The 60,492-nt window shown below is 46.2% G+C and overlaps 2 long non-coding RNA genes, 6 other non-coding genes and 1 pseudogene across 8 annotated transcripts; 3 read left to right on the forward strand and 6 right to left on the reverse strand.

The window, feature by feature from the left end:
- Positions 1-4,993: 4,993 nt before the first annotated feature.
- On the reverse strand, positions 4,994-7,891 carry LOC144118650 (uncharacterized). The gene is made up of 3 exons (XR_013312090.1): positions 7,734-7,891; positions 5,298-5,412; positions 4,994-5,055 (listed from the first exon to the last, which is right to left on the reverse strand). It is a non-coding gene; the product is annotated as an uncharacterized LOC144118650 (long non-coding RNA).
- A 6-nt stretch (positions 7,892-7,897) lies between these two features.
- Positions 7,898-12,321, reverse strand: LOC144118651 (uncharacterized). The gene is made up of 3 exons (XR_013312091.1): positions 12,183-12,321; positions 11,705-11,775; positions 7,898-8,144 (listed from the first exon to the last, which is right to left on the reverse strand). It is a non-coding gene; the product is annotated as an uncharacterized LOC144118651 (long non-coding RNA).
- Positions 12,322-27,199: 14,878 nt separating this feature from the next.
- On the forward strand, positions 27,200-27,290 carry TRNAY-GUA (transfer RNA tyrosine (anticodon GUA)). The gene is given in 2 exon segments: positions 27,200-27,236; positions 27,255-27,290. It is a non-coding gene; the product is annotated as a tRNA-Tyr (tRNA).
- Positions 27,291-28,841: 1,551 nt separating this feature from the next.
- Positions 28,842-30,405, reverse strand: LOC144118652 (uncharacterized; annotated as a pseudogene).
- A 7,183-nt stretch (positions 30,406-37,588) lies between these two features.
- Positions 37,589-37,661, reverse strand: TRNAK-CUU (transfer RNA lysine (anticodon CUU)). Its single transcript has one exon. It is a non-coding gene; the product is annotated as a tRNA-Lys (tRNA).
- Positions 37,662-38,255: 594 nt separating this feature from the next.
- Positions 38,256-38,347, reverse strand: TRNAY-GUA (transfer RNA tyrosine (anticodon GUA)). Its single transcript is given in 2 exon segments — positions 38,256-38,291; positions 38,311-38,347. It is a non-coding gene; the product is annotated as a tRNA-Tyr (tRNA).
- Positions 38,348-45,622: 7,275 nt separating this feature from the next.
- On the forward strand, positions 45,623-45,695 carry TRNAK-CUU (transfer RNA lysine (anticodon CUU)). Its single transcript has one exon. It is a non-coding gene; the product is annotated as a tRNA-Lys (tRNA).
- Positions 45,696-53,198: 7,503 nt separating this feature from the next.
- On the forward strand, positions 53,199-53,290 carry TRNAY-GUA (transfer RNA tyrosine (anticodon GUA)). The gene is given in 2 exon segments: positions 53,199-53,235; positions 53,255-53,290. It is a non-coding gene; the product is annotated as a tRNA-Tyr (tRNA).
- A 2,635-nt stretch (positions 53,291-55,925) lies between these two features.
- On the reverse strand, positions 55,926-55,998 carry TRNAK-CUU (transfer RNA lysine (anticodon CUU)). The gene has a single exon. It is a non-coding gene; the product is annotated as a tRNA-Lys (tRNA).
- Between the last annotated feature and the right edge of the window lie 4,494 nt (positions 55,999-60,492).

Consider the following 60,492-nt stretch of genomic DNA (forward strand, 5'->3'; position numbering starts at 1 on the left):
AAAATGATGACCCAGAAAGACGAAGTGTCCTCATGTGTCTGATGCAAAATAAGGATGAAGGCATGAGTCTTTCTGCTTTTTGAACAGCTGTGATAAGTTTTTTACTGGTACTGCTTGGTGCAGCTTCAGTCTCCTTCTTGACATTTTGTGAAATAATTATATATCTGCGAAAGATCTCGCTAGCAAACATTTTGGCACTAATGGAGAAGCAAAAAGACCCATGTCCTAGGCCTTTTTTGTGACACTAAAGGAAGGCTTGCCTTTTAGAGTCATTAATTACGAAGAGGTCCATGTGGCAACAAACTTTGAGAGAATTCCTTCAAGGGCTCTTTGTTCTCATGAGGTGCCCTGTAGATATACCACAACACCTCAGTGAGCTGTTACCAGCCCTGTGAGTTCACTGTCACTTGACATCAAGGGTATGTACTTTTCCTCGCCACATGCAGCAATGATGTATATGTCAAGAGAAAGCATAAAAGATTTCTAAGTGCAATTCTAGATTGCTTGCGGAGGAAAGCACAAGAGTGGCCATGCTCAGCTGTTACCTTTGCTTCTTGCTCGAGTTCTACAGTGAGTACTACGTAATGGCAGGTGTCTGCATCAACTCATATTTAACACCCGTCCTGTGCGACCTCCATCTTGCTCTACATGACAGGCAACTTTATAACACCCTTCATGCAAAGAGTGTCATCAGGGTCGGTGTGTCCTGTCAGTTTCCTGGTCCTGTGGTTTGTGCTGTGTTTTCTACTCTTAAATTATTTACTGCCTTCATTCTCCACTCCACGAAGCCTGAATGTGCTACACTGGGCTGCTCCACGCGTTGTGGAGCAGCCCAGTGGCCATTTTTTTTTCATACGTTGGAGGCACTCGGCTCGAAAGCCATGCTTACTATATTCAGCAGACAAGGGTACATGTGAGACACATCATTAATAACTAATTCTCACAGTGGTATCTGGTGCAAGAATATCTAAATACTACTCAATTTTTGCTTAAGCTTTCAGATACGCTCTTAGATTAAAAACATAATTTGGCTACATTAGCAGAAGCACAGCACTAAGGTACTCACCAGTTACCTGAAGCACTGTACGCAAGTTCTCGTGCCATCATGAATACAGCACACTGTCCACGTCTTCATAATGCCATGTCACTCCAGCACTTCGGTAGCAAATTTTTCCTTTAAAAAAAAGTAGTTTTGTTTATGTTAGACTGGTCATATTTAATTTTACTATATACTATGTACTTCTCATTGTACTGCCCCAGACTAAAAAATACCAATGATCACGCTTTGAATTATGTCATATGTGATCACCAAATTATGTGATCACCAATATGTTCTTAGAAATTCTGATTGAAATAAATCTGACAATATATTTCAGAAAATGTGGCACAAGGAAGAAGGACGCTAGCTAGATAACCTGGACGAATGTTTTCAGTTGCATGCAGCCACCGGCACCATTGCACACAAAATGTACAATAAAGTGGGTTTTACCTTTCCGAATAGAATTTAATGCTGCAAACATTTAAGTAAAAAATTTCAACCTGCCATTCCGCATAAAGGAAAGAAAATTCCTCTCATTTTTTCACAAGCCTCTGCAAGTACACAATTCAGTGAATCTACTCTACAAGTACTTGAATCTATCAGCACAAGACAGGGACGAGAAAAGAAACAAAACAGGCACTGACTCGCAACTAAAGTTTATTGAAGTGAACAGAGTATATACAGAAAAGCCACACGCCACAAACTACACACTTACACATAAGCCACATCACAACATAAGTAAAAGATTGCCCTTAACATTCCTCTCATCTAGACAGTCCAACCCGCTGCATGTTAACGCTATGGGCAGCACACTCACACATTCGTCACCGAGTCATAAGATGTGTCTAGCCTCGATAATTTTCTGGTTAATCTGCTGTGAACGTAGTGCCAAAATGCGTGTTGCCGAAAGGAATGGCTAGCAGCCTTCACATCCCTTGTAATATGCAGATAAGTTACAACCCCTACCAATATCCAAATACCTCTCATGCTCCTGTAGTCTTACATTGATACACATTCCAGTTTCACCAACATAAACCCAACCACATGATAATGGTATGCAATGCATGCAATGGTTGCAAGGCACATATATGTTGCCATGTTTCACTCGACACATGTGCTTTTCCCTAACGAAATTCACAAAATTATTAACAATTTTACAGATTGTAGACAACTTATTAGGGGCCGAACACACCATTTTTACGTCATACCTTCTGGCCCCAGTTTTCAAATTTTGCAACAATCTGCAACAACACAGTCAGTCTTTTGGCATCTCACTGGCTGGCCCCAGCCTGATCATGCCAGTCCCTGCGAAGGGGTTTCAGCTTTTAACATGCTAAAGGGAAGAATGGCGCAGCATCAAGTAACGAGGACAACAGGAGAGCACACCCACACACAAGTGCCAATCCTGGAGCAGATACAAAATCCAAGAGCGCGTGCTTGACATTCAGCGTTGACAGTCAAGGAAACGAGGAAACACGGATTTGAACGCTAAAGATTGAACGAGCCCGATCCTTGGCTGCCAACGCTGAATGTCAAGTACACGCTCTTAGATTCTGCATCCGCTCCAAGGATGGCACTTGTGCGTGGGTGTGCTCTCCTGTTGTCCTCGTTACTTGATGCTGCGCCATTCTTATCTTTAGCATGTCAGACCAACTTGCCCAATCTTATATGCTCAGCTTTAACAATTTATCGCACGCTTCTGCAATGGCATGGTTGGGAAATCATGCTTTCATTAGCCTTAAAATCTTCTCTTGGAAACCAGTTGTCACGCTGTAAAAGCATGGCTTCACCAATACCGAGCCTAGACTTGACGACGCAATGCTATCTTTCACTAGCTTAGAATCGTTCGACCAACAGTCAAGTAGCTGCTTAACACTCCTGGGTGAATATCGCTAGCACACATGGCGTGTGCATAACATCAAGGTAAGGTTCAGAAACCGCAGCTCATTTTGTTGGGACATTTTCTCCAAGGTAAACTTAAGACAAAGGCCTTGCTCCTTGAACAAGTTCACAATATGTACAGGTCCCACACTATCACAACCTTTGTAAAAGACCAGAAAATCATAGACGTAGCGAAAGATTTCCCCCAGCCCATGCAATTTCTTGGCAATCATTCCTTCCACCCTGCTTAAGAGAATATTGCTTAGCACAGGGGCAACCTTCGAATCGATACACTTAGCAGACTTTTGAACATATGCCGCACTGCCATACTCCACAAACATGCTCTTCACTTCAAATAAAAGGAGGCAAGTGCCAAAAAAGACATGTTACACACCCATTCCTAAACACGAGCTCATCGTTGTGCTCCGATATACACATTCATAAGCTTTTCACAAGATCTTCATACGGGATAGAATAAAATAGTTCTACATCGACACTAATCACAAGACAATCCGCTGGATTGTCATTCTTAAGATACTCAACCACACTGCGAATTGAGTACAAGAAATGGATCTTCAAGATGCAAAGTAGACAGATGCTTTTGCAAATAACCAGAGATAATTTTGCATGAATCCTTTTCTGAAATTTATCTGAAGAGCATGTTATTGAATAGCATTTATTGGAAGAGCATGTTTGTAGAGTAGTGCAGTGCGGTATGTGTTCTAAAGTCTCGAATATGTAGTGGTTCAAAGGTTGACCTTGTGCTAAGAAATATTTTCTTGAGTAGGGTGGATAGAATAATTGTCTAGAATGTGCATGGGCTGGGGGAAAAATCTTTTGCTATGTCGATGATTTTCTGGTCTTTTATAAAGGTTGTGATAGTTCGGGACCTGTACATCTTCTCAAGTTGTTTAAGGAGCAAGGCCTTTATCTCAGGTTTACCTTGGAGCAAATGTCCCAAGAAAAAGAGCTGTGGTTTCTGGACCTTACCTTGATGTTCAGCACACTTCATGTGTGCTGGCGAGTGTTAAGCTGCTACCTGGCTACATATCGACCATTCCAAGCTAGTGAAAGATAGCATTGCACTTTCTAGCGCGGGCTCAGAATTGATGAAATTATGCTTTCACATCATGACGACTAGTTTCCAAGAGCAGATTTTAAGGTTAACGAACGCAGGATTTCCAAACCTTGTTACTGCAAGAGCATATGATAAATTGTTAAAGAAGCTGAGACAGTTTTGCGGCGACCGGCACAATCTGGCTGGGGCCAGCCAGCGAGATGCCAAAAGACCAGTTGTGTTACCGTATGTACATAAATTGTCGCAAAATTTGAAAAATGTGGCCAGAAGGTATGATGTAAAAGTGGCTTTCTCGGCCCCTAATACGTTGTCTAAAGCATGTAAAATTTTAAGAATAATTCTGTGAATGTGGCTCGAGAAAAGTACACGTGTAGAGTGAAATGTATATGTACCTTGTAAAATGGATGTGGTATCAAATATTATTATCTTGTAGTCTGGTTTACGTAGGTGCAACTGGAAGGTGTATGAATGTAAGACTACAGGAACACAAGAGGGTAGGGGCTTGGCTAGGTGGTTGGGGTAACTCTGCTGTACACTGCACGGGATGTGAAGTCTGCTACCCTTTCCTTTTGGCAACACGCATTTTGGCAGTAAATTCAGAGAGATTAAATGGGAGATTATCAAGGCTAGACACATCTTATGACTCCGTGAAGAATGTGTGTTTTCTCTATCGTGTTAACACACAATGAGTTGGACTACCTCGATCAGGGAAATGTTGAGGGCGATTTTTGACTCATGTTGTCCTGTATGCTTATCTGTAACTACATGGTTTATGGTATTGCTTGGCTCTTTATATATTCCCTGTTCACGCCAATAAACTATAGTCGCGAGTCAGCACCTGTCTTGTCTCCTTTCTCATCCCTGTCTTTCGCGCTGGTGGATTCACCGCAATGGCTCACCTCTGCAGAAATCAAGACATGACATTTTCCTCTTCACACTCATGGTTCAGCGCATAATACGGCAAAGGCTTTTCAATTCCAAGGAAAGTTCATCATGGCTCCATTGAACACTGCCTCCTGCTTACAAGACACAGAGCAGCAATCATTGTAGATTCTACCTGTGACACAAAGAGCAAAGTTTTAGTTTGAGTGGACTAAACTAGGAAAGCAGCACAATATATCTATAGCCAAATAACTGAACTGAAAGAAATAGAGGGTAGTGTAATAGTGAACACACTGGTATATTGCAAGTGAGATATATGCTTAATATATAACAATATCCAACACTGCTACCATTGCCTTAGCCAACTACTTCATAAATAACAATAAATGCAGTATCACAAAAATACTGATAACGTACTATGTGCTAATAGTAGCAGTGCAGGTTCCATGAACAAAAAAGGGCCCAGTGCTGACTGTCGTTCCCACAGCAGCCTTGTGACCAATGGCCGGTGTAAAGGAAAGAGGAGGAATGACTGAAAAGAAAAAGAGCCAGGGGGAAGGAAAATAGGTATAGAAGGGCTTAGGATATCATAGGCAAATAAGGTTGTTTAGACAGTGAGCACAAAATAAACATTACCACACAAGTAAAGACATACAAGACCAAACATATATATCATTATGCAGAGTGGCAAACTTGATGCCATTTAGCCCAAAATATGTTTTCAATAAAGTGATTATAATTATTAATAGAACAACTGACCGAGTGAAACCATAACAGGGATGAACAAGGAAGTTGTTAATATTCTGGCAGAAATTAATAGAAGAAAATGGATCTGGCCAGGACATACAATGCAGAGAATGAATCACCAATGGTATCTTAGGGCAACATAATGAATTTGATGGATTTTAATGGCACAAGGGCATCTGTGGCCAAAGAGTGCCTTAGCACAAGTTAATTTCGTCTACTCAAGGTGAAATCAGAGACCCATTTCCCAAGCATTTCATTCCAGATAAGCTGAGCACCACGCCAGGAAACAGCCTGTGCATTGTATCCCAACAAAATGAATTTCACCCTAAGGAAAATATAGCAGGAGATAGCTGATTATAAGCTCACTAGATAAGATTAGGTGATTTCTGATAGTGTGGCATGTAGCTGGTGCAAGACACAGATAATTAAACTGGAAAAGGCCATTGTCCTGAGGTGAATGTAAACTAAGCAATGAGGATAATGAAATTCGCTACACTAGAGCTGTTAAGAATCAGCTCAAGTTCCATGCTTCAAGATGATGCAAGTTTGCTCAGTGAAAAAAAATCATAAGTTCACCCAAGAATTGGTATCTTGGCGGTATCAGGCTGCAGGTGCAGATGAATTAATCCTGCCTCAGTGAAGAGCTACATAGAGCACAAAACATTTTAGGCCAGTCCTACACTGACAGCTGTTAATAACTATTTTAAAACTGTTTTTCATTGCACAAACAATAATACCAAGTTTGTGTTGGTCATGTGATTATGTTACTGAGGCTCTCCTAAAAATTCTAGCCAGAGCTAAAATACAAGCTGTCTCAACTAAGTTTTTATATCAACAATGAGAACATAAACACATGCAGATTATTCAAGTAGAAGTATTATTCTTCATGACGTGCCCTACAAATTTTAAATTATACTGAAAAGTAATAGAGTGGAGTGCTTGTGCCAAAAATACTAAACCTCAACAACAAAGAGAACACAAGATAAAGGCAACAACATATTGCCCAAAATTTAAATGTTTGACAGAACAAATTTGAAAAGAAAACCTCTCCACAACTGGAACAAAACAGCGTGATACCGAGTACACATTTGAAAATTGTTTCATCCAAATCCCCAGTCTGGTGCTCCAGCACTCTTCAGCCAGCATGTCATGAAATGTACCATAGTTCTGGTAGCTGTAAAGAGTATACAGCTGATCCGGCATTTTGATATGTGAACAGTAACCCTCAATGACCACCAGGCTGAATACTTTCAAGAGGCTGTTCTAGTAACAAGACTGCAGTGAAACACTTAGCAAGTTATGCGGGCGTAATAATGCAAACCGTTAATCTGAGAGTTCGCTACCACGCAACTCTGTAGTAACTCCTAAAGTGTTGCAATCGAATGAAAAAAAGGACTGCCTATTATATAAACAAAAGTCAAGAGGCTGCAATGCAAGGCCATGACAGAAGTGCTGCAATACAGCAATAGTGATACAATGTACACTTTAAGCAACACAATGAAACATGATCTTTTATCCTCAATTATCAAAATTTAAATATTTGTTTTCCTTGCTCTCTTGCAAAATTAAGTTTAGATCGTGAAAGCGCTCGAAAAGACAAGGATACAGAAAGAATTTCCACACAGTGCGCTTACTTCCAGTGTCTTTTTGAGCACATCCACTATCTAAACATGGTATCCCAACTAGTTTAAACGCTGTCGTTATTCCAAAATTAAGCCTTTCACAAAGTGGGAGCCCCTTTCCCCATACAAGGTGCACCATAACTAATCCAACACTTTTTTCATGATATGTTTTCTCTGAGAATAAACACTGTTTGAAGATTTTGCAATAGTACTTGTCTTTTCGATTCTACGAATGTATCATGCAAGTGTTCAATGAAATGACCATCTGCCTATCTTGATCATTGCTCAAAATCAGGGTATAATGCACCATGAAGGGCAGGCTCTGCTTGATTTTTATGTTTTCCTAACGAAGCATGTATGTGCAACCCTTCTGCTGGCTTGTATGCAGCAGGTTTGTCTAGCTAGGCGAACTGTGGTTTTGCTATAAAGATGAAATGGTACTTTGGAAGTGAATGGTTTTCTAAAATGCATTTAACATACATACCGGGGCTTTAACAGCGCCTGGTGTAAGCAACATCAGTGGGGGGACCGCAGGAGTGGCCTAGTGGTCCGAGCATCTGCCTCGCAAGCGGTAGGTGTGGAGTTCGATCCCCAGTGCCATCGGGTAACCAGCGGTGATACAATGGGTCGTTTCAATGGCCAGTTTAAACTTGAAATAACCATGCTGCAATATATACAAAAAATGATTTGTGTGCTCTCTCTTACATGACATAGTTAATCATATCATAGTGTTGGTAGTACACAAAATGCATGTGTGGAACATATACATGCACTGTTTTTGTTCACATCTTACCTGCTATGTGCTGTTATGGCATGTGCTGGGAAATGAACAGATAGTGAGCAATGTTGTGTTGCAGCCTTTCTTCTGGTGGAATTTGAATCATGTGAGGTGCAGCTGAAAGAAATTGTTTCATACTTAAGTGTATTTTATGTAACACAACAAAAAGTGCACAGCCCCATCATGAGTTGTGGTTTAAACTAACAGCGAGCTTTTTACTACTCTATTTAACATATGATGCAAGTCAGTGATGCTGGAGGCACAAAACTAAATACTGTGAGGTAACAAGAGCTAATATGGACAATCATGCCTTTAAGAGATATTGTCAATATATATTTTCCTGAATGAACTAAAGTTATCCTTAGAAGCATTCAGAGGAAGATAATTTTGCTAAATGCCTTTTGCCAGAATAGGCCTTTTATGAACCAGTTGCAAATGAAAAGAATAACTTTATGACCATGCTATGCATGCTCTAATGCCAAAGTAGTTGCATACAAGCAGTATACTATGCCCCTAGTTTTATGGTGGGCCTGTACTGCACAATTTTCATGCAAGGTAGTGGAAAGTATGTGCCATGAAACAGACCTCTGCTTGCTGAAACTGGCAAATAAGTACTGGGTTTTTAAGGCAGGAAAGAAGTTACATAGTTCCTTCTGCAGGTTTTGAACTTCAGGTTAGTTATTTGAAAAATATCAATCCCTGAACTGCAATGATTGAAGTTTTTAGCAAATAACATTTCCATTGTAAGAGTGGAAACGCTCTTTTATTTGAGGGACGACTTTTCAAAAGCCTGCGTTTCATGGTGGCTGTCAAGTAGCCCTGATAAAGAGAAACCAGTCACGACGCACAACCAAGCCCCCGTAGCACATTTTCAACTATACCCTCATGATATAGCTTTAAAGTAAGTGTTAAGCAATACAAATACAAATCCCTTGATTTCCTTCATGATTTATCACTGGTGTATACATACAAAGATAACCGTACAAGATGTGGAGTGCATGGTACAGAGAGAGTAGGCAGATGGTTTCTTGACACTCAAAAAGTGAACAAGGGAAGGAAAAATCTCAGGGTGCTTGCCGTTTCGACAAGACAACTTGTTTTCGTCTGGGGTCAACATATACAGAGGAAACTTAGAATCAAGTACAGGGTTGTCCACTCTTAGTGCGAACACGCGAGCACATGGCTGTGCTCTTTGGGCCACTGTGTCTGACATTGCCACACATCGAAGTGTAACATGACACGAAGCACCACATCCAGGTGCATCTCCTCTTGCGCCATTTTGCAGCGATGAGTGGCTGCGCCGCACACAGTGGACCTCTAAAGAGTGCGGCCATGCGCTCACATGTTTGCACTAAATGTGGCCAGCTCTGTACATTCCGGAATTGGCATAATTATTTTAAAAGGCCTTGCACATGGTCAGAGGTTTCCCAACCCACATTTTCCCCCTCCTTTCCTGCTTTCTTTAATTTATCGTTATACTTTAACCTTACGCCCTGCACCTCCTGAGATCACTTCTCGGAACCTTGGCTGCCATACTCCTCCCCCTCCCCCTTCTTTTTGCCTTTTCTCCGAACCTGCCCTCATTTTCTCTTTTTACTTCAAATTATTTTGCCCCCCCCACCCCCCCTGGTATTTTATTCTGCCATGCTGCTTAATTCCTTTATCCTAGTTTTTCAGGGAAAGGCAGCCAGCCATACCAAGCCACCTGTTGCGGCTGGACATAAAGCCATTCAAGCCCACTATCCACACTCCATACCCCGAGATTCGTTTCTACTGAATTGGGCTTTTTTGTTTTCACAGTTTTGCAGGTCAACCGGTTAATCTTCTTTAGCAGCTATCATGCCTGGTCAAGGTTCATGCTCCCCATCGTAACGCCCTTCCCATATCGCACCCTCGTCCCACACAACAGGCCTTTCGCCTCGAAGTGAAAACCTTATTTAAACCCCACCAATGATGAACACTTTGCCAGACAAAGACAAGTCCTCTTGTCGAAACGTCGGCAAGCACCCTGAGGCTTTTCCCTTCCTTATTCAGTTTGTGAGATACCAGGGACAGGTGTTCAAGCAGCCATACCACACTAATACCCCTGTCACACGGGCACCGCAAAGGCCTTTGAGAATCATATCCAAAGGCGTAAGGAGTGCAGCTACCCGGTACAAATGTTGCGCCTTTGTCGCTAAGGGCCTTGGAGGCGAAGGCGCTCAACCGAGACCTTCGGAGCCCGAAGACGCGGCATTCGAGAAGCTGTGATCGCAGTACCATCCAAAGTCAAAAAGTAAAAGCAATAAAAAAAATACATAAGCTAATAATGTTTGAAAACATTTTTTTCAAATACGAAAGGTGTGTCTGGCTTTGGTTTTTGTACGGGTGTTTATGTTTTATGTTCAAATTTCAAGACAGTGAAAGTGTTGCGGCAACACCGAGCGCCCATTGAGGCCAAGGCAATACACGTACAAAACCTGCTCCTGCTGATGAGAGCAGCTGTTGCAGTACTTTTAAGGAAGCAATCAGAATAAAAAATTGTCAAAGCTCAACGAATGAACAGAATACACCACTTTAATTTTAGAACACTCACTTCAGCCACCTCGAGTATAGCAGCGGGTGCTAAGCCTGAACGACTTTCACCTTTGGGCTGCACCGTGTAGCTGCATCGCTGCTCCTTTAAGCTTTCGCTCCTTTGGTGAAAAATGGTGCCTTTGCTGGAAAGGCCTTCGAGGAATGCCATGTGACAGGGGTATAAAGCACATTTTTTACTGACACGAAAGACTCAGTGCCTTTAGTTCTGACAACATTCTGAATCATGCTTTGGTGGCTTAGCATATCAGAATACTGGACATGACAAAATCAGCTAATTAGTGAGGGCTATTATTTGCTATAGGTAAAATTATAACATTCTCCTAAAATAATGAAAAGAAACCACCAGCACTGACATCAATGTAGAATTTGGCTGTAACATACTGACATGACAATCTAGTTAAACGTAAATTCTCTTTTCGCAGTTCAAAACTGCATGCATTATTTCTAGAAAGCGCGAAAACAGAAGCTCATACATAGTGCCAAAGAAAAGAGTGCATAATAGTACCACTTATGAGGTGTTTATCGGCAACTGCAATGAGCAAGCCTATGTTAGTGGCAATCCAGAGTTATTATGTGTCTTACGAGCGCATGCACTTGGGAGGTGATAGCAGCTGTGGACGCAGCTGTCCATCGCAGTTTTAAGTCTGTCGAGATAACACATGGGGTAAGGTATTCCCTGCTTTGCTGCCGAAGGCAAAACCGTCAGCGAGTGGAGTTGCCTTGCTATTCACTGTCAATATCTACTGCTCAATGTAAAGGAAACTAGGGCATAAAACATACAGCATTTCATATTATCCTTTGGCCAAATGCAGTGAGAATGAAGCAGACTAGAGACTTGTCTTATGACGTTTGCACTCTTTACTTTGCACCAGAGGAAAATAAATTTATGTACAGTTGACCTACTGCTTGCCACAGTCCTAGAAGAAATGAATCCAGGTCTCAGAAATTCTACCGAGTGAATACTGATGCTGCATGTGCATTTCTCTGAACTGTTCTGAAATATGCAGAAGTTACCAATTTTTTTACTACCTGATTACATACTGTAATTTTTGCAAGGAATATGAGGTTAACGGACTGGGAAAAAATGTCAGGAATGGTACCTTTGGTACTGGGCACTTGGACAAACAAATGACCCACTGGGCGTCCCCAGGAGCTCTGCTACCAGGCACCCCTGGTAACAGTAGTCAATTTTCCAGATCCAAAGGAGCCATGCGAATGATTGCCGAAAAGTCAAGTTTAAGGACAGCAGATGCATGAACACAAAACAGTTTTCCAACTTTGTTTCAGTGTGATAAATGGTTTCAAATGTCTAGACTATATCTGGTAGTACACAAATTATCAGAACCCCATCTCCCGCTCAGAATCATCTCAAAACACATTCGACAAGCAGTACCAACATGGACAGTTCGTGCTTAATTGAATCCAAAAGTTTACGCTGATCGACCAATATTACTCTAAATAGAGACAGAAAGCGCATGCACGTTGTACTGATGTTATCGTGAACATAACATGCGACGAGACGCAGGGTTACAATACAAACAAAAAACCGCTTTCAAAATTTGAGAACAAAAGGCTCACCTTCTCACAAGTTCGCCAAACCGGAGACGTTGCCGAGTGGCTGCCGCCAAAGTCACTCGCAATGCACAGAAACAATAAAAATGCAGTGCCGCTGACTTTCCTTGAGCAATTCCAGTCGACTGAACTTCCAACTGTTCGCACCGTCTACCTCTGCAAGCATGTCTAAAAGTTAGCGGCGCAGCCGCGCCATTTGCAATTTACGGAGAAACACGGGAAATTCATAGCGCCATTCGCGTATTCGCGTTCATGCTCACGTCGCTGATGTCGCAAAGGCGCACAACGGGAAAAACATATAAGATGTATTTAATTTTACGGTAGCTTTTTTAGCTGACAACCTGAATCATTTGATATATTGTTTTTTTCTTTTCGTTGCATGAACGTTATTACCACCAGCGGCAGCGCAGCTTGGCCATGGCTAGCCATGGCGAAGTCGAAGCGCAAGCCGAGCCCGCAGTCGGAAACAAGGCGGATTTATACATCTACCTTGGTCGGAAACATGTGCGCAGTTAGCGCAGTGTGGAGTTGAATGAACAGGCGCTATGGAATGGGTTTTTGTTCTTCCGTGTTCGCTGCGTGCGTCCTGCGCGTTGCGTGTCTTTAGTATGTGTGTGTGTATGTGTGTGGCCGGAACGCTGCATTGGAGTGTACATACAACAACTCGCTGTCCCGTGCGGCATCGGTGCGTAGTAAAACGATCATGCAGAATGTGCGTTACAATGCCAGTGGCCCTGCACGAAAGAGGAGACTTGAAGCCAACGGAAAAGCTGCTCTCCCTCGTGGGACTGCAAGAATCTGGCGAGTAACAGTCGACGCGCGTTTCGGTGGATGATTCCGTTTACCACGCCAAAAAATTCAGCACTGGCCAACAGCAATGATGAACTGCTGCTGCATCATCACCTGTGTGATGTTTGTGACAAGCTTGTTGGATGTGAACGTGGCCATGAATGGTATTCGCCGAGCAGTGGCCCTCAGGGCGTGGCACCAGTGGATACCTGAAGACGATTACTGTTAGCCCGCGCCCTGGCGCCTCGCATTCAACCGAATGCTTTGGCGTTAATTATCTATATCTGAATTTCACACGTAGTTGGACTCGCAAATATTACAGCGTACAAACGTACCGTCGGAAGAGCACCCTTTTTCATTTTTTTAGGGAGGGGGTAGGGGAATTACCGTCTGCTCAAATTTAATGTCACTAATATTTTGAGCTTATTTTCTAAACAGGTGCCGTGGTGGCACTGTAAGCAATGCATTTACTGGGCAGAAGTTTATTTTATGTTGTGCTGGCACAAGGTTAATGATTGTCATTGTACTGTGGTGCCATGTTCAAACAAAACACATAATTGTACACTCTCTTTGAAGAATGTCTAATGAGGTAATAAATTACTGAGCAGCGAGTATGCACTGTGGTAAATGCGACGAGCGTTACTGAATTACTTCACACTTGTCATGTTCTGTTGTCGTTAGTGATTACGTATGCCTTGGTGTCTGCTGCTTTCCAGTGTTGGGGTCGAGAGGCATGTCGAGCTCCACTTATCAGCTTTTTTTCCTTCCACTCTCTACTGGCCAACGTGGTAAAATAAACTCAACATAATGCGTGATTGCTCAGACCTAGATTAGACTACCATTTCACTTATTTACTCTCAGGGCCAATTGATATCGAAGAAAGGAGAGCAACTAACATAAATACATGTGTAGGCAGATTAATTAAAATGATTATACACAGCAGACTTGAAGGCATTGGATGCAGTGGTGGACATGACGAAGGCAGAGATGTGACAGCTGGAAACGTAGAAAAGTGGAGATCTGCGTGAGTTTGTACGCGACTTAAGGTGAACGCTAGCAAAAAATTAAGAAGGCGCAGAAGACTGAGGCCAGAGTTAAAACTGTAGTTTAACAGAGGAAAGCATCTCCCAGCAAGCCAAAATGTCCACATGCAAGCAGTTGTGTGTACACAGAACATAGAAAATGAAACTCTTTTTTGGACAGAAGGAAAGCTAAGGCACATTGCTTATTGTGATGTTGCTTAAAAAGTTGGTGTCTAGTTGTTGCCCTTCATATCTGGTCCTTCCACACCCAGCAACTGAAATGCCATCAAAAAGGAGCATCTCCAATCACTCTAATTACATGGGAGGTACACATCGCCAGATGTCAGAGGCTTGGCGTCTCATCTTGCAGACTAGCTAGTTTGGCAGATTTAAACTTTACCGTATGTAAAAGGCATGCGGTAGCCTTGAAGGGGAGTATTTCATAAGTGTTACAGCATATTGTACAGTGCTGGCATGCTTCATTATTTACATCACAGTAATATGCTAGCACAGGCTGGAAAGTTTCTAAGTGAACAGAAAAAAACAATGTTCATGCCATATGTTAGCCACATTCTTAGTATTGTATAAAAAGTGCAAATAAGGAATTCCTCATTTTTTGTCAGTTTTTTCTTTCTGTGCATTGATTTTTTGCAAGTTAGCAAGGTTCTACAGTCTTGTGTGCCTATCAGCTGGCCCCTTGTTTGTCAAAGGTACCGAGTACACAATGGGTCGTGTCAGTGCAAGCTAAGTAAACGATGGATAGAAAATTCGTGCTTTCAGAGTATTTCCAGAAAAAACTGCTATTATTTCCTACTCAGGATGGGGGAACAGCATCGATGGTGCACATCCTCCTTGTCACTGCAGCAATTATGGCTGCTCGCTGCTTTTTGGTGGCGTTTCATTTATCTGCAGGAAGAGCAGGCATGAATGGGCGGCAATAGGTACCTACTAAATTAAACATTGCATTGAGCAATATGTTGTTGTGTCAGTGCTTTTGTTATCCATGAAGGAGTTGGTGTTTTTGATTAATGGTTGTGTAGCAAAGATGTAACTGCTACATTGCACTGCATTCACAGATTTGTTTGCCCATGCTTTTGGTTTACTCAGTTGTTTATTTCCTTACCAAATGGCAGATGGAAATTCGGCTTTCAAATTGTGCACTTTCATCATGTTTGCAATGTACTTTCAGCTGGTGTTCAGTTTCACTTTGGAGAAGTTGTCCAACCATTGTCTGTGTCTAAATGTTTTCTAACAGTTGACCTCATTACGCAGCATTTCTCACAGGAAGCAAATGTTGCAGTAACATTTTTATTAAATGTTAGTCTATCATGTGGCTAGCAATGTAGCGAAAAATATTTTCATCAAGTCAGCTTTTAACATTATAGCAAATTCAGGCCTTTGTTATTTAACGTTGCTCACAATTTGTACCAATCACTCAACCTTGAAGCAATGTAATGCGTTATCACCCTTCCTCGGCTCTTCATTGTGTTAATCACATTAGACATGCTCACGGTCGTTCGCCATGCTAGTTTGCGGACATTGTTGGCTAAGAGTAAACCAGACAAATAAAAAATCGGATGTCATGTGATGCCTATAGTCCGCGGGCCAGCAGTTCATCGTGTAAAAGTGGCGTCACATCATAAGCATCTTCTGTTTTTGCTGCCTTTAAGCAAGTTATTAGTGCATTTGGTGCACCACATAGTCGATGGGGTCAACCGTCCTGTCGTGTTAAGTTTTGATCCCTTAAATTGAATGTTTAGTATTTTTCCCTGCAACGACTACAGAGGAACACGGACGTTTCCTTCAATACTGGACTGAATAAACGGTCATTCCCTACGTTTTATTGAAAGCAGAAGTGGTTCAGTATTTAAAACGTACGTAGTCTACGTTATAGGTACGGAATTTTTTTACAGTGAATGCGCTGCAGCGCTGCCACCGCCGCTCGGCGCCCGCGGACCGGACGGGGTGACATACCAGATGCTGCGAAACCTGGATGCGCAGCAACGACAGATCCTCCTGCGGCAGATCAACCTGGTGTGGGAACGCGGGGAGCTACCGGAGGATTGGCGAACCGCGGTCGTTTGTCCCATCCGAAAGGCAGGGCGCCCACCTACGGAGCTGAGCGGATACCGGCTAGTGGCATTAACATCGGCGGCAGGTTATCTCATGGAGCATATGGCGTTGCAGCGTCTGAACGAGCGGGCTGCGGAGGCTGATTTGTTTGACGAGCGGCAGACGGGATTCCGTGGGATGCGGTGCACGGCTGATTCTATATCGGACGTTGTTACAGCGCTGGAGCATGCCAGGGCGGCAGGCCAGGTTGCGCTGCTGCTACTACTAGACGTCTCGGGAGCTTTTGACAACGTTCACCGCGCACAAATTCTCGCGGTGCTTGAGGGGGCTGGTGTGAGCGGGCGCCTTTTGCGATACGTTCATGGCTTCCTGAGCGGGCGCACCATGCGCGTACGAGTAGGGGGTAAGCTCTCCAAGCCTCGCCCGTTGGACATGAGCGTGCCGCAGGGCTCTGTCCTATCACCATTTCTGTTTAATGTGGCCATGTCGGTGGTGCCGGCCTCCCTCCCCACGAGCGGCCGACACCATGTGTACATGTCCATATATGCAGACGACATAGCTCTGTGGTGCCAGGGACCACAGGGCGAGGCGTTCCGCGTGCGGGGGTGCCTTCAGGGAGCCCTGACCGCAATCGATGCCAGCTTGCGCGGCCTTGGTCTGTCGCTGAGCGAGGACAAATCGGTGGCCATGGCCTGCGTTTCGCGCTCGCGCGCGCACCTTGCGCCACTGTCACTGGACGGGACTCCGATTCCTTGTCGTAAATCGGTGCGGTACCTTGGCCTGGACATCGACTGGCGCCTTTCCTTCCGCCCCGCGGCGACCAAGGCCTGTCTGCAGATGAATAGGATCACCGCCGCCGTGCACATGCTCACCGCTCGAGGCCAGGGCATCTCCCAGCAAGCCGCGCTGCGGCTATACAGTGCCACAGCTTTGGGGGCGGTGCTCTATGCGCTGCCGCTCGTCACGGTGCGCAAGCCGTGCTGGAAGAAACTCGAGCTTCAGCACCGCAAGTCCCTGCGCGTGTGCCTAGGCCTGCCCAAAAACTCGCAGTGCGCCGCAACGTTGGCCGAGGCAGCAGCATGGCCACTTGAGCTCCAAGCAGCGCGCAGGGCATTGAATCACATCGACCGGCTTCACCGCGCACCGGGCGGCGGCTCGCTGCTGCAGCGTATGCGCTCGCACCCGCGCTCACGAATGGGTGCGGCGCTGCTCGAGTATGAGCAATTTACACAAGGCCAACCCCCCACCGGCTCCTGCGCGCCCTGGCCTGCTGCCTCGGAGGTACAGCAAGAGATCGTCGGCATTGCGGGAAAACGGAGCACACCCCATTGTGCTGTGCAGCAGCTGGCCAGAGCCGTCATACACGAGGAGGTCTAGGACCATCTCCTCGTGTACACCGACCGCTCAGTGGCCCGCGACAGCTGCTCCCTTGCTGCGGCGGCCACCATCCCCGCCCTGCGACTGCACAGCCAGCAACACGCAGCCTTCCTGGGCTCCTCCACATCGGCGGAGCTGATGGGAATCCGGCTCGGGCTGGACCTGCTGCTCACCCTCGGCCCTCCGCCGCCCAGGAGTGCTGTGCTGTGCGACTCCCGCGCCGCTCTCAGCCGCCTGCAATCTAACGGCCGCGGTACCCCACTAGTGCGGGAAATTCGCTCGCGCATCGAGCGCCTCGCGCTGAGAGGTTGTGCCGTGCGTGCACAGTGTGTGCCCGGTCACTGCGGCATCGCAGGCAACGAAGAAGCTGACGACCTCGCGACCGCTGCACACCAACTACTTGCCAGCGATCTGCCCCTTGCGCTGGAGGACGTGTGTGCGGCCATCCGCGACCATCCCCGAAAGCAGCACTCCGACCCACGCATCGCAGGAGGTGAGCTCATAGACAGTGTCACTGGATGTCGCGCACTTACACGGTCACAACGTGCAATGATCCTCCGCGCGCGCATTGGCTGCGTGTGGCCCGGGGAACGACGGGTGCGTCACGGAATCGTGACGAGTGATGTGTGCGACGGATGCGGTGCAGTGGAAACACTAGAACACCTGCTCCTTCACTGTGCCGCGTTCCCTGATGCTCGTCGCGATATGCTCACGGCCTATAGGGCGGAGGGCATACTATACCAGACTCCATCAAGACGCTATTGTGGCCGCAGGGCAGTGCGCGCACTCGTGAGCGAACTCTGGTGAGCCTCTGTGCATTCCTCGAACACACGGGCTTGACGTCCCGTCTGTTCTCCGTCAGGTAGTTACACGCAGTGACCGAACGCTCCGCGAGTTCTACCTTGAACGATTAATAACTGGACGCCCCACACCAGTTGTAACCAACACAGTGCTGTGCGCGTGTGTGATTTAATTCCTCTAAAATGAACTAATCACGCGCACAACATGGACACATTTCTTCTTGTGTAAATAGTTTGCACATATTACTTCTCCCCCTATTCTCTCTTCCTGTCCCCTCACCTCTTTCATTTCATTTCTCCATTCTGCCAGCTATCCTTTATTTCTGCTGGCTAGCTCAGGTGCTTCAGTATCGATGGCAGATGCCGGGGCTAGCAAAAATCTTTTCCTTGCTTTTTACTATTATTTTTAATAAAACCACCACTACCACCACCACATAAAACGCCGGTGCATCTTGGTGCCTTCAGCGGGAACGCTAGGTGCGATCGATGTGACGCCTGTCGTGGATACCGACACCTGAAACGCGCCCGTAAGGGAAAGTAAATGTAATGAAAATGGTTTTAAGGAAAGGAAATTATGCCTGTCTCGCATAACCATTCGCCTGTTCCCTCCACATCCTCTCCCTCTGCCCGGCGGACCCTCCCCCGCGCGGCCTAGGGGACCTCAAGATAATAATTGGTTTTTGGGGAAAGGAAATGGCGCAGTATATGTCTCATATATCGTTGGACACCTGAACCGCGCCGTAAGGGAAGGGATAAAGGAGGGAGTGGAAGAAGAAAGGAAGAGGTGCCGTAGTGGAGGGCTCTGGAATAATTTCGACCACCTGGGGATCTTTAACGTGCACTGACATCGCACAGCACACGGGGGCCTTAGCGTTTTTCCTCCATAAAAACGCAGCCGCCGCGGTCGGGTTCGAACCCGGGAACTCCGGATCAGAACCCGGCCGCGGCGGCTGCGTTTTTATGGAGGAAAAACGCTAAGGCCCCCGTCAATAACACAGAGCTTTTGCGCCCTTTCCCCGAACACGTTCGTTCTGCCATTGTGTTCGCAGCGACGTCACCCACGGACTCCCAAGCAGCGGTAGCTCTGTGTGGACGGCTCTCAAGACCTGGGAAGACTGGGAAACCCTGCTGCGCTCGGAGGACCCAGCCGTGCAGACAATCGCCACCGGCCGGGCTGCCAGTGTTATGGACCTTAGGAACATAAACACTTGAGTGCAGTGGGGTCGTGCGGAGAGCCAGAGGCGTGCCCCGACTTCCTCTCCAACAATAAAGTTTTTCTCTCTCTCTCTCTCTCTCTCAGTGGACACCCGAGCCACGTCTATGGAAACCGCCAGTCGCTCGATCAAAAACGCAGCCAGGGAGATGCCGCTTTTTGCTTTGGACCAGGGTTAACCAGAGCTAGACCACCAGCAATTTTTCTCAAAGCCGACAGAGGTTTTATACCGCCCGGCCCTGGCTTCGGACTCCCATCGGCGAAATCCGTGATGGCGGCTGGAAGTGCTATACAGTAAAAAACACCCCACTCATAATAATAATAATTGGTTTTTTGGGGAAAGGAAATGGCGCAGTATCTGTCTCATATATCTTTGGACACCTGAACCGCGCCGTAAGGGAAGGGATAAAGGAGGGAGTGAAAGAAGAAAGGAAGAATAGGTGCCGTAGTGGAGGGCTCCGGAATAATTTCGACCACCTGGGGATCTTTAACGTGCGCTGACATCGCACAGCACACGGGCGCCTTAGCGTTTTTCCTCCATAAAAACGCAGCCGCCGCGGTCGGGTTACACCCCACTCATTCAAAGCCAGCAATAATGGTTACAGTAGACGGGGCAGATACTTTACATTTTGATGTAAATATAGAGACATCTTCTGCCTCCAATGTTGGTTGAAAGAAGTAATCTAGCGCAACCAGCGTAGTAGAAAGCATCTTTAGCCTGAAAGAGAATCATCTCCCATTTTTCCGCGTAATGTTTACGTAAATCCGCGCAAAAAACTTGTTCGCTATAGATGACCCTTTAACGGAACGTGAAAGCTCTTTAGGATGAATGCTCTGGCTCCATGCGCAGTACTCAAAAGGATGTCACTGCTCTTACTCCGCATATTTCGATATATCTGCATAGGTCGAGCAACATCGGCAATCAATTTTATTAATGAGAAACATTACTTGGCTGTGTCGGCGAGTGCGTGTCCGCAAACCGTGCTGACAGCCGTTGTGTCGTTCTCAGAACTGTTACGATCAAACGAACGATAATGATCGATAGGGTGTTTTGTGAGGGTGATATGCGACAAGATTTGTTGTCGATGGGATGAATAGTTAATTAATTAAAACAGAGAACCGGAAAATCGTCGAAATAGCGTGGACGTCGATAAAGTGAGAGGATGGGAAAACAACCGTGCATGGAAGAAAAGTGGAAAAATAGTCAGAGTGGAAATAAAGTTTGAAATGGATATAAATGTGTTTGATAAATGATAATTATTTGAACTAAAAATTTTCAAGGACACAGAGTAATTTGTTAATCAATTAGAAGCAAAAGTCGTCGGACGGCACAGTAGTCTAGACGGGAAACAGCAATGGCGCCGAATTTGAAAAACGAAAATATGTGATTAAGGAGAAAAGAGGAGTAACTGTGATAAATAAGACGAATAATTAAGGAAATAAAGTGATATAATGATTGTAAACGCGGTGGCGGCGAACCAATGCGGCTGCCATGGTAACACATGTTTTCGCATTTGCACACGTGAGCAGAATTAAGTGCCCTCATATTTTTTTTTTGAAGCCTGATTTATTCTTAAGTTTTTGGATAGTTTTACGATTGACAGATTTTTCGATTTTATAAATCTTCCAAACAACTGGTTTTGTGCTTTTACACATTTTTGTGAATCAGCAGTAATACAAGGCTTTGCGCTTTCCTTAAAAAAGGTAAAGTTATTTTAGAAAAAGCGCAATGGTAGAGATAGCTGCGATTTTCTCTATGAACGTATAGTATAGGATATTAAACCCTTCTCGCAGAACGATACATTCCAATTTATATTGTATAAGTGCTGTCAAATAAAATAATCGGTCATGCTGACAGCGGCGTTGGCAGCACAATCTGATTGCCTACCATGCCTACCATGGCTTTTATTAGCAAAGATCTCATTTTGATCTTGGACTTTTTTTCTCTCTGTTTTTATATGTTACGGCATTAAAACAATTAGTGCAACCTTCTCCTGGCCTGGTGCTCGGCGTATTCAGAGTGAAATGCTTTGGAAATGGGTCTTTGACCCCATCTTGAGCAAACGGAAGTACCCTGTGCAATGGCGCTCTTTGGCCACAGATTTTCTTGCACCATAAAAATCCATCATCCTTATCAAAACAACTGAAGAGTCAGAGTGTACTAAGGAATGTCCGAAAAACTACCCGACCAATTTTTTAACGGACGAGCGTAAGGAGATGAGGGGCAGGCCAGGATGCAGACGAAACAAGTAAACAGTGCCTGACACAAATAAATATTTAGGCGAAAGCACTATTTTTCTTTCCTGTTTGTGTTGATTACAGCGAACAAATTAGTTGTTTAGGCGTCTAGGCAGAGAATAATTTCACACAGAGTAGAGGAAAAAGCACTATGCCACCGGTGCGATCCGAACCTATGCCCTCCACATCTCGCAAGCAGCCCGTTGGTAGAGCACTGGACATGATGAGCTCATTAATTCGCCGACCGCGGCGGCTGCGTTTTTATGGGGAAAAAACGCTAAGGCGCCCGTGTGCTGTGCGATGTCAGTGCACGTTAAAGATCCCCAGGTGGTCGAAATTATTCCGGAGCCCTCCACTACGGCACCTAATTCTACCTTTCTTCTTTCACTCCCTCTCTTATCCCTTCCCTTACGGCGCGGTTCAGGTGTCCAACGATATATGAGACAGATACTGCGCCATTTCCTTTCCCCCCCCAAAAAATTATCTCACTAGTAATGCTGTCTTTTGGTCTATTTTCTTTGAAATTATATTGTAAGCGATTGCGCAAAAATTTTCATACCGTAATTAAGAAACGACCAAAGTAATCGCAGTTGCGTCATAATTTCTTTGTCTTCAGTGACAGCTGCCTTCTTTCTATGACAACTGTTTTGTGCTGCTGCCTGAGCAAGCCAAAATCAGCGTGTCCTGCTGCTCGAGGAAAATAGTCTTGGTGGGTGATGCTGATGTGTAATTTTGACATCTACCGCCAAGTCAGGCTAAGCAGACCACCAATTATCCCGCATAAGCACGCAAAAGACGTAATTTTCAACACTCACCAGAGGAGCCTAAGCTTGGAGGCTAACGAAAAGGCTAGATACAGAATCAGCACGTCGCAGTGGTGAGCTGGTCAGTCCTGAGACTGCTGCCACCGCTCTAAATGAGTATTTCCCTTCAGTTTCCGCACTCGTAAAGCTCACCTTCATGAGTCGCATACGCACTTTTGTTCACAACCAATGAAAGGATTAAAACAATAATGCAGACGTCGGCTTACCAAACTTTATTCGCTCACTTACTCTGTCAACGTCACTTGCCTACGACAAAATCAATAATAAGAGACAGAAAAATACTGAATCATTGGAATATCAAATGATGTCACTAATATTTTCCCAATTTCTCAGCACTGCTAACGTGCCTGACGACTGCAAAATAGCACTCAGGAAAATCAGGAGAGCCCTAAGAACATCCTGTCAGTCAACTTCCATCCTCAACAGCACGGCCGTAGGAAGCTACTTTTATGCGCAACCCAGTTAACCACATTTACTCGTTTTATTACAATACGTGACCGCTACCCCGTGACTGGTTCACATTTGCGGCTTCTCGAAGGACTTTGTCGTGTCTTCCTTTACCACATATTCTTGAAGTTGTCCGGCCTTGTAGCTATACAAATTTTTTAAACGTAAGTAGCGCACTCCTTGAGAAGGGGTGTAATAATTAATAATTTGTAATCATAATTCTTCCTTTTTGAGGCTAAAATCACGTGTTCCACAGGACGCTTGGCTGTTTCCTTTATTTTTAGTAATACACATAAATGACCTGACTTCTAACACTGTTTAAATTGAGGTTGTTCGCTGACAGCGTCTTCGTACACGACACCTTAATTGAGCAAGAATTCATGAACGCACTCCAAAAACGCCTAAACGCTGTCACACGTGACGTTAACCTTGCCTCACGCCATTAAACTTTGCGAAATGCAAGGCTAGGAAATTTTGCCGCCTTCACATTGCAACTCACACTACAATACTATCTCAGCTCTGTACTGGTTATCCACGCGCCATCATATAAAAAAAATTTTCACGTGAAATCATCGCTGTAATTGGTGGTACATATCGAAACGCTCTGTTGTGAACACTCGCCCAACTTGGGACTATGGCGTGATCTAAGCCACTCAGACCAAAGGTTGAATACGCGTCATCTTTCTGTAACACATAGCAAGCATACCTCGCTGCTGTCTTCGCAGGCATTCTTAACTGCGCTGCGCGAATTATCACCTCGGCCTGCTGAAAAGAATTAAGCGTGACGTCACAAAAAAGAAACCTTGAGCTCACATCCCTCGCATGGCGTCTCCTTTGGCCTTGTTCATGCCTTCACACATTTTAACACCACCCACAGTACTGACATGCACTAAAAAAGATATCTAAGATCTCGTTTAATGTTACAGGTAGTTTTTGCAGCGAGAGCTACACTGGGGCTGCCAGCCAAGCATTTCGCGGTGGCCGGGAGAGGAAATTTGTGCGCATGCGCCGTTACCATGGCAACCGGAGAGGAGCAGCAGGTGCGGCGTCTGCGTGTCCGCTCCAGCGTCGGAGCCGCGCGTGACGTCACGCGGATGAACAGTTGTGCGGACGTGCCGATAACATAGTAATAAGAGAGACCAGAGAGGTGCGCAGCGCGCTTCGCCGCCGCCTCGCCGCACGCCGCCCTATCACTCGAACCACGCGTCGCATGCGCAGCATTGCGTATAAAAGGCGGCGATGTAATGGGCGGCTGAATCACAACGTTTGACATGAATGCAGAGGAGGAGAATCTAGCTTCTGCGTTTATTGATCTACAGATACTATCAGCCCCGAAAAGAGCCTCAGTAGGACTGGCTTGATACCATCTAACGTGAGGACGGAAAGAAAAGAAAACAGTGCAATGCAAACACGGAAAGCATTGTGCAAAAATGCATGAAAATGAAGTTCCAAAACACAGTATGCTGGGCAACTTGGTTTTTAACTTCCATATCTACAGCGCTAAAGACGCGACAGGAGGAACACACACATCACACAACAGAGCGCTCTGTTGTGTGAAGTGTGTGTTCCTTCCTTCCCGTCTTTAGCGCTGTAGATATGGAGGTTAAATCCAACTCGCCCAGCATACTGTATTGTGGAACTTCATTTCTCTTTTGCGTGTGCTCTTGATCCTTTCCAAGTGGTACCAGCAGTCGCTGCGGCTACATGCAGACCTCGCTCGCTCGGCTTTTGCATTCGGAAGAGAATCGTTGCACCCAACCTTTCCGCCCTATTTGGCGGAGTTCAACCCTCAGCCAGCCATGGAAGAAGACTCTGCAAGCTTCTCCGGTCGGAATGGCTGCAGCAAGTGCGAGCGTACAGGGAACGGCTGAAGGTTCTGGTACATTTCTATGCGGGACCAGATCATTCAAAGATCCAGTGGCAGCAGTTATCAAGGTGTATTCACCATACCACTGAATTCCTTTGGCAGCAGACGCTCCCAGCCCTTCGTGGCCTACTTCGCAAGAAGACCCCAAACGACTGGACAACAGATCCATGTCAAGGAGGGTGTCCCCCTTCCACTCAACATCAGTCTAGTCCTATGCCAGGGGCCCAACTTCACGGTCAAGCCGAAAAAATTAAGACCGGAACTATTGAGCATGGTGGTGGTAGTGGTTTTTTTTAAATTAAGATAATAGTAAAAAGGAAGGAAAAGATTTTTGCTAGCCCCGGCATCTGCCATCGATACGGAAGCACCTGAGCTGGGGAAGCGGAAATAGAGGATAGCATGCAGAATGGAGAAATGAAATGAAAGAGGTGAGGGGACAGGAAGAGAGGATAGGGGGAGAAGTAATATGTACAAACTATTTACAAAATAAGAAATGTGCCCAGGTTGTGCACGTGATAAGTTCATTTTAGAGGAATTAAATCACACACGCGCACAGCACTGTGTTGGCTACAACTGGAGTGGGGCGTCGAGTTATTAATCGTTCAAGGTAGAACTCGCGGAGCGTTCGGTCACTGCGTGTAACTACCTGACGCAGAACAGACGGGAAGTCAAGCCCGTGTCTTCGAGGAATGCACAGAGGCTCGCCAAAGTTCGCTCACGAGTGCGCGCACTGCCCTGCGGCCACAAAAACGCTTGATGGAGTCTGGTAGTATGCCCTGCGCCCTATAGGCCGCGAGCATATCGCGACGAGCATCAGGGAACGCGGCACAGTGAAGCAGCAGGTTTTCTAGTGTTTCCACTGCACCGCATCCGTCGCACACATCACTCGTCGCGATTCCGTGACGCACCCGTCGTTCCCCGGGCCACACGCAGCCAATGCGCGCGCAGAGGATCATTGCACGTTGTGACTGTGTAAGTGCGCGACAGCCGGTGATACTGTCGATGCGCTCACCTCCTGCGATGCGTGGGTCGGGGTGCTGCTTTCGGAGATATTCGTGGATGGCCGCACGCACGTCCTCCAGTGCAAGGGGCAGATCGCTGGCAGGTAGGTGGTGTGCAGCGGTCGCGAGGTCGTCAGCTTCTTCGTTGCCGGCGATGCCACTGCATGGTGAGTCAAGTTTCTCGGCGTGAAAAACAGCGCTCTGTTGTTTAACGTGCGTGTTCCTTCTGTCCCGTCTTTAGCGCTGCAGATATGGAAACGTGGAAATGTGTGGATTGTACAAAGTAATATGACAACAGAATGAAAGCAGAAGAGTGCACATACAGTCCACGCGAAACCGAGAGCAAAATATTTTAATGGAATTGGTTTCAAACTGCTTAAAATCGGAACGGAAAGGAAACAACGCAATGCAGAACAGTTTTAACAAAGCACTACAGAGCACATCGATACCCCACTGATCAAACTTTTTTAAATACACCCCAAATGAAGGATAAGGACACTCATACACTCTCAACACTTACAGCTTGTTCTGGCAGCTTGTTCCAGGATGCTTTTTCTGCGTTATGCGTGCTAGTTTCATCAACGTATTCGCGTTTGTTTTTCAGTGTTTTGTTCTTGATAATATTATAAAATTGTTTTAACCATTTTATCTTCCTTCGAACCTCTTAGGGCCGAAAGTCGGCTCTATAGTACAATGGGTAAAGAAAATTCAATGCAGCGCACGTCCTTGTAGATTTTCTAGTTTTGATGTTACTATATCTAATCGCGAAAAATTTTCCTCCTCGGTTGCTGACCCTTTAAAGAATATTTTATTACCGTTTAGTGATTTAATCATTCTTGTGTCACCGTTTTATTCCAAACGGTCAATTGCCTTCTTTAGGGTTTCTAGTTTTCGTTGTTCTTGCATTATGATGTAAAATTTGCGTGCAAAAACTGCTATATTGGGCGACGTCCGCGCGCCATCTCATGTGTTTTATATTTTCCCCCCTGCCCCCTCAAGTGATGCCCTTTGGGCTTTTAAAGGTGTAGATAATGCAGATGACAGGGGTCATAGTTAGCGTATATCTTCCGGCAATTTTATGACATTTTACTGCAATTTGGAACACTTATTTGCATCAGGAGTTCTTGAAAATGGAGTATCTGAACAATTTACCGCAACTACAGTAGTTCACTTAAAATACATCTCAATAGGACGAAGAAACGCGGGGGAAAGCCAATCAGAACAATGGTTATGTAAAGAAATTCTTAGTGCGAAACGCGGGAAGGCGAGTTGCCGAGCAGGCCGCTTGGGGCCATTGTCTCGTTCCACCGCATCCCGAAGGAAGGGTGCTCTCGACGCACTTGAGGAAAAGAAGCCGGCGTCGCCTCCGTCCCCGTCGATATCTCAGTTGGTAGAGCGGTGGACTGTAGAGGTCAATTGCTGCGCACATCCATATGTCGCTGGTTGGAATCCGGCTCGACGGAGTATTCTTTTTCATATTTTTCAGCCAATCTAAGAGCAACCCACAGAATTGAAATGATCTCCGGCAGACTAACGTCGTCACATGAACATTTTGAATCGCAGTGCAGGTACCCAGGAGCCATTTTGTCGTGAAGACAAAAGCCGTTACGCTTTCGCACTGCCTCCCGAAGTAAGGGCTGCTCTGGGCGATCTTGAGGAAAAGAAACGAGGCCGCCGCAGCCGGGTTCGAACCCGGGATCTCCGGCCAACTTCTTCCGGTGTACTACAGGCATATACAGCGCTCTTAAAGCGACGGCGTCCGCGCGAAACTAGTAAATCATCGGGAAGTAGAAGAGGATGTCGACAGTTGGGTGCGCCATGGCGGCCGGTGATGGAGCGATCCCAGACCAATGCGCTGCGTCCTTGATAACTGCTTGCTGGGTGTGGTGTCACAACGCAAACAGTAAAAGTAAAAAGAAATAGCTAGCGTAATTTCTCAAATAAAATCGAGTTTATTCCCAACATTCGTACAATGTTAAAAGCTCATATGGCAGAAAGCGGTCAACAGACCTTGACTAGGCCGGGGAACAATTTTTGCAGCCGCGACGTCACATCATGGTGTAAGAACATATTCTTACACCATGCGTCCCATACGCAGTACAATGAGTTACGAACAAAATAGTAATAGTGCTAGAAGAATTAAATTCAGATTCAAACGTACAATGCAAACAATGCCATACATGCAGTCTGTTCATCAACATAAGTTAATTGCGCGAGTACATAATGCCAGACAATTCCAGCGCTGCACCAGCACAGCTAGACCAGCACTGTCCGTTGCGTGTTACTGAAGAGCTTTCCTCACAGCTCTAGTCCAGGGAAAGAAGAAACGGCCTCTTTTGCAGTGGTGTAGAATAGCATTGCGTTCAGAAACCCCTTGTGGGCTCCTTCCCACAATGTGATGCTTGCGTAACGCGTTAGGTGGACATCACCATAGAGTACGTCAAAGTGCGATGTCAGTGCATGTTAAATACGAGCTGAACAGAGTCAAAGCCTGAAATGATAGGGGGCTTCACTTACCCCCTCCCATTACCGGTTTTAAATTAGAAAACGCACTGCTAACGAGTTCGTGAAAATCGCCTCTTTGTACGGATAATAGCGATCGCATAAGTGCAAGAAAAAACGAATCCCTGCCGCGATGGTCGCATTTAAACGGAGAAAAAATGCAAAATACAAGCGAGTGTTTAAGAAACCCGGACGGTGGAAATTAATCGGGAACCACGAATACGTCGCCTGTATCTCTTTCTACCCTCTCCTTTAACAATTCCTTCGTTTGCTGGTTAAAGCGAGAATGAGGCACCAGTTGCGGCGCGTTTCCTTTTCTCTAAAACATTAACATTTGCAGTAAAATAAAACGAGACAAGAAAACACTCAGTGCACAAAGCGAGGCAGATACAGTGCACAAAGCGAGGCCCCGCCGCGGTGGCTCAGTGGTTAGGGTGGTGGTGGTGAAAACTTTTAATTGCTGCAATAGAGTTTGGGATCCTCAGAGTGGCCCCGCTACATGGTCGGCGTCCCTAGTCCGGGACATTGCATGACAATGCCCCGTCTCTCGCCCGTTTAACCAGAGCCCTTTGGGACTCAAGCGAGGAGCAGTTGAGGAGGGAAGTCTCCCATGCCTCTCTGGAAGGGGTAGGGGAAGGAGGGAGGTGGGGATTTTGAGTACATGCCCACACCATGTGGAAGATATCACAGGTCTCCCCACAGTGCAGGCATCGCCCATCCGTGTTAGGATCGTAATGCTTTAAGATTGCAGGACAGAGCAGAGTACCTGTCTGCAGGCGCCTTAAAGTTCGCTCCTCCGTCTTACTCATCCCCTTGGCAGGGGCCGGGAAAAGGCGGTGGTTGTCGCTATAATGCGTTATTATTTCCCTGAATCGCAGCAGCGGCTGGTTAGTCTCCGAGCCAGAAGAGCTGGGATGAGGAGCCCGGTAAATAAGCGCTCGGGCAGCTGCGTCAGTGGCCTCATTACCTCGTACGCCCTGATGGCCCGGAGCCCAAATGATTTTTTTCGGTGTTGGATCAGTGGCAGTCCGTCTTAGAATGCAAGCAGCTAAGGGGGAGATCTCCCCAGCCAGGTAATGATCACATGCTTTTCGGGAGTCCGTAATGATGATTCTCGAATTGGCGTGGGCGGCAGCAAGCGCTATCGCTACTTCCTCGGCTCGCATTGAATTCGGGGCTCGAAAAGAGAGTCCATCGACGTGCATTTCCTGGTGAAGAACAGCGGCCGTGTAAAATCCCGTGGGCGATAGCCCTGCTACGTCTACATAATATACACCGGGTCGGGAGCCGTGTTGTCTCTCAAGAGCCCGAGCCCGCGCTTGTCGTCTGTTTTCGTGCATGTCGGTGTCCATGTTACGGGGGAGCGGGGAGACCCAGAGAATATGGCGCCACAGTACCGGGATACGCTCCGTCTCCTCTGGAATGCAGTCGTGTTGGATGTGTAAGCGGTTTAGCAGGCGGCGCCCAGGGGCCGTCTGCATGAGCCATGTGTATTGGTTCACGAGGTGGGCCTCCCGCAGCTCCTGGTGGAGTTTAGCACCCCCAATGCCTTCAGTTTGGCATTAGAGGTAGCCACCGGGAGATCCAGGGCTCGCTTAGTTGCCTTGCGAATGATGGCGTCTATTCGCGCCTCGTCTTGGTTAGTAGTGCGGAGATATGGCACGGCGTAGAGGATCCGGCTAGTCACGAAGGCATAGACGAGCCGAAGCGCGTCCCTGCCCCGCAGACCGCCCCGCTTGTTGGAAACGCTGCGGATCATACGCCCTACCTGTTCGCCTACTCTCTTGAGTTTCACAATGGTGGAGTCCGGTCTGAGTCTGTGGTGAATGAAAGGCCCAGAATACGGAGCTCCTCCACCTCTCTAATAGGACCTCCTGACAGAGAGATGTGAATTGCTGTCCTATCCTTTGGGTTCGCTCTGACATGCAGAAGCTCTGATTTCGCTGGAGCACATTGGAGCCCACAGTCCATGCCATACGCATTGACTATGGAAGCGGCCTGCTGAAGGCGGGCCTCCATGTCCCCAAGGCTCCCCTCAGTGGTACAAATTGTAATGTCATCTGCATATAACGCGTGTTGAATGCCTTCAACCCGGGCCAGTTGGCTTGGGAGGCGCATCATAGCTATGTTGAACAGGAGCGGTGATAACACCGCTCCCTGAGGGGTACTCCGTGTTCCCATCATGTAAGGGCCGTATTCCTCGCCCTCAATCCGAAGGAAGGCCTGGCGATTAGTCAAGAAAATTCTTACATACGCGTAGGCCGTAGCCCCACAATCGGTAGAACACAAGTTGGCCAGGATGCTTCCGTGTTTAACATTTATTTATTTATTTATTTGTGATACCCTCAAGTTACAAAGTACATTTCAGAGGGGAAGGGCAGTTGTTAACAAGAAAAATAAACAAAGCACAATTCATACAAAACTATAGAACAACGGAGGCAGGATAAAAAGAAGTGAGCAAATTGAACACGGAACAGATTAATAAAATAGTTTAAGAACAATACTAATATATGGAGAACACAACACTCCAATAAAATATAAAAGCGATCATTATGTAATCAGAGTGGTAAGTATTCTTCTAAATTGAGTTGAATCAGTGATGCTAGTTAATGATGCGGGTAGGGAATTCCATTCTTTAGAAGTTAGCGGAAAATATGATTGCGCACATGTCACTGTGTTACAATGAGGCACTGTGACCTTGTGTTGATGATCACGACGGTGAGAAATGAACGGTGCTGGTTGAATCCATCGAGAACGAAGTTGAAAATTGGAGTAGAAAATCTTATGGAATAGGCAGATGCGGAAGTGCTTACGGCGGGTAGCTAGGGGCAGGAGGTTTAAAGACTTTTTCATTTGGGTGACGCTAGATGTACGATGGTAATTGCCTAAAATGAATCTAGTTGCACGATTCTGGACACTTTCCAGAACCTGTGTCAGTGAGACCTCTCCAGTGTCCCATATAGATGAAGCGTATTCCATTTGCGGTCGTACGTAGGTCATGTATAATAATGATTTTAATGAAGATGGAGCAAGTGTAAAATTTCTTCGAAGATAACCAAGCGTTTTGTTTGCTTTAGATGCTATATGTTCTATATGAAGTTTCCAGGACAGGGTGTTAGTTATATGTATGCTAAGATACCGGTACGATCTTACGCTTTCAAGGGGATGACTGTGAAGAAAATAAGGAGGACAAGTAGTATTTGAACGTGAAACTCTCATAGATTTGCATTTTTTAATATTTAGTTCCATTTTCCAATTATGACACCAGTCTAGTATGTTATTAAGATCGACCTGGAGAGAGCGAATATCGGAATCGTTAGTTATTTTACGGTAAATCACGCAGTCGTCGGCAAACAAACAAATCCTAGAGTTAACAGTAGCAGGCAGATCATTAATATAAATCAGGAACAGTAAAGGGCCAAGGACAGATCCTTGAGGAACCCCAGAACCAACTGGCACGGTAGAAGAATTAGTGTCATTAGCATGCACAAACTGAAGGCGAGAAAAAAGAAACGCGCGAATCCAGTTCAGAACAGAAGGGTCAATATTTAGAATGCTGAGTTTATATAGAAGTAATGAATGGTTAACTTTATCGAATGCCTTAGCGAAGTCGAAAAATATGCAGTCTGTGGAAAACGCGGAGTCTAAGTAGAAGTGCAGATCATTAGTAAAGGAAAGTAATTGAGTTTCACAGGAGAAACCTTTCCGAAAGCCATGCTGAGTCAGAGAAAAGAAGCTATTATCTTCAAGAAAGTTAACAAGGTGAGTGAGAATTATATGTTCCATTATTTTGCAGGGTATTGATGTGAGAGAGATGGGTCGATAGTTAGATGGGTTCTGTTTGTCACCGGCTTTATGTACAGGTATGACCTTAGCAGTTTTCCAGTCCTCGGGTAGTACGCCATCATTGTACGACTGTGAGAATATGCTTTCCAAAATGATAGAGGTATATTCAACGGTATTCCGAAGAAATTTGCTATTAATGCCATCGATTCCGCTAGAAGATGTTTGTTTTAAATTATTAATGATTGGTATAATGCCATGAGAGTCAAACACAATTGGATCCATACAGTAGTAGTTACACGATTGGAGTTTGGGATGGTGGCGATCAACGGATGAGGAAGAAAATCACTGGACAAAAGAGTCATTTAGTGAAGTGGCACAAAGATGGTCCGGAATGGGATTTCCAGTTGCTAAAAGTAATGACACTTTGTCGTTAGTGCTAGGTTTTATTATGCTCCAGAAGCGTTTAGGATTACACTTTAAGATGTTCGGGAGGGTTACATTAAAAAAAGAAAATTTAGTAGTCTTTAGTGCACGGGAATAGGCTAAGGCAGCTGATTTATATGCAGTCCATCGCTCAGGTTTTAATGAATTCCTAGCAGTTCTAAAAAGTATTTTCTTTTTTAGAAAGGCGGTTTAAATATCGATTATACCATGGAGCTTGGTTATTCGAGTAGACGCGCCGAAGAGGAATATGGCGGTTAATCAATTCAGATACCTTATTTCGGAACATGCACCAGTTAGTTTCCACCGAGCGCTCGAGGTAATTAGGCAAGAATATGTCTATAAAAGAGCTCAGTTCATCATTATTAGCAAGAAAATTAGCCTTGTTGTACTCCCTAATATTTTTGGAGCGGTTTGATGAAGGTACGTGTTCATGAGTTAACGTGAAATGTAATACATCGTGGTCGCTCAGGCCAGGCATATGTATTACAGGTGACGTGCAATCTTCTGCAGTCGTTAATACAAGATCTAGAAGAGAGGATGAATTTTGAGTAACACGTGTGGGTGAAGTGACGATTTGTGTCAAGCCAAAGTCTGCGCAGATGGTGATAAATTGGTTAGTTTCTGCGCTCGGTGGGTTAGAAAAAGGGAACGTGTGTGACCAGATAATGTTGGGATAGTTGAAGTCCCCCAAAAGTAGAATTTGTGCGCTGGGATATCGAACAGTGATTTGATTCAGGCTGTCATGCAAGCTATCACAGAATGACATATCGCTGGAAGGGGAGCGATAGCAAACGCCGATGATCACTTTCCTGAAACCTAAATTCACGCAGCACCACACAGATTCAATATCAGATTCAGATTCAAGCCCCTTTCAGGTCAAGGGCGAGGATGGCTTTGTCATTGTGTTGCATAGTTGTGGGTCGTATTACATCCCTGTGCAGCTGGAGAAGGACATCCTGTGCAGACATGTGGGGGCGAAACCCGAACAGGGTGACCGCAAAGACGCCCTTACTCTCCAGGTATGGAGAGAGGCGATCCCGAACCATCGTCTCCATAAGCTTGCCCGCACATGAGGTCAGTGATATGGGCCGCAGGTTGTCCGTATTCACGGCCTTACCTGTTTTAGGGATAAACGTCACAACTGACGTTTTCCATTCGGGAGGGAGTGGACGCCCGTCCCAGATCTGGCTGATGTATTCTGATAAATGGAGGTAGGCTGGGTCCAGTAGGTTCGCCAACAGGTTCACTGTTATGTGATCCCGTCCCGGAGCCGTACCCCGGCGCATTTTTGCTAAGGCCACCTTAAGGTCGTGCAACTCAAAAAGGGCATCAAGTGTTTCATTAGGCCTGCCAGAGTACATGTACTCAGGCCCAGGCGGGTCCTCCGTACGACAGAGATATCTGTCGCACAGAGTGCCCGCAAGTTGCGCCGTCGTACCTTGATACCCTTGCAGAGCCCGCCGGAGCTGCTTTTGCGTCTCCCCTCTCGTTTGGGAGGGGTCGATTAGACTGCGAAAGAGAAGCCATGTCCCCTTCGAGCTCATCTGAAGAGCTGCGGCGTCGCAGCATGCTATCCAATTTGAATCTGAGAGTTCGGCAGCATACGCTGCAGCCTGCTCTGTGAGTTTGGCTATGCGGTCGCGTAATTTGCGATTAGTTTTCTGCTTTTTCCACCGTTTAGTTAAGCTCCGGCGCGCCTCCCACAAATGCAGGAGGTGGGTGTTCACTGCGGGGATCTCTTCGGTGGTTTGTAGTGTTGTGACGTGTTGTTTCTGAATGTTGTATATGTGGTTAGCCCACTCCGCGTGGCCGCCGGAAAATAGTACGGGAGGGATAGTGTGATTTCGGAATTTGTGCCAATCGGTCAGCTTGGCCTGACCTCATTTTTTGCGCGCTGCCTTCGCCATGAGTGTAATCCGGAGAAGGAGGTGATCGCTGCCTAGAGAATCTCCCAAGTTCTCCCAAGCAGCCGCTCTAGCATTTTTAACGAGAGAAAGGTCGGGACACGTGTCGCGGGTTACCGAATTCCCCACTCGGGTGGGATACGCCGGGTCCGTGAGCAACGTGAGGCTGAGGGTGGAGATGAGCTCCGCCAGCTTACGTCCTCTTGCCTGTTCGAAGTGGCAGCCCCAATGAAGGCTGGGAGCACTGAAGTCTCCAACGATCACTAGAGGCTCTTTGGCTGCCATTTTTATCGCGCGAAGGAAGATTTCATTAAAAGTTACGCGCGGCTTATGCGGAGGGCAGTATATGTTGAGGATATGTATTGACGGGTCGCGGCGTCTGAGAGGCAGTACCCGGACCATGTATATTCTTGCTCGGTACTCAAGTCTAAGTCGACCTGAACCACGGTGTAAGCTTTATTCACCAAGATGCACGTAGAGGCGCCCCCCTGAAAGGTGCTGTAGCTTGATAATTTAGCGTCTATGCCGGGCTCCTGCAGGGCAATGAGTGCCGGCATGTCTCCTAGGGACTGCAGGTAGAGCTGGAGGTGTGACCGTTTTTTCCAAGCTCTGAAACCCCTGCAGTTCCATTGGATGATCTGGAATTGTTCAAGGCTTTTATCATTCCTATTAGATCTGCTAGCCATTTTGTTCTATTTATTTACGGGCGAGCGGACTAGCTCTGGCCGGGAGCCAGCGCAACCCCAGCGATTGGCCGCACCGACCCACCAGCTGCAGAGCATGAACCATGTTCCTCCGCTGCCTGGCGGGAGGCTGTCTTACGTTGTAGGTGAGTGGATTCGCAGCTAGTGGCGTTCTTTATTTGGGTGCTGACCCAGGGCTGCACGTCTTCAAGGACCGAGTCAGTGACCTGGGCCATAAGGTCAGGAAGTGCTTGCGTTAAAGCTGCCTTGAACATGTCCTGGAAGGACTCGCGGACTGCTGACATGATTTGATTCGGGAGGGCCACCACTTGCTCCTCCAGTTGCTCGGTTTGGCGCTGCAGTGCCTCTAGGCCGGCGACGCGACCAGCAGATCCAACTACCGTGTCCCCGCACTGCCGCGAGACGCTATTGAGGCAAGATGTTACGGATGATCCGTCATCCTCGTCATCTGGCTCAGTTTCTTGCATTAGTTCGGATGACCCGGCATGTTTGGCCTCTAATTCTTGAATTTTGCGCGCTGTAGGGCGGTTTATGTAGGGGAGGGACGGGTAGGGGGGCCGGAGACTGCCCTACTCCCACTGCTCACCTGTGGTTGGACGGTGCCAAGGGCGGGAAGTCCCTGGCGTTGAGGACCGTGGGCACCGCCTGGGTCGCGGACTTGACAGGTTTCGATGTGCCGGGTTTGGCCTTGGTTTCCTTATTGGCTGGGGCTTTCCTGGCCTTGGGCGGAGGAGCCTGCTTGGGCCCCGTCTTTGTCTTCTGTTTGGATCCGGATGGGGAGCTCGGTTTGATGGCTTTCCGGAACCGCCCGGCACAGCCAGGAGCTCCGGTAGGGTGGCCGCCTCCGTAGATGAGGCAGCTCGGAACACAGTCATGTTCTGCCGGGCCGTCAGGAGTGGCATCGGGAACCTGGACTCCGCAGCGTTTGCAGCGGCCCGGCTGCGGTCGCGGGCACGCATCGGCCCGATGGCCCACTGTGCCACAGCGGTGGCATGGTGGTACTGTTTTCTTGTACAGGCGAACAGGGAGCCGCTCGTAGCTGTACAACACCGTCCGTGGCACCTTGGTCCCCGCGAAGGTGATCACCGCAACCGGGGTTCCCCCTAGCTTGCGCACAGACACCACATTTTGTTCCGCACTGAGTTTTCGTTTAACGCTTTCAGACGTTTCGTCTGGCGAAACAGTCACGACGCCTCGACAGAAGGCACCGGAGAGTTTAGGGTGTCCCCGGAACGGTAGCTCGCGTTCGCCTACCGGCAGCACAATATCCCGGAGTAGCTTCTCCGCGGCGTCGACAGATTTCAGTGCACATACAAGGACGTTTTGGTCCCAAACGGGCCACACCTCAAGTCCAGCATTTGGGTCGTCCCTGAGGATGCTGCGGACTGCAGCGCCGGCTCGTCCAGGACCAAAAGTTGATAATGGCTGCATTTGGGCGAGTTGGTTTTCCATTCTGAACGTAAAAGCGCAAAAAACACAAGGACACAGACTAAGGCAGACAACACGAGCGCTTACTTCCAACTGATTTTATTTCATGCAAGAAGCGAAGAAGAAGAAGCTTAGTCTGTGTCCTTGTGTTTTTTGCGCTTTTACGTTCAGAACCAAAAGTTGCCTTGAGGTCGACCGTGTTTCTTGGTTTCAGCACCACGACGATGTCATCTTTTTCAATGCGCGGCGTGTTCTGCGGCCGCCACCGGAGTTGCTTGGAGCTCTTCGAGGCTGCGTTCAGCGCACTCCCGCCCTGCGTATGCGCAGAGCTTGCCGGCGCCTGTTGCTGGGTGGCACCAGCACCAGCGTCCCTCGATGCCGCCGCCGTGTTCTTCTTTCCGCGCCAGACGCGGACCATATCTTGGAGGTAATCGTCCTCGGTTGGTAGAGGATCTTCGCCTTGAGTCGTATCCTCGGATTGATAGGTATCCATTGTTACGATCTGCAAGGACTGCGGGTCGTATCCGGTGACTTGATTTGGAGCCGCCAGAGCCGAGGGATCCCCGACCGGGGCCATCGCAGGCCCCGGCGCCATTAGGTTTAGCACCATCGCGGCGTGACGAAAGCTTCAAATGACCGAAACGTGGTCAAAAATTGGCCCCACCTTAACAAACGTGGGGTAGACGGGTGCCCCTGAGGTTCCTGGAGACGATGATACCAGGCTTGCAGGGGGAAAAGTTGGTGTATCGCAATGGATTGCGATCTGTCCCGGAGCCGACGCGGTATGCGACCGCTCCCGTCACCGACCGTCCCATCTATTGGAAGATATAACATAGGCATAGAGAAAATATTCTAGCGCAGACTTATGGTATAGACGAGCCCAGGCGCGTTCGTACACACTCGGCTGGTGCGGTAACATGTCGGCCAAATCACTCCAGCTGCCTCAGAACACGAATGACGTTAACCGTCAAAAAATGGAGTTTAAAAAAACCACGCCCAACGTGGGGCTCGAACCCACGACCCTGAGATTAAGAGTCTCATGCTCTACCGACTGAGCTAGCCGGGCAACGGCCGAGGCGGCAGACTAGCTTGCATCCGTTGGGTGCACGGCCAGGCGGCAATTTTCTTTAGCTTTGCCAAGGGGTGTGGCAAAGTTCATTGGCCGATGTTATAGCGGCCGCCACAGAGCAGCGCTACTACTGCAACCTCGCCGAGCAAACGTGTGCAGCACCTGGAGCTGTGCCAGCGGAAACCAGAAACCGAGACGGGAAGTAGAGTAGAAAACGAAGAAAAGCGTCTTGTCCCTCGAAGAGGCAACTAACCTGGCGCTGGCGTGCACTCCGACGTCTCGACCACACTTCGCGCTGTCTTGGATTAAGATCGCGGGTGTACCGACTCGGCTGGATGAAACAAGCAGCGCTGCCGCGTCCACGTTAGCACCCCGGAAGATTGCTTCGGGGACAAATGTGCCTCTAGTTTGCATGCGATGTTCGTGCCAGACGAAAGATTGCTCACGCCGAAAGCTGAACTTTCGCACCCTAACGGAAATCTAAATCACATTAGTAAAAATGGTAACAGGACGACCGTAATAACTGCTGAAGGTAATCACAGCACTTGTTCACTGCGCAAGCTTACTCAGGATGCAAAGGAAAAAAAATTCTCCGTCGAGCCGGATTCGAACCAGCGACCTATGGATGCCCATAGTGCGAAGCCTCCTACAGTCCACCGCTCTACCAACTGAGCTATCGACGGGACGAAGAAGAAGCCGGCTTCTTTTCCTGAAGTGCGTCGTGTGCAGCCCTTACAGGAAATGCCATCGCGGCAGCGTATCGTGTTACTTTTGACGGGGCAATGGCCTCGAGGGGCCGGTGCCGCTATCCATTTTCCTCACTTTGTGCACTGAGTGCTTTCTTGTCTCTTCTTATTTTACTGCAAATGTGAATGTTCTTGAGGAAATGAAACGCACAGCAGGTACCTCACTCTCACTGGACACCTGAACCGGCCAGTGAAAGAACATATAAAGGAAATGGTAGAAAGAAATAGGGGCGCCATGGTTACTGGTTCCCAAATAATTTCGGGCACGTAGAGATTTCTAAAACTCGCTTGCATTTCGCATCTTGTCTCCGCTTAAAGGCGGCCACCGCGGCAGGGATTCTTCTCTTCTTTTTTTTTCTTAGCACTTCTGCGATTGATTTTATCCGTCTGAATAGGCGATTTTAACGAACTCGGTAGCAGCGGCTTTTATAACTGAATACCAGTAAAAAGGAAGGGTAAGTGAAGCCCCTCCCGTTTCAGCATCTGACTCTGCCCAGCTCGCTAGCCTTTGTGCCTGCCTCGGGCGTACAATGCCACGGGGCTAGGGTGCCCAATAACTATAGACATTAAACGAGAAGTGGGCGAATAAATTATTTTGTCCCTTTTACTTCGCGAGGCAGTGCTTTGTAAAGGATCACGACGTTGTCACCACTGGCCTAAGCTGGCGCCGCAGGTTGACATTTTTATGGAGATACTTTCTGCATGGCTGCTGGCAACGCGAATACGTGAATAAAGCCGCGGGGGGGGGGGGGGGGGGGTATGCGAAAGGAGTCAGTTTGTGAAAGCAAAAACGCCGCCTGAGCTAAAGCTCTCTGCGCTCGAAGTAAACTGAGAGACAAATCCATGTGGGAAATTTAGGAAATTTAATTAACGACAAGCGCTTGCCATGTACTTGCCTCGTCCTCTGTAGTTACCGTGCCATGCTTTTTGTGTAACAATGAACCAACTCGCCCAAACATATTCCCTCCCGAAGTGCAACATTTAGCAGCAGTATCTGAACGAGGGAAGCGCCACGGGTAAACTTGCAGATGTCGCCATCATCAGCGCGAGATGTCACGTTTTCTAGCGATAGCTACATTATGGTAGCATTTCGAGCCTTCAGCGTGGCGGCGCCGTAGCGCCACTTGGTCACGTGGTTGGTCACGTGGTGCGGAGCAGCTCCGGCGGCGCGGCGCCGTGGCTGATCACGTGGTTGGTCACGTGACCAAGTTCCACTCGGCCAGCTGTAGCTATCGCGTCACTCCAGGTTTAACCAGAGCTAAACCAACGCCAATTGTTTTTGTTAGCAAGCACACATGTACGTACTTCGACCTTGAAGCAAAAACGGAAAATAATGTGGGCTGGTTCGTTTCTTGGGTGGATCCTGGTAACCTAGATTCATTAAGGGTGAGAATGAATGAATGAATGTATGAATGAATGAATGAATGAATGAATGAATGAATGAATGAATGAATGAATGAAGCATTTGTTCACTTAAGAACGGCATTACACAAAGGACGACATATTTGAACAGCGTCTTTAGAACGCAGCAAGAATCGTTACACCGAGCCTCATGCTATGCCTTGAAAACTAGATGCGCTTACATGTTTTTTTTTCATCCGGGCTTCCTTACCTTGAATATTATGCCCTGAATATTTTCCTTTTTGTAACCAGGCTAGCTGTGGAGGTTTTAATCATTTATCTCGCCGATACGCTGAAGGTTGTATCCTTGATGCCAGAGAAAATTGTATGCGAATTGGAGGCACAGTTCTCCCTGAGCTCATCTTCCGTGCCTCTAATTAACGTGGGCGCGAGTGTGGTCGGTGCGCCCGTAATCTTAGCACGAAGTGTGGACGAGATATCGGGCTGCACGCGAGCGCCAGATGGTTGCCTCATCGAGCCAACGAGAAGACTTGCTATTTTCCTTAGTTTTCTACTGTGCTTCGTATGTCAGTTTCTGGTTTCGGCTGGCACAGTTCCAGGTGCTGCACACAATTGCCCGGCGACGTTGCAGCAGTACCGCTGCTAAGCGGCGGCCGCTAAGACATCGGCCAATGAACTCTGCCACGCCCCTCTGCAAGACTCCAGAAGTGTTGCTGCCCGACGGGCCAGCTAGCATGTGCGGTAATACATGCTTCTCTGTCCCGTCGCCTATCGACAGTTTCTAGCCGACTGAGCATTCCCCCGCTTGGACGCGCTGCCCTTTACCGGACAACCGGCACCAGGGGACGTAATCATCACCGACGAGGGTCGTCTGCTTTCACCAGCAGCAGTGACGTACCGCGACCCGGCTATAAAACCGCTATCGCTGGCTACCCTCATCATTTGGCAGTAGCGACGACGCACGGAAAACAACGCCTAACGCTCCGTTTGCCCGGTTCCGCAGGTTAGTGCTTGGCATTTACACATCGAAATTTTTTGCATTTCTTGTCCGTCGCCGCTGCTGCCAACTGGTGTGTGCCCTGTTGTTCTGAAAATGTCAAAAGACGCGGCAAAAGTAAAGGATGAAATACGAGCCGATCTGTCAAAGTTGAAAGAAGAGATAAAGCAGGAACTGAAAGCGTCACGAGAATCTGTCGAACGAAACCAACGCAATGAAATCCGAATAGTTCGCAATGAGCAAACTGAGATGATTAAGAGCATTGACCACGCGCATGCTGAAATTGAGGACCTAAAAAGGGAACTAAAAAATGAAAAGGAAAAGAACGCAAAGTTGGAGCAAATAACCAACGAATTGAGCGTGGCGTGTGCTGCTCTGGAAAAACAGACAAAGGAGCTCGAGAGAAAGCTTAATCATGCGGAACAGTATTCACGAAGGTCGAACATTGAAATTAAAGGTGTCCTGAAGAAAGACGAGGAAAATGTTCTTAATCTTGTTACAAACCTTGGAGATGCTATTCATGAACCTATCACTGAGTCGGACGTAGCGTGTTGCCATCGAGTGCCCACTCGTGACCCTAATAATTCAAACATTGTTGTTCAATTTAAATCCCGTGTAAAACGGGATGCAGTGCTGGAAAAGGCGAAAAAAGTACGTCTGACAAATGAGGACATCAGTGTAGATTGTTCTTTGCCAACTTCACCACCGATTTATGTAATTGAACACTTGACACCTGACAACAAAAGGCTTCTGGGCGCTGCGATTGCGAGAAAGAAGGAGGTCTCGTGGAAACATGTGTGGACGAGGAACGGCACTATTCTAGCCCGCCAAACTGACGATTCTTCGGTGGTTCACATTTACACACAAGCAGACTTATCGAAGATGAATTAGGGACGCCGTAAAGCGGCACACGTGAAAATGGCTCTTCTAACATTGCCAATGGAGGAATCGCCACTTTTCACACCTTCAAAGCTCAACGCATATTTTTCGCAAAACAAAGACAAATGCTGCCAAATCATGCATTTGAATATGCAATCGGCCGTAAACAAAGCTGACCAACTAACATACTTTTTATGCAGCTTAACCTGTCCCTTTGATGTCATTCTATTAACGGAAACATGGTATCGCTCAGACGTTGACGTCATCCATCTTCCCGGGTACAGATCATTTTTTTCTTAATCGTACTACGAAGCGGGGCGGAGGCGTGGCAATGTTGATCAAAGAAAACTATTCCTGTGACATTTTATCTGATCACTGCTTCAGTGACGACGACATAGAAATGCTGGCAGTTAGGTGTGGCGGTCAAGCTTTTTGCGTTGTTTATCGTCCCCCACATGGCAATATAGCCAATTTTTTTGGCAGCTTCGAACACGAGTTATCTTTTCTTTCTGAAAACTTCTTGGCGTGCATCGGGGGCGATTTAAACATAGATATGAGCACAAGCAGTTCAGTGCAAGAGCGCATGTTAGTCACCGTACAAACAGCTGGCTTCCAAAATAAAATCCGCGGACCTACACGTGTTACCTCACATTCTTCTTCTTCTTTGGATTTACTAATCACCAATCGCGAGGATGCGTCATTTGTCGGTCGTATTGCGATAGACATTAGCGACCATCTTCCTATCTTCGTCCGTCTTCAAAAAGAACCTTTCGCCAAGACAGCCTTGAAAGTCCGTCGACAGCTACTTTCCCAAAACCACCTTGACCATTTCAGGAACAGTATTTCACTTGTGAACTGGAATCCTGTTTTCCAGCACACAACACCCGATGAATCATACAGTGAGCTCCTTCGGCTCTTTCTCCCAATCTATGATGAGTGTTTCCCTATCGTTGAGATTAAACCTTCAAAAAAAGCACGAAAGCCATGGATGACTGCTCGCCTGGTACGACTGGTAAAAAAGAAACATAAGCCCTTCGCGACTTTCATAAAAAGTAGAGCCCCCGCAGTGTTAGCCACTTATAAGTCGCTAAGGAACCGCTTAAATAGCGAAATTAAATCATCCAGGACTGCCTACTATAATAATTTGTTTAATGCGCATCTCTCCGACCGCCCGAAAGAAAAGTGGAGACGCCTAAATGTTCTGCTAAATCGAAATAACCAACATCAGGACCTCGCGAGCCTAGTTATGCATGGCAAGGAAATAGCTGGGCCGTCCCTTGCAAATGCCTTTAACCAATATTTCACTGAAGTTGGAAGCAGTCAGTACAATCCATCTCTCCGACCGCCCGAAAGAAAAGTGGAGACGCCTAAATGTTCTGCTAAATCGAAATAACCAACATCAGGACCTCGCGAGCCTAGTTATGCATGGCAAGGAAATAGCTGGGCCGTCCCTTGCAAATGCCTTTAACCAATATTTCACTGAAGTTGGAAGCAGTCAGTACAATCCATCTCTCCGACCGCCCGAAAGAAAAGTGGAGACGCCTAAATGTTCTGCTAAATCGAAATAACCAACATCAGGACCTCGCGAGCCTAGTTATGCATGGCAAGGAAATAGCTGGGCCGTCCCTTGCAAATGCCTTCAACCAATATTTCACTGAAGTTGGAAGCAGTCAGTACAATCCAGGTATGTCTCGATTTTTGGGCGACAGGCTAAACGAATCGATGTTTCTTGAACCAACCGACGAAGCTGAGGTTTACTCAGTGTGCAAAAGTTTAAAGAACACGACAAGTCTTGACCCAAGTAATATTCAAAGTTTACCTGTAAAATACGTACTACCTTTGATCGTGCCATGCCTCACACATATTTACAATACAGCGCTTCGCAAAGGACGTTTTCCCGCTGCCATGCAGGTGGCCAAAGTTGTGGTTATTTATAAAAAAGGTGATAAAAACGTTCTAGGAAATTACAGGCCAATATCTGTACTACCTTTTTTCAACAAGGGGCTAGAGCGAATAATGCATCGACGATACTACAATTTCCTACAGAAGCACTGTGTAATAGCCAACTGTCAGTATGGATTCACCAAGCATAGATCAACTGAGCATGCTCTGCTTGATCAAAAAGAATACATATTAAATAACTTCGAAGCTCAACACCTCACCTTAGGCGTCTTTGTAGACTTTAGCAAAGCATTCGATACACTGAATCACGAAACTCTGTTTAAAAAACTCGACCACTACGGTATACGTGGCCACGCCCTCTGTTGTCTCATTCAATCGTATTTCAGTGCTCGTCGCCAGTATGTCGCTTTAAATCACTGCTCTTCGGACTTGTTAGCAATCACAAACGGCGTGCCCCAGGGCAGCCTTCTGGGGCCACTCCTATTCAACATATATATTAATGACGTATGCAACATCAGTAATTTAGTTAAATACATCATATATGCTGACTACACCAGTCTATTTTTGTCCTCACCTGACATTAAAGAACTAACTAGCAGCGCAAATACAGTTTTGTCATCATTATCTGAGTGGTCATCTTTGAACTCATTAAAAATAAACAAACTAAAAACTAAAGCTTTATTGTTCCATCCGAAGGGGCAGCATATAGGCAGTGTGCCACCACTCTATTTCGACAACGCCCCCATTGAGTACGTGGAAACCTTCACATTACTCGGAGTGGTATTTACTGCTACTATGTCGTGGGACGCCCAGGTAAGCAAAGTGTGCCTATCCCTTTCCAGATATATTGGGATAATTTCGCGGAATAAACATATTCTACCCGCCAAAACCAAGCTTAATCTGTACTATGCGTTCTTTTATTCTTATGTATCGTATTGCTTCCTTGTATGGGGACAAACCACAGCATCTAACATCCAGAAGCTTCTAGTACTGCAAAACCCGTAACAAGAATGTTCGATTACAGGTTTTCATTGTTCTATAAAAAAATAATAGCCGAAGACGACGCATTTTTTTCCGGCATTGTGACACTTACACTACATCGGACACCGTATGTGACACGACAGCGTATGACCTATTCATTACCACGATGCAGAACAAACTATGGCTTTTCCACACTAAAATACATTCTTCCGAAATACTTGAACACGCCATTTTATGACACGTTACACAGCATGTCTGTCTCGGCTATTCGAAATGTGTTTTCAAGCTAGGTGCCACAGTATGTGTACCCATGTATAGAACTCTATTGCATTGAACTGTAAATTTTGTGTAAAACCTTTATTCTGTTGTCCGGAAATACTACTTGTCCATGCTAATAAAAAAAAAAGTTTCCTTTCATGCATGTATTTGAAAAAAAAAAAGTTTCTTTTTATGCACGTATTCAAAAAAATATATATTTCCTTTTGAGCATGTATTTTACACGCCTTGTCTTTCCATGTACCTTTGCGTTGTTACAAGTGTATGTAACCATCACAGTCGCTACCAAACTGCCTCTTTGTAGGGGTGGCGAGGCTTGTCAAGCGGTCGTAATGACTGCTTTTTTCTTGCCACCCTCAGTTTTGTAAAAGAAGCTGAAATAAAGTGATTGATTGATTGATTGATTGATTGATTGATTGATTGATTGATTGATTGATTGATTGATTGATTGATTGATTGATTGATTGATTGATTGATTGATTGATTGATTGATTGATTGATTGATTGATTGATTGAGATGTCGGACTGCACGCGAGCGCCAGATGGTTGCCTCATCGAGCCAACGAGAAGACTTGCTATTTTCCTTAGTTTTCTACTGTGCTTCGTATGTGAGTTTCTGGTTTCGGCTGGCACAGTTCCAGGTGCTGCACACAATTGCCCGGCGACGTTGCAGCAGTACCGCTGCTAAGCGGCGGCCGCTAAGACATCGGCCAATGAACTCTGCCACGCCCGTTGGCAAGACTCCAGAAGGGTTGCTGCCTGACGGGCCAGCTAGCATGTGCGGTAATACATGCTTCTCTGTCCCGTCGCCTATCGCCCGGCTAGCTCAGTCGGTAGAGCATGAGACTCTTAATCTCAGGGTCGTGGGTTCGAGCCCCACGTTGGGCGCAGCGTTCTTTTTATGCTGCTCATTTTTGGTGTTTTGTTGCATCCGACTACATCAACAAGCGACCATCGGAAGAGTATATTTTCGAGGAACATAAAGCGGACCCAGAGGACTTCACACCGATCACACTACGATATATTATTGATGTGTATATTCATGCAATAAAGAAAAAACTGATGAGCGTCGTTCGTGTCTCCTGTCGGGATCCCTAGCATTTCTTGTTTCTGGATAACTTTAGATTGCACAGAAGCATGCCGTCTCACCTTCCTGCTAAACCGCAGCAACCTGCAAATTTGTTTCAAGAAACACATCCTCAGCAACAATCTGAGGCAGCGTTGGTTGGCAAATTACAAATGCATAGTGAATGCACGTCTGAACACATCTGGATGTCAGTACTCGGCGCGTTACGTTTCCATTTCTGATGCACTGCTATTTTGCCACAAATCACAACGAAAGCTGCCTCTAGATTTCCTGGAAATTGTTGCCAAGCACCTGAATTTAACAGCTGGTATCGTAATCTTCTTTGCAAAATCAAGAAACGTCCGAGATTTAAAGGCATTCCACGAGAAGCGATGCTAGCATGAACTCGTCATGCAGTACTGGGTCCTTTACCGACTGTCACTGGCCACCACGACAGTGCTGTACGACTGAAAAATGGAGGAAAATATACTCGAAATAAATCTGAGAGAGGGATCTGCTCGAGCAACGTAAGCAAGCAGAGTTAGTGAAACACTATATACCAGGTGTTTTCTTTAGAAGGTACAAAACTTTTAAAAATAGGCTTTTCGAGGTAAAGAGACGCTTTTTGCACATAGTAATACCTGTTTTAGCGGACGTCAAAAAAAAAAACAGGCGAATCATGCTAACTGGTAAAGTGATTAACTAAATTCTAATAATGAACTTTTTAGCTATTACCGACTGGCACTGTTTAAAATTGGACATCTGTATGCTGACGTTATTAATAGCCATATCGGTTTATAGAATTTCTAAAACGCAGTTATCCTCGCCGCCAAGGCTCGACCATAATATTGGTCATTTTTCTCGCGGCATTCGAAAACCGCGCGCTTGCATGGAGAGCGTAGAGCGACGTCAATCAAATCGTACACTCCTTGAAGCACGTACAAAAAAGGTGACATTCTTTGCCCCGCCCGCGCTGGAGCAGCGAAGGGGTGAGGAACACGGAGGACGGCAGCACGGGAAGAGCTGAGACTGTCACGTGGTGTGTGCGTCATGGCAGCCCCGATGTGAATGACGTCTGTTCGCACCCTCCCGCAAACGCGTGGTTTTTGAATGGCACGAGAAATGTTAGTTCAGCCACATCGGCGAAGGCAATCGTGTTTTGAAATACTAAAAAAAATTATATGGCTATTACTAACGGTGGCTACTAGTCTTTTTTGTTTTTGCCTTTAAAAATTTTAGACTTTCTAACAAAAACCACCCGGTATATTGAACTATTGCAAGCAGTTGCACAGGGTCTTTCCCCTAAGAGTTTACACAATTTTTTAAAATAGGCTTTTGAGTTAAAGTAGCGCTTTTTTCGGTATAGCATTGCTAACGGTGTATAGTACACCACAAAAGAACTTAGACGTGCTAACTAGTAGACTGGTTTATGGTTTATGGTGGTTTAACGTCCCAAAGCGACTCAGGCTATGAGAGACGCCGTTGCGAAGGGCTCCGGAAATTTCGACCACCTGGGGTTCTTTAACGAGCACTGACATTGCACAGTACACGGGCCTCTAGAATTTCGCCTCCATCGAAATTCGACCGCCGCGGCCGGGACCGAACCTGCGTCTTTCGTGCCAGCAGCCGAGCGCCATAACCACTCAGCCACCGCGGCGGCTTACTAGTAGACTGATTAGATAATATTGAATATTTCACCTTTAAACTTTTAACTTGAGTTTATTGAGAGACGTGCAGCCCACCGTAAGTAATATCCATATCAGTTTTTAGAATTCCGGAAGCGAGGATACCCAGAGCGCTGTGGACGAAGAAAATTTCAACGAGCTACGTGCACTGGAGCAGGAGGAGGAGGAGGAGGAGGAAAAGCAAAGAGGTTAACCAGACGATTAGCCGGTTTGATACCCTGCACGGGTGGAAAGGGGTGAGAGGAGAAAAAGATAAAAGGGAAAAGACAGTAGCAGGAAATTAAAGTCACACCGTTCAGTAAAGTCACAGCCTATCGTGCAGGCCAGAAGTCCTCAAAAAGCGGAGCAGTGCCTTGGAGGCCTTCACCGCCGACAACTGCCGCGGCCAGTGGCCGAGAATCTTCGTTTCCGTCAGTGGGCGCAGGTCTAGATGCTCCAGTGCACGGCAGAGAGACGGTCTTTCGGCGCTGTATGTAGGCAGGGCATTCGCAAAGAATGTGGGCTATAGTCTCACCACAGCCGCAGATGGCACATACAGGGCTGTCAGCCATACCTATTAAAAAGGAGTAGTGCTTGGTGAAGGCTACACCAAGCCACAGGCGACAAAGCAAAGTTTTTTCACGTCTTGTAAGGCCGGATAGAAGCCGAAGCTTCAGATCTGGGTCCAAGGTTCTTAAACGCGAATGCGAGAATGGGCCAGAATTCCACGCGGCAAGCGTGATATCCCGTCACAGTGGTCTAAGCCTACCCGCTGCGTCGACTCTCGAGATGGGGATGGACATACAATCACCCTCATGGTGAGCAGTTCACGTGGCCTCGTCCGCGCGGTGGTTGCCTGCGATGCCGCTGTGTCCTGGGAGCCATTGGTAAACAATATCGTGCCCTTTGTTGATGGCTGTGTGGTGGAGCTCTCGGATTTCGGCGACAAGTTGTTCATGGGACCCATGACGAAGAGCAGATTGTAACGCTTGGAGGGCTGCCTTTGAATCAGTGAAAACAGACCATTGCTAGGGTGTTTCTTCACTGATGTGCTCAATGGCGACAGGAATAGCAGTAAGTTCTGCTGCACCAGTCGATGAAGTATGGTGTGATGTTTTCACTTTCTTCACTATGGCCCTTACGGGGTTGACTACGGAGCCCGAGTAATTGGAAGGGGTCACTGGGCCATCGGTGTATACGTGCAGTCGGTGTCCGTGTTTCTCGTGCAAATATTCTAGAGTGGTCTGTTTTAGTGCTGTCGTCAATAAATAAGCCTTCTTTTTGATGCCCGGTATGGAAAGAAGCACACGAGTTTTGTGCAGACTCCATAAAGGAGAAGACGGTCTAGAGGCTGGTGTAGATTGCGTTGGTAGGAAGTCGCGATGGACATCAATAATTTTCGCAAACGATGTACTCGGCCGGTTAGCAGGAAGACTGGCAAGATGGTGTGCAGGAATTCGAGAGACGTGACGAATATGCGCTCTTAAGGCTTCGATTGTGACATAGGCAGTCACTGGATTCTCCTGAGCGATGAGTACTGTTGCGGCTGTAGACGCGCATTGTGGCAGTCCTAGGCACGTCCGCAGACCTTGAGCCTGAACACTTTGCAGACACAGAGATTCCTTGCTTTGCCGACAAGTTTCTCGAAAGCGCGTGTTTTTTGGCGCGATGTAGCCGAAATTAGCGTGCGCAGCGCAGAGGGTAACCGCGTTTTCTAAATTCTAAAACTGATATCGATATTACTTACGGTGGGCTACAAGCCTGTAAATAAATAGGCAGCCTAAGAGTGATAATCAAAAAGTATTCAATACTAGTTAATCATCCAGCTAGTTAGCATGTATTAGCTGTATTCTGATTTACTATATCGCTTAGATTGATGTGATGAAAAAAGCGCAGTTCTAACACAAAAAGTCTATTTTTACAAATTGTGTTACGTCTTCGGAGAAAAAACCATGTATGAATCAAACTTCATGAATGTTTTGCTTCCACCGCTGAATGAAAAAAAACAAGGACCTATATATTCCTCCTACAGAACATTCAAAATCATACATATCGCTATCGGATCCACGAAAGCATGGAGACAGGTTAACGCAGCAGATGCTTGACAGCTCCTTTATTTCTTTGATGTACGATATTATGACACAACAACAAAGCGTATAAGTCTCTCACTCATAATTAAACATAACTGCGAGTTTTTATTCACTGAAACAAGTTCTCCCCACCTCACAAACTTGGTTTTCTTGAACAAGGTGAGTGCTCTCGAGGAAAAAAACCAGCGGCCAAAAGAAGAGACAACCGCTGTTCTGCAGAAGGGAAGCATCATCTGCCCTTTACAAATGTCGCCTATATAGAACGGATATCTTTGCCAGCAAGGCAGTGCTGTTCACGTTCATTACTTCTCATGCAACCCCACTCGCACGTAACACCCTGTATATTAAAAACTCGCAACTGGCAACATAATGCGCATGCCGTGATCTATGCTTTCTCTTTTGAAATCGTCGCTGCTTTACAGTGTTGCAAGCTTTCTCGTTATTCGTACTTAAATATACTTGTGAACACTCGTTAATTGAAACGAAGTTATCGCCTCGCAAAGGTCTCTTTGTAGGACGAGCTACCGGACTTGTTTTGTCCTTTAATCGACACATACGAAAGAATACAGTTCGGAGACATTTCTTGCACAGTTATGCTGAAAAGCACCTCCAACGCTCCTTGTTAAGTGTCGCGGATAGAACGGACAGTTTTTAGCCATTAACAACGCCTTTGGCGACGAAAGTGAAAATGTTCGCTTTCATTACAGTTTCTCTGGCCGCACTCGAGACCTTGCCAAGACATTGCTAAAGTGAAACTGTGGAAACGCCTCTGACGACCCGGGCCACAGAGCACGTGGACATTGTGTGACAGTCTTTCAAGGAACACTATAGAACGGCGTATATATATTATATGGTGCGGCACCTGCCATGGTTGAAATCTATTTGTCTCTTTGTTGACTTCGATTTGTGGTACTTCATCAGAGAAAATAACATCGCTCGAGAGTAGAGCTGTGACAAAATGCCCTGCTTTGCAATTAATACGCAGTTGATAATAATTGAAGCGAAAGGTCAAGCGTGCTCGCATAGACTTCCACACCTGAGTGCGCCCCGACCAGCCGGCCTAATTAAGTAGGTCCGTGCTACCATTGCACGAGGTGGACCGCCGTCTGGAGTATTTTTTCTGTGAGAGATGCCGAACATATCACAAAGAAGGCCACATGAGTAAAGTGCGAAGCAAAAAAGCACAAATTGGACGCTGGTTCTGAATGCGTAAAAAGATGTCCCAAGATGTGAAAAATGATGTTCCTGTGCATACTGCTGGTACCACGAGAAATTAAAGTAAATGTAGGCTTTTTCTTGAATCTCAAATACCTCAAATATTCCTTTTTGTTACATGTGACCGATTATTAAAGAAACAAGAAAAGATAGAAGGCATAGTCTTCCTTCCTTCCTGATCTGCACAGAGGTGCATTTTTGTTTTCTAGTAGAGCTTTACAATGAGAGGAAAAAAGAAGTTCTGTTCCAGAAAAAAAAATCAGCAGTGCAAACTGACGACTGATTATTTTAATCCCATAGTCAGTTGCGGGGATACGGTGGCCGCAGCTGGCAAAGGACAAGTTTAATTGGAGAGGTATGGCAGAGGCCTTTGCCCTGCCGTGGGCGTAGTCGGGCTATGATGATGATGATGATGATGATGATACTCAGGTACAAGTCAGGGACAAAGCGGCAAATGCCCTACAAAGGAGGCTCACCAGCCAAAGGCGTCCAGGTTAGCTCCCATGCATCTGCCAGCGTGGCATCGCAGACGGCTGGCAGGTGAGAGGGGATTATGAACGGATTAGCCGGATTAACCAAGACATCAATGCAGTCGGCCGACTAGCTGAAGGGCTCTTTCGAGGGAAATTTGCTGCTTTGTTGTTGGGTTGTTTCCGTCTGCAGTACGTACAGTTCAAGGAGAGGAAATCGTAAATAAAATAAACCAGAATGAGCGGGGTTCAGTACATCCTAAGAAAATGGGTCATAAATATTCTCGAATATATGTCCTGCGCCACAAATCTTATTAAGCGCACAATTTGAACGATACCTCATATTACACGCGAGCTCCCTTCTAGTTACCTTACATATAGCCTTCGAGGCGCTTCGTTATTTTCCGAGATTCTCAAATTTCGGCTACGCGTTTTACCACGGCACGCCTCGAGGTGCATCAGGCACTTGCACCAACGATTACAGTCCTCAAGCGCTGCTCTCTGGTAGCCTGCAGAATTCGACAAATAAACTCCGCAATAACTCCGCAAGACTACGAAAGGTGTTGCCACATAGCCTGCGGGCGATGGCTAGCTCAGTCGTTTTCCAGGGCCGTGGGCTCGAGTTCCACGTTGGGTGCAATTGTTTTATTTCACACTTCTCCCGCGTTCTTGTTTTCTTTTTCCTTGCGTAAAGACGCATTCAAAGAAGTTGTGAGATATCGTTGACATTCGCTGCAAAGCCTTGCCCGGATTGTGCACCCTTGAATCTCCATCTGCGACCGCACAGTGAGACACGCAAGCATCGTGAGCCAAGTTAGGCATGACTGATTTTTCTGCGTGTGTGGGTGTGCAATGACCATCTGACCTGCACAGAAACAAACATATCCTGTCTGTCAATAAGTCCACCCGACTTGCTAATGACTATTTCCCCCAGTGGCAAAGCAGGAGACGAAGAGTAGCAGAAAGATCCTTTCATCGTTTCCAGAGACTTGCAGTTACCGCATGTTTCAGGTAAGTTCACCACTAATTTTTAAAAAATAGGTTTTTTAAGGCAGAAACAAGATTTCTAAGGCTCAATAATACTGCTGGCGGAGATAGGTAAGAGAGCACATGAACCATGTTAATTGCCAAGCTGGTTAAATAAATTTGGTTGCTTAAAAAGATTGCAGCTGGCCGTTGTACCCCTAAATGTGACTTAGCAAATTCTGTTCATCTCGCGCGCACATATCTAAATTTCGCGTCTTTGGCGTGCACGCGGCACCATCCACCAGTACACGTCACCTGTCATGTGACCTGTCATGTGATCTGCTCTCTCGTCTGCTTTGTATACCAGTCAGTAAGCGGCGTGCACCGTAGCACGGTAGGCTGGAGAGCCTAGCACGGGCGGTGCTGACAAGGCCAGCTGGCGCATGCGCCATGCAGTGTCGTGCGCAATGATGGGCGTTGCAGCGCGCGCGCTTAATTCGTGTGATTTCCAAAAGGCGCGAAAGGTGGCCAAACTTTGTTAAGCCAGAATTACCCGATGGCAATCGCGAATTCGTAATTATAAAATCTGATACGGCTATTACTAGCGGCCAGCTACAAATCCGCATAGTATTTCTCATGCGCTTGTGTAAAACCGATAATTCAATGGATAACTACGATCGCGGATATAAACAAAATAACAATATAGGACTAACTAAAGTGGCTAAAGAACCCAACAAGACAAAGATAAATGACAAGAAGAAAGCCTACTAGTGCAGAACGCGAGGAAGTCGAACTGCAGCGCCAGCCACTCGAGGCCTTTGTCCTGTCAAGGGTAAACGGATAATCTGGTACAGCGACTCCTGAATCAGGGGCTACACACGCCGCACTCAAAGGAAAAGAAGCCTGTTACACCACCGTTCCCGTCGATAGCTCAGTTGGTAGAGCGGTGGACTGTAGCAGGTTTCTCACTATGGACATCCATAGGTCGCTGGTTCAAATCCGGCTCGACGGAGTAATTTTTTTTTTCTTAGTTAGTGCACATTCGTTTTGGGTAGTACAGCTGCTAGATTATTACTGTCAGCAAATTCTTATTCTTGTCCCACCAACGCTTGTATTACGTCAGAGATGGCCGAAAACTCTCTTAAACAGAGTTTCAACCCAGTAAGTCGCAGGAGCTGGGAGTGTATAAAAGATATGAACCTCCATCCACTATTTATGCACTAATTGGTCCCTTCACTGTAGAAGTGTGGAAACGTACGAAATATATTAAGGAAACGCGCAACATGAATAGCATTTTGGAAGAATTAACTAATTTTCGTGCTTTCTGAATATCGGAGGATGATAAAACAGGGCTCAAATGCGCAGGCCAATGAAGTCAAAAGCATATTTAAAAACTGTGTCATCATTTTTAATGCAGCATATTACAATCAAAGACATATCTGAGAGCTTAAACTTGCAATGGGCACTGTTTTAATAAATATGTTGGAAAAGGCCGCATGTGAACAAGTTCGGTCTGTTTTTATGTCTCTTCAAAACAGCTCTAGTTGTGACGTTGAAGGTATGCAAATTCGACCGCTTAAACATATTATGGATCTTATCGCACCGACTCTTACCCATATATTTAATCTTTGTTTTTCAAGTGCCGTTTTCCCCACAAAGAATGCAGGTGGCTAAGGTTACGGTATTGTTCAAGAAAGGTGATCGAAATGACATCAAGAATTACCGCCCTATCTCAGTGTTGCCAATATTTTCAAAGGGTTTAGAAAAGATTATTCATGAGTGCCTTTCAATTTTTTTTTCAGAAATATGACCTTTTAACCCCAGCTCAATTTGGATTTAGAAAGCATAGGTCCACGGAACTAGCCTTGATAGAACAAAAAGAGTTTATTTTATCACAGTTTTCAAGTAAGATGGTTGTACTGGGCCTGTACATTGATTTCACGAAAGCATTTGACTGCATTGTTCATTCCATTTTACTCAAAAAACTTGAATTGTATGGAGTGCGTGGCCATTGCTGGAATCTTATAAAATCTTACCTTGGCTATCGGCGGCAGTATGTTCAAATAGGTGAGCACTGTTCCGACCAAAAACCGATTGCAAGAGGAGTGCCTCAAGGCAGCATTCTTGGACCTTTTCTTTTTAATATCTACATAAATGATCTGGTATATACATGCGCTGAAGCCAAATATATATTGTACGCCGACGATGCCAGCATATTTTTTTCCGCTACAGACTGTGAGCAAATCAGCTATATAGTAAACTCCGCCCTTGTAAAACTTCTGGAATGGCCTGTAGCAAATCAGTTAGAAGTTAACACCAACAAAACTAAGGCTGTGCTATTTAGACCGAAATCAAAGCAGGTAAATATGAACGTAGATCTTATCTATGACACCAGAAAAATAGAAATAGTAAGTAGTATTAAAATTCTTGGGGTCACGTTTTCGCAAAGTATGCTGTGGGATATTCATGTAGATTCTGTTTGCACTAAATTGTCAAGTGTAGTTGGTATTTTATCCAGATGTAGGTCTATATTACCTTTCAGCGTAAAAAAGCTGATATATAATTCTGTTTTTTACTCTCACCTCTCTTACTGCTTTTTGGTATGGGGATCTACCACAGTAACAAACTTAACAAAGGTGTACGTCCTACAAAAAAAGATAATTAGGCTTATTTTTGATGTCCCCGACAATTCTCATACACATGCTCTGTTCATTAAAGCGGATATAATGCCTGTCTGGAAATTGTTTAGCTATAGACTAATTGTTGCCTTTAAGTACGAATTAAAAGAAAATCGAAATTTCTTTCGCAACCTAGCCAAGCTAGAAATAAAGCCTACATCCTACACTATACGTCAGTCTGAATACTGGAAGGTGGTCACTCCCCGTGCTAACTATTCTATGGGTACACTATCGTACATTTTGCCTAAACTTCTTAATGATCTGAATAAATGTGGAATTGATTTAGGTCGCACTACAGTTCGTGAACTGCGCCACGTGATATGTCATGTTTTTGAACAATTCTAATATTGATTTTCTTGTAATACATTAAATCGAATCAATTTTGCGTTTCTGCATGTTTGTATTCCTGTATGTTTCACGTATGCTCCTGTACTGCCTTGTAGAGGGGACCGTGGGCTCTAGTCAAGCTGTTCAGCAGCTTTTACCCACGGCCCCTCCATCGTTTTGATGGAAATAAAGCTATTATTATTATTATTATTATTATTATTATCATCCAGTAGATCAGCAACCCATGTATTTCTGCGAGCAGAAATGAAAATTTACGTTTTTACACCCGACCGTGGCGGCTGCGTTTTTGTGGAGGCAAAACACTAAGGCGCCCGTGTGCTGTCCGATGTCAGTGCATGTTAAAGATCCCCAGGTGGTCGAAGTTATTCCGGAGCCCTCCACTACGACACCTCTTTCTTCCCTTCTTCTTTCACTCCCTCGTTTATCCCTTCCCTTACGGCGCGGTTCAGGTGTCCAAAGATATATGAAACAGATACTGCGCCGTCCCCCCCCCCCAAAAAAAATACAATTATTATTATTATTACACTCTGTATCGCAGGCGCTAAGAGGCGCATTACAGGAAAAATACTGCACGTAACAAAAAGAAACAGAATATCTTTCATAAATTAAGGAAAAACATTACGCCCAACGTGGGGCTCGAACCCACGACCCTGAGATTAAGAGTCTCATGCTCTACCGACTGAGCTAGCCGGGCGACGGGTGGCACAGGAGAGTAGAGCGTATTAGTGCACTCCTTTGCACGACAATCAGGTGGCGATTGTTATTGCCTTTTCGTTTGCGGCAACGAATGTTTCCCAGTGCGTACTCCTAGCAACCGTCCCCCGAGCATTTAAATCTTAGGGCACGTGCGTTCAGCACTCGGAGCCGCGCCAACCGCTGTGAAAAGCGGAGATACCGATCAGCAGAGGACAAAGCAAGAAGAAGAAGACTTCAAGAAAGCCCCAGAAAAGGTGGCTGACAACTATCGCGTGCAGCCTCGTCGACGTCGCACGCTTCGGTAGGGTTCATTTTACGGATTGATTATCGGTTTTTTTCTGCATAGATTAAGAAATAAATAATCACTGCGATTAACACAGCTTCATGCAAGCGAGAACACCAACAGACTCTTTGACATCAGCGTGCGCAGTGGTACGACACGCCTTTTGGTTTCTTCGCTGTTATAGTTATGCCGGAGAGGTTCCCATCTGGCCAAAGGCCGTTACTGTAGGCCTCGTGCCATGTCGTAACTGAAAGCCCTGCATTCAACTACTGTCCGAAGAGTACGCACGCGATAGGGTTCGACCTGCAAGGGACATGAAGGCCGGGAATGGAGCGTTTTGTATAGTGTCACAGTTGCGGTCTGCACTCCAGGTGCACATGAGAGTGGGTGGACGTTTCTGGCGGCGGCGCGAAATGGTCGCCTGCCTGAGGCAGGGGTTCATGATTTTTCTATCTGTTTAGTAGCGCTAACTTACTCAAGATCTGTGTGTTTGTCTTTATTTGGACAGCCTTCGGCCGCTAAGCCGACGTCTTCATGGATGGGTTTTTTTCGCGCTCTGACTTTATCGTTTCTCAATACAGTGTTTCGAAGCGTAATCGAAGCGTTTGAGTGCATGTATCCAGGGGAATATCCCCCAAAATGAAATGGGTTAGAGTTAATGGAGCAGTTATTCATCATCACCTAGCTCATCGCATCCATACGACGTACCACACTGAAGATGTATCCACACTGGGTGCGGATGCTTCACGAACGATATCTGGGACTCGCTCTAAACGCGTTTAACGCCTTATTTGTGGACTTATTGACAGACAGGATATGTTTGTTTCTGTGCAGGTCAGATGGTCATTGCACACCCACACAGCAAGAAAAATCAGTCATGCCTAACTTGGCTCACGATGCTTGCGTGTCTCGCTGTGCGGTCGCAGATGGAGATTCAAGGGTGCACAATCCGGGCAAGGCTTTGCAGCGAATGTCAACGATATCTCACAACTTCTTTGAATGCGTCTTTACACAAAGAAAAAGAAAACAAGAACGCGGGAGAAGTGTGAAAGAAAACAATTGCACCCAACGTGGAACTCGAGCCCACGGCCCTGGAAAACGACTGAGCTAGCCATCGCCCGCAGGCCATGTGGCAACACATTTCGTAGTCTTTCGGAGTTCTTGCAGAGTTTATTTGTCGAATTCTGCAGGCTACCAGAGAGCAGCGCTTGAGGACTGTCCTCGTCGGTGCAAGTGCCTGATGCACCTCGAGCCGTGCCGTGGTAAAACGCGTAGCTGAAATTAGAGAATCTCGGAAAATAACGAAGCGCCTCGAAGGCTATATGTAAGATAACTAGCAGGGAGCTCGCGTGTAATATGAGGTCTCGTTCAAATTGTGCGCTTGATAAGATTAGTGGCGCAGGACATATTTTCGAGAATATTTAAGACCCATTTTCTTAGGATGTACAGAACCCCGATCATACTGGTTTATTTTATTTACGATTTCCTTTCTTTGAACTGTACTGCAGACGGAAACAACCAAACAACAAAGCAGCAAATTTCCCTCGAAAGAGCCCTTCAGCTAGTCGGCCGACGGCATTGATGCCTTGGTTAATCCGGCTAATCCGTTCATAATCCCCTCTCACCTGCCAGCCCTCTGCGATGCCACGCTGGCAGATGCATGGGAGCTAACCTGGACCCCTATGGCTAAAGAGCCTCCTTTGTGGGGCATTTGCCGCTTTGTCCCTGACTTGTACCTGAGTATCATCATCATCATAGCCCGACTACGCCCACTGCAGGGCAAAGGCCTCTCCCATACCTCTCCAATTAACCTTGTCTTTTGCCAGCTGCGGCCACCGTATAACCCGCAACTGACTATGGGATTAGAATAATCAGTCGTGAGTTTGCACTGCTGATTTTTTTTTCTGCAACAGAACTTCTTTTTTCCTCTTTTGTAAAGCTCTATAGAAAAAAAAACACCTCTGCAGATCAGGAAGGAAGAAAGACTGTGCCTTCTATCTTTTCTTGTTCCTTTCATAATCGGTCACATGTAACAAAAAATGATATTTGAGGTATTTGAGACTCAAGAAAAAGCACACATTTACTTCAATTTCTCGTGGTACCAGCAGTATGCACAGGAGAACCTTTTTTCACATCTTGGGAGATCTTTTTACGCATTGAGAACCAGCGTCCAATTTACGCTTTTTGGCTTCTCACTTTACTCATGTGGCCTTCTTTGTGATATGTTCGGCATCTCTCACAGAAAAAGGACTTCCGACGGCGGTCCACCTCGTGCAATGGTAGCATGGAGCTACTTAATTGGACCGGCTGGTCGGGGCGCGCTCAGGTGTGGAACCCTTGCGAGCACCCTTGACCTTTCACTTCAATTATTATCAACTGCGTATTAATTGCAAAGCTGGACAATTTTGTCCCAGCTCTTCTCTCGAGCGATGTTATTTTCTCTGATGAAGTACCACAGATCAAAGTCAACAAAGAGACAAATAGATTTCAACCATGGCAGGTGCCGCACCATATAATATATATACGCCATTCTATAGTGTTCCTTGAAAGACTGTCACACAATGTCCACGTGCTCTGTGGCCCGGGTCGTCAGAGGCGTTTCCACAGTTTCACTTTAGCAATGTCTTGGCAAGGTCTCGAGTGCGGCCAGAGAAACTGTAATGAAAGCGAACATTTTCACTTTCGTCGCCAAAGGCGTTGTTAAGGGCTAAAAACTGTCCGTTCTATCCGCGACACTTGACAAGAAGCGTTGGCGGTGCTTTTCAGCATAACTGCGAAAGAAATATCTCCGAACTGCATTCTTTCGTTTGCGACGATTTAAGGAAAAAGAAATCTGGTAGCCCGTCCAACAAAAAGACCTTTGCGAGACGATAACTTCGTTTCAATTAACGAGAGTTCACAATTATATTTAAGTACGAATAACGAGAAAGCTTGCGACTCTGTAAAGCAGCGACGATTTCAGAAGAGAAAACATAGATCGCGGCATGCGCATTATGTTGCCAGTTGCGAGTTTTTAATATACAGGGTATTACGTCCGAGTGGGGTTGCATGAAAAGTAATGAACGTGAACAGCTCTGACTTCCTGGCAAAGAGTTCCGTTCTATATAGGCGACATTGGAAAAGGGCAGATGATGCTTCCCTTCTGCACAACAGCGGCTGTCTCTTCTTTTGGCCGCTGGTTTTTTTCTCTCGAGAGCACTGACCTTCTTCAAGGAAACCAAGTTTGTGAGGTGGGGAGCACTTGTTTTAGTAAATAAAAAATCGCAGTCATATTTAATTATGAGTGAGAGCCTTATACGCTTTGTTGTTGTGTCATAATATCGTACATCAAAAAAATAAAGGAGCTGTCAAGCATCTGCTGCGTTAACCTGTCTCGATGCTTTCGTGGATCCGATAGCGATATGTATGATTTTAAATGTTCTAGAGGAAGAATATATAGATTCTTGTATTTTTTTTTCATTCAGCGGTGGAGGCAAAACATTCATAAAGTTTGATTCATACACGGTTGTTTCTGTGAAGACTTTACGCAATTTGTAAAAATAGACTTTCAGTGTTAGAACTGCACTTTTTTCATCATATAATTCTAAGCGGTGTAGTACATCAGGATACAGCTATTACATGCTAACTAGGCGGAAGATTAACTAGTATTGAATACTTTTTCAGTATCACTTTTAGGCTGCCTAATAATTTACAGGCATGTAGCCCACCGTAAGTAATATAGATATTAGTTTTAGAATTTAGATAACGCGGTTACCCTCGGCGCTGCGCCCCCGCAAATTTTGGCTACATCGCGCCCAAAAACACGCGCTTTCGAGAAACTTGTCGGCAAATCAAGGAATCTCTGTCTCTGCAAAGAGTTCAGGCTAAAGGTCAGCGGACGTGCCTAGGACTGCCAAAATGCGCGTCTACAGCCGCAACAGCACTCATCTCTCAGGAGAATCTAGTGACTGCCTATGTCACAATCGAAGCCTTGAGAGCGCATATTCGTCACATCTCTGGGATTCCCGCACACCATCTTGCCAGTCTTCCTGCTAACCGGCCTTCCTGCTAACTTCTGGCCTGCATGATAGGCTGTGACTTTACTGACCGCTGTGACTTTGCATAGTGACTTTAATTTCCAGCAACTGTCTTTTCTCCTTCATCTTTTTCTCCCCTCACCCCTTTACCCCGTGCAGGTTAGCAAACCGGCTATTCGTCTGGTTAACATCC

The sequence above is a fragment of the Amblyomma americanum genome, chromosome 2 (assembly GCF_052857255.1).
Source record: "Amblyomma americanum isolate KBUSLIRL-KWMA chromosome 2, ASM5285725v1, whole genome shotgun sequence".
Classification (NCBI taxonomy): domain Eukaryota; kingdom Metazoa; phylum Arthropoda; class Arachnida; order Ixodida; family Ixodidae; genus Amblyomma; species Amblyomma americanum.